Here is a 69,922-nt window from a genome sequence, read left to right as displayed (position 1 = left end):
AGGGGTGATGGTCGAATTCGCGTTTATCGTCAAAGGAATGAGCGTTACACCGAGGCCTGTACTCTGGTGCGGGATCGATTTGGAGGTGGAGGATCCGTCATGGTCTGGGGCGGTATGTCACAGCATCATCGGACTGAGCTTGTTGTCATAGCAGGCAATCTCAACGCTGTGCGTTACAGGGAAGACATCCTCCTCCCTCATGTGGTACCCTTCCTGCAGGCTCATCCTGACATGACCCTCCAGCATGACAATGCCACCAGCCATAGTGCTCATTCTGTGCGTGATTTCCTGCAAGACAGGAATGTCAGTGTTCTGCCTTGGCCAGCGAAGAGCCCGGGTCTCAATCCCATTGAGCACGTCTGGGACCTGTTGGATCGGAGGGTGAGAGATAGGGCCATTCCCCCCAGAAATGTCCGGGAACTTGCAGGTGCCTTGGTGGGAGAGTGGGGTAACATCTCATAGCCAGATCTGGCAAATCTGGTGCAGTCCATGATGGGGAGATGCACTGCAGTACTTAATGCAGCTGGTGGCCACACCAGATACTGACTGTTACTTTTGATCCCCCCCCCCCTCCTTTGTTCAGGGACACATACCTCAATTTCTGTTAGTCACATGTCTGTGGAACTTGTTCAGTTTATGTCTCAGTTGTTGAATCTTGTTATATCTGTAACAAAATGCCTGTTGCGGTATCTTTTGCCCATGTGTGTGTGTGTGTGTGTGTGTGTGTGTGTGTGGTGTGTGTGTGTGTGTGTGGTGTGTGTGTGTGTGTGTGTGTGTGTGTGTGTGTGTGTGTGTGTGTGTGTGTGTTTGTGTGCGTGTGTGCGTGTGCGTGTGTGTGTTTCAGGACATAGAGAACAAGCTAACTGACCATCTGGCTGCTTCATGGTTGCCTTTCATGGATAAAAACCTCACAGGCAACATGAAACATGTATCTCTTCACATTTAAAAAAAAAAATGTATTTATTATTTATTGAATATTCGAAACATGCAATATACTTCCAGTGAAGGCGCTCAATAACTGCATCATACCAGTCATCCAACAGATTCCCATTCGGAGCGACACACAGAAGCATCCAGAGTCAAAGCCCTGCTTAAGGGCTTTGTTGACAGATCTACCACCAGTCCAAAAAACGTGAACCCGAACCCTCCAAAATCCCCCCCACAGTTCCCCAATAGCTGTCCCTCAACCATTCGAGACCCCTCCCACAGTCCTCCACCCCCCCCCCCCCGGAAGAAAAATACAATTAATTCCATCCCCCACCCCCAAGAACCCCCCAATGGACCAACAACCAAGAGAATGAACTAAAGAGAAAAAAGGAAAAGACAGAAGAAAACAGCAAACAACAATGCAAAAAAATATATATATATAATAATAATACATTTAAAACAAAGGACATCAAGGACAACTAAAATCCTAACAGCAATGCCAACTGTATATGTTTGTGTGCATGTCTGGCACTATTACATGTATGTGTGTGTTCTTGTATGTGTTTGTTTGAATGAGAGTGTGTATATGCATGTGTACAAACACCGGCACGGCATCAGCCTCAGGCAAACCGGCATTAGCTGTAAAAACACTGCCACTTAGTGTCATTCAAATGTACTTTTTATTATGGTTTTTTTAACTTTTTTTATTTTCTTTTTTTACTTTTATCTTTGACCATCATTCTATCTCTCACACAGCAACTCCACTCCCACTTGTCTCCAATTTCACATCCCAACCCTCAGCTTCCCTCACCCCATCCCATCTATCTCTGCTGGCCACCCACTTCGGGTTTCTACGCAACACATATCTTTCAACTATGCTGTGATGTTTAACGTCCAATTTCAATCTATGTAATCGAATAGAATCCACAGATTGCAAGTTGAAGATAAATACTTTTACTAAGAGTATTAGTATGTTAGTAATTGACTGTCCCGGTCTCTCCAGATCTCCTAACAGTACTATATCTAGGGTCAATTTTAGATCAATGCTGTGTATTTTCAGCCATTCCTGAACCTGAGACCAGAAACAGGCTACCTGAGGGCAATACCAAAATAAATGGTCTATTGATTCTGTATCCTCACAGAATCAATAATCAATAATCGATCATTTTATGCCCCAAATATTCAACATTTTGTTGGTGGCAAGAATTTTATATAATAATTTTAGCTGAAAAGCATGAAGTCTTGAATCTTGCGTTGTTTTATATATCAACTTATAGACCCTCTACCATGGAATCGGTACGTCAAAAATCACTTCCCAACTATTTTGCAATCTGTATGGCACAGTTGTCAACATCCTGGTCCTCAAATGAAACTGGTATACTTTCCTATTTATGCTATTTTTATTCCTCCGCCAGTTTTGATCCTTTATATTGGGCAGACAGACCAGTTCCCTACCTCCTCCCGCTGCCACCCGCCTACTCCATTTTTAGGGCAATGCTGTTATCAATTGGTTGTACTCTTGGATTGAGCAGACCTCTCCATACAATTCTGATAACTCCATGAAGGACATAACTCTACCATTCCAATTTACAATATAATTTAAGAACAAAATACCCTTTTCAAACATCTTTCCCATAAATACAGGTATTTTATCAACCAGCACATTTGAGTTCAGCCATAATATTTGTTCTATCTTTTTAGAAGGGTGAAATTGAAATTGTAGCCAGCTCTGCGATGCTTGTTTGAAAAAGAGAGATACTTTGAAAAAAGTATAATTTTCAATTATTCGAAAATGAGACATGGCAATCTGCACAAAGGCAAAAAGGCAATTTTTAAACAATGGATGAGCTTTTCTTAGTAATCTTATTGAGAACCATTTAGGGTTCAAATAAAACTTTTGAATGAGTGAAGCTTTTAGAGAGAGGTTTAGTGCTTTTATATTTAATAATCTCAACCCACCCAATTCATATTCATTATATAGATAGGCACGTTTTATATTGTCTGGTTTAGCGTCCCAGATAAAGCGAAATATTTTTTGCTCATATGATTTGAAAACGAATCATCAGGAGTAGGCAGTGCCATAAGTAAGTGCGTAAACTGAGATATGACTAAAGAGTTAATCAGGGCAATTTTTCCATAAATAGACAGGTATTTACCTCTCCATGGTTGTCTATTTTTACAAGTTTTCTATTGAAATTCATTGTGGAGAGCTTATTTATATCTTTTGTGATATGAATACCGAGTATGTCTACTTCACCATCAGCCCATTTTATAGGTAAACTGAAGGGCAATGTGAAGGTATTTTTAAAGGATCCAATACGTAATATTGTACATAATTAGGTTTTAGTCCAGAGAGTACAGAAAAGTTATCTAGATCTTTAATGAGACATTGCAGGGATCTAGCTTGCGGACTTAATATAAAACTTGAGCCATCGGCATACATGGACACCTTTGTTTTTAAGCCTTGGATTTTTAATCCTCTAATGTTGTTATTGATCTGATTTTAATAGCTAGCACTTTGATGGCCAAACGAATAGATATGGTGACAGCGGACACACTTGTTTAACTCCTCTTGACAATTCAATTCAAATTCTCTGAGAAGTAGCCGTTATTTACTATTTTACACCTGGGGTTGCCATACATTATTTTTATCTATTTATAAGAGAATTACCGAAATTGAAAAACTCCAGGCATTTATAAATAAAATCCAGTCTTACTTTATCAAATGCCTTTTCAAAATTCCTGGCTTCTTATATGTTTCATGATGTTATATTATTTCTAGTGGTTGTCGTATATTATCTCCAATGTATCGTCCATGTAAAAACCTGTCTGATCAGGATGAACAATACCTGGTAAAACCCTTTTAATTCTGAGTGCTATGCATTTTGCTAGTATTTTTGCATCACAACATTGAAGTGTAAGGGGCCTCCAGTTTTTTAGATAGACTGGGTCTTTATATTGCCATCTGGGTCTTGTTTTAATAATAGAGAAATCAGACCTTCCTGCTGTGTACCTGACTACCATTTCTATAGGAGTAGTTAAAACAATCTAACAATGGAGCTTTTAGAATATCAAAAAATACTTGATATACCTCTACCGGTATGCCATCAAGCCCTGGGGTTTTTTCAGACTGAAAGGATTTAATAGCCTTAAAAAGTTCTTCCTCTGTAATTTGGCCATCGTGCTGTTCTTTCTGTACATTTGTTAATTTTCAATTTTTTATATTATTTGGAAAGAACTCCTTACCATAATCTTCATTCAGTGGGAAAGGATGAGACGGAAAAGAGAACATCTGCCTAAAATAATTAGCTTCCTCTTTTAAAATATAATTCGGAGAATCATAGATGACTTCGTCTTCGGTAACGAGTTTCTGCAAATTATTTTTGTTAACGTTCCTGTATTTGAGATTCAGGAAGAATTTTGTGCATTTTTCTCCATATTCCATCCAGTTTGCTTTATTTTTGTAATTGTCACGTCCTGACCAGCAGAGGGAGTAGTTGTGTAGTATTTTGGTCAGGACGTGGCAGAAGAAGTCTGTATGTGTTTTCTAGTATATCTGTTTCTGTGTTAGTCTTGTGACTCCTGATCAGGAACAGCTGGGTATTGTTGTTCCTGATTGGGAGTCATATATTAGGAGTGTGTTTTTCACCTGGGGTTTGTGGGTTGGTGGTTTAGCACTGCTTTATGTTAGCCTGCAAACTGTGCCGGTCGGTCTATTGTTGCTTGTTTTTTTGGTGTTCATTTTATTCTAATTAAATAGTAAGATGAGCATTCACATCCCGTCTGCGTTTTGGTCATCCATTCACCACGACAGCCATTACAGTAATAGATTACATTAGATCGTTCTTGAGTAAGTTCCTCAAGTTCTTTTTGTTTTTCCTCTAACTTATTTTGTATCTCTGTAGTATCATTTTTATTTCTATCTACCTGTACTATTAGTTCATGTATTTCCCTTGTTAGTCTTGTCTCTTTAGCCAGAAACTGCTTTTTATTATTGATGAATATTGAATTGAATGACCCCTGAAGGTACATTTAAAGGTATCCCAAACAATAAGGGGATTTGCTGAACCTATATTATACTGGAAAAATTCAGTTATAATAAATTATTTTGTCTTAGTTAAAAATAAGTTGTCCTCCAGTAAACTTTAATTAAATTTCCAATATCCCCGTCCACGTGGAAAATCTATAAGAGTTATGTGAATGTCAATTAGATGATGATCCGATCACATTCTGTCTCCTATTAAAACTTTTTTAACCGTTGATACAAGAGAGAAAGAGACAAGAAAGTAGTCAAGACAACTAGCTTGATTAAGTCTCCTCCATGTATATCTCACTAGGTCTGGGTTTTTTAGTCTCCAAATATCCACTATTTCTAATGTGTCCATAATATTTGTGATTTCCTTAAGGGCACGGTGATGATAGTTTGTAGAGTGATTACCTTTACGGTCCATTGAGATACTTAACACTGTGTTATAGTCTCCTACCATAATGATTAGATCATTTGTTGCCTGTAAGTTCAATAAATTGGTATAAATGTTTTCGAAGAAGTGTGGATCATCCTGATTTGGACCATATAGATTAATGAGACAAATCTCTTTTTTGTCCACTTTCATATTCCAAAGGATCCACCTTCCTTGTGAATCATTCCGGACTATTTGCACATTCAGATCTAAACTTTTGTTAATTAATATCATCACACCCTTTGAGTTCCTTTGTCCATGACAGAATATTATCTCCCCACCCCATTCTTTTTCCACACAACTTCATCTAAGGATGTAGAGTGAGTTTCCTGTAAACAGTATATGTTATATTCCTTTTCTTTTAGCCATGTAAAGACTGATCTTCTTTTTTTATAATCTGCTAACCGTTACAATTATACCTGGCTATACTTATTTCACCCCTTACCATAACTAGATACTATTCTCAGTCTAAATTGACCATAATTAGTGCTTGTAAAGTTACTGCCATCAGAGCTATTATGAAGGTCAAAACTAGAGCTTTCAAATGTCTGATATTTAGAATTCAAGAAATAGGTTCTAGCAATATTTGTTTTATTCCCTTGCCTGTTTGCTTGTGAGCCAATGCCACAAAATCGAGACAAGATATTATGTGTGTAGCAAATTGTATTATTAATAAAACCTCAAAGGAAATACATAGCAACAGCCTGTCTATAGCAACACCTGGGCGTTTATATATCTGACACGTATCAGTTCTGTTTTCTGTGTGTGTGTGAGTGTGTGTGCGTGCGTGCGTGCGTGTGTGTGTGTGTGCGTGCGTGTGTGTGTGTGTGTGTGTGCGTGTGTGTGTGTGTGTGTGTGGTGTGTGTGTGTGTGTGTGTGTGTGTGTGTGTGTGTGTGTGTGTGTGTGTGTGTGTGTGTGTGTGTGTGTGTGTGTGTGTGTGTGTGTGTGTTTGTGTGTGTGTGTGTGTGTGTGTACAGGCACCTGGTTTTGATTCCACCATGTTAGGACTGTTTGTCACATTCAATCTACAGATGTACAGTATTTCTTCCACTGTGTCAGCAGCTATGAGAATAAAGGCTAACCCAGCAGAGAAAACCTGCCAGCTCTCATCTCACTCCAGAATTAGACATTCATCCGTTTCTCAAACGTCAAAATTCAAAGGTTGTTCCAAATGTAAGGTTTAAAGTTAAGGTTAGAGTTATGTTCAGGGATTAACTCCAAATTCTTAAAGTTAGGCATTATCTCTGAAAGGTAAAGGTTAAGGTTTGGGATAGGCTTAAATGTTTTTTAATCAAAAGCAACTTTCTATGCATACTCCCATCCTCCATCCCCATCCACAACACCCTAGCAAAACTCAAACCTACTTGAAGGTAACACCGCTCACTGTTGCCCCTAGTGGCCGGATTCCATGTCATCTCCTCAGACATGGATGAATGTTGAATACTGACTTGTGTAACAGGTGACCTGGCTCGGCAAAACATTGTTGAAATTACAGAGCATCATATTGAATGTAATACTGGTTGTAATGATGTCATAATTAAGGTAAAACTGGTGTCATAATGTATGTATAACTGGTTGAAATGGTGTCATAATGAATGTAAAACTGGTTGATATGTCATAATGAATGTAAAACTGGTTAATACGATGTCATAATGAATGTAAAACTGGTTGATATGATGTCATAATGAATGTAGAACTGGTTGATATGTCATAATGAATGTTAAAACTGGTTGATATGTCATAATGAATGTAAAACTGGTTAATATGATGTCATAATGGATGTAAAACTGGTTGATATGATGTCATAATGAATGTAAAACTGGTTAATATGATGTCATAATGAATGTTAATACTGGTTGATATGTCATAATGAATGTTAAACTGGTTGATATGTCATAATTAATGTTAAACTGGTTGATATGATGTCATAATGAATGTAAAACTGGTTAATATGATGTCATAATGAATGTTAAACTGGTTGATATGTCATAATGAATGTTAAACTGGTTGATATGTCATAATTAATGTTAAACTGGTTGATATGATGTCATAATGAATGTTAAACTGGTTGATATGTCATAATGAATGTAAAACTGGTTAATATGATGTCATAATGAATGTTAAACTGGTTGATATGATGTCATAATGAATGTTAAACTGGTTGATATGTCATAATGAATGTTTAAAATGGTTGATATGTCATAATGAATGTTAAACTGGTTAATATGATGTCATAATGAATGTTAAACTGGTTGATATGATGTCATAATGAATGTTAACTGGTTGATATGTCATAATGAATGTTAAACTGGTTGATATGTCATCATTAATGTTAAACTGGTTGATATGATGTCATAATGAATCTTGCCCACTGTGGAAATCACTTTCTGAACCCAGTAACATGGGCCGAATTTGGAGTTATGACTAGGGCCAGGTGAAGTAATTGATCAGGAAATGCTTGTTTTAACTATAGTATATAATTAGGATCAGGAGTTTTTCATGATGCAGGAGCTCCACAAAATTTTTGAGCTAATGTTTAAAAGAGGTGCCAGGAGCTCAAGCAGTAACAAATGTGAGGTCCTGGTATTCAGCTTCAGTGAGCTCCTGCCCAAGTCAAGCACTGCCTACTGAACCAAAAACACATTACATACATGGACCTCCTCCGGGAAATTCTCCTTCCTGATTCTTTCACTAAGTAACTTTTTTTATTTTATTTTATTTAACAAGGCAAGTCAGTTAAGAACAAATTCTTATTTACAACGACGGCCTACCCCAGCCAAACCCTAACCCGGATGACGCTGGGCCAATTGTGCGCCACCCTATGGGACTCCCAATCACGGCCGGTTGTGATACAGCCTGGAATCGAACCAGGGTCTGTAGTGATGCCTCTAGCACTGAGATGCAGTGCCTTAGACCGCTGCGCCACTCGGGAACTTCACAAGTCTGTGAGCCAGCGAGATAAAAATATGTTCCCAGATAGGCTGCCAAAGGATTTTTGCCCCGCCTGATCCCCAGTTGCTCAAGAAATCCAGTGTATATCATGCAATTGGACACATTTCTGGGCAGGGGCATGGAATGGCCATTCTCTAAATCCCTGGCAGCTTTCAGATGTTTATCAAAAGCACCACGGATGTGTCTCAATGGCTCTCTTTCCTTGTATATTTCACTGCTTCCTTCCATCATGTATTTTGTTCCATGACCACTGATTCGTCAAGACATGACAGGACCGGTGATGAAGCATGGATGGATGAGTAAAATCCAGTCATTTACTTCTGAGACCAGGGAAACAATTTCACAGTACTGAGACAAAACTGTGCCTTTGCAATGACAGTGGTCTAACTAAGTTGCTGTATAATGCCTGTATGGTATAGGATCAGGGAGTCTCCCTGTCTCTAATGTAAATCTAGCTGGAGTAATAGGCCTAATGAGTTTAGGGGTTAATGTTAAGATCAGGGGAGGCTGGTGGGAGGAGCGATAGGAGGACGGGCTCCTTCATAATGGCTGGGATGATATGAATGGAACGGTATCAAACACATCAAACATATGGCAACTCTGTTCCATTTATTCCGTTACAGTAAGCCTGTTCTCCTCTAGCTCATCCCACCAGCCTCCTGTGGTTAATATAAGATACATTAAGCTATAATAGCTGAGCTTACACTTCCCCTATCTACTGTCGGTCATATTTCAACAGAAAACATTGTCCATTTATTTCCTTGTCTATATTTCATATCAATAAACACATGAATACAATATAGCCTATACACCGCGGAAAAAAACATCATCCATAAAACCATTATAGCTGGAAATATCAGGATTTACCACTAACCATTGAAAAATACAACTCCCTAAACTCTTTGCAGGGTCCGACTTGACAACCGTCCAATCCGCGTCATGACAGCTCCACACGTGACTCTGGGTGAAGTTCTTCTTCCTGAGAGCGGTGCAAAACAGACCCGACAAAATACGGGAACGGAGAATAGCAGTTTGTGGGTAAGTAACATAAATCACGAGGAAATACCACGGCGTAGACATTTGGTGGGCTTTTCGGCAGCGGTTAGTTGATGTTACATTGTGCTGAGACGAAAGAAATGGTCTTATTTGAGTTGTAAAGTATCTCTCGGTTTGTTTTTCCTGGCCTTCGCGATTTCCTGGTCGCGACTCGCTCCATGATGTCTGTGCACTGACTCGAGCGTTGGCTTGGCGCTGGTGCTGGAATGGGGCAGGGGCGAAGTTTGTAAAAGTTGGGTTGTCGTCTGTTTGAAGCCTTCATTTGGATAAATTCAGGCCAGTTGGTAGTTATTGCTTGTGTTTACAATGTTCTTATTGCCGTAAAGTCTTTAGGGATGAAGCATGATGATTTTTTCCCCCCCCACACAACATTGAAGCTAGGTTTCGCATTCCATTTATCCTACGCCTCACTAGCTTCGGGGCAACTAGGCGAGTTTGTTGGGACGTTTTAATGTTGCTAACCAGTGGTGGAAAAAATACCCCAATTGTCAACCTTGAGTGAAAGTAAAGATACCTTTTTCATAGAAAGTGAAAGTCACCCAGAAAAAACAAATACTACTTGAATAAAAGTCTAAACGTATTTGTGTTTTACATGTAAAAGTTATTGCTAAAACATTCTTAAGTATCAAAAGTAAAAGTGTAAATAATTTCACAAATGTACGGATAGCCAGGGACACACTGCAACACATTATTTACAAACGAAGCATTGTGTTTAATGAGTCTGCCAGATCAGAGGCAGTAGGGATGACCAGGGATGTTCTCTGTTTAGTGAGTCCTCCAGATCAGAGGCAGTAGGGATGACCAGGCATGTTCTCTGTTTAGTGAGTCCTCCAGATCAGAGGCAGTAGGGACCAGGGATGTTCTCTGCTTAGTGAGTCCTCCAGATCAGAGGCAGGTAGGGATGACCAGGGATGTTCTCTGTTTAGTGAGTCCTCCAGATCAGAGGCAGTAGGGATGACCAGGGATGTTCCCTTAACATTTTCCTGTCCAGCTAAGCATTCGAAATCCAAGGAGTACTTTTGGGTGGCAGGGACAATGTATAGAGTAAAAAGTACATCATTTTCTTTAGGTATGCGGTGGAGTAAAAGTTGTAAAAATATAAATGGTAAAGTACAGATACCCCCCCCCCCCCCCCCAAAACGACCTTATAAGTAGTACTTTAAAGTATTTTCACTTAATTACTTTACACCACTGAAGCTAACATCAATTGATTTTGGGAATCTGGCTATCCAGCAAGCAGGAATTACAAATTGTCAGTTAGAATAGAAATGATCCTGAAATTATTTCATATCATTTTAGTGATATGGTTTAAATTCAAAACATGACTGATTCATATCTCATGTTGCATTGCAAGTTTCACTTCACTTGGGACATTCCCATGCTACTTGTTGCTATTTGCCCACTGACTGGATACACATTGAAAGTTGGGGAGTTTTTTAGCCCTCAATCATGACTCTCAGTTCCCTAACATTGCACATAAGTAATTGGATGAAGGCGTCTTCCATACGGAGGAGTTTTGTTAAGAGCCCTGGTGTTCGTTCTGAACATTAACACACATCTCTTGCGGTACGGTTTTGGAAGCGCATCATAGTGTTCCCTATGATAGGAATATCTCCATGTTACAGCGCTTGTTTACAGAAAACAGACAGACGACAGAAGCAACCACCTGTGCTAATTAGGGTAAGTGTACTATTTAGTCCCCCGAAATACATTTTTTTTAACATTTCTAACATATACTGCCCTAATTTTTGTAAGAAAAGTAGTGTTAAAATGAAAGATGAATCTCTCATATGAAGCTTTATGACTTTAAAAAATAAATCATAAGCCATAAAAATATTGTATAAAATGTGTAAAGTCTGGACTGGGCTTAATGGGTACCAAGTGTACCGTTTAAGCCCATTGGTATTTCACATTAGCCAACCACTGAATAATCAATTTCAATTAATTTAAATGTTCAAAACTTACAAAATGACATTTATCTAAAATGTAGAGTATATAAATGTCCCCTAAAGTTATTAAAATAAACTGATCATTGCTATTCATCATGAAAGTAGCACATATAACAGGGGTGTGTCCAATCGTATCCACAGAGAGCAGTGTAGAGTTCGGTTTGTGTTCTTGCCAACCAGTACACACCTGATTCAACTAATCATCGACTTCAATCTATACATGATTCATTGAATCAGGTGTGTAATTACTTGGTTAGAACACCAACCTGGTCCCTCTATGGATAAGAAGCCATGTACAAGACCATAACAACTTTCAATCAATTATCTGAAAGCTGATTCACATTTGCTGTACTACTATTCTTGTTAATTAGTTCAACTGTCTTCCTAAAGCCTATCTGAAGACAGTTTTTAAAATCTCCCTCTCTACCGTGTCTTTAAAAGTACAGTGGTGTACCAAAAAATGGAACTGCATGATTAGTCGGCCCAATAGTAATCTTCTTATCCCTTGTTTGTTTGTATGTTTGTCCTCTGCTTGTAGATCTGATATCCCTCAACCCTGAACGAATTCTTCTCTCTCAGCATCAAGACTACCTGTCCACTCCAAACGTCTTGGAGTACAGAGGTTTCTAATCTTGATTAAGGCACCATGGCTAGATGCATATATGCTTAACTGTAGTTTTTGTGTGTGTTTTAATCAACTTAAATCTGAACAACAAAAAAACATTTATCTTCATTGAATATTAGAGATCAACACACTATCCCTGTGTGTTTCAATGCATACTGGGCTAAATGGGAGCAGACTGGGCTAAATGGGAGCATACTGGGCTAAATGGGAGCAGACTGGGCTAAATGGGAGCAGACTGGGCTAAATGGGAGCATACTGGGCTAAATGGGAGCAGACTGGGCTAAATGGGAGCAGACTGGGCTAAATGGGAGCAGACTGGGCTAAATGGGAGCATACTGGGCTAAATGGGAGCAGACGGGCTAAATGGGAGCAGACTGGCTAAATGGGGGCAGACTGGGCTAAATGGGAGCAGACTGGGCTAAATGGGGCAGACTGGGCTAAATGGGAGCAGACTGGGCTAAATGGGAGCAGACTGGGCTAAATGGGAGCAGACTGGGCTAATTGGAACAACACTGATTTATGTTGAGACAAAATAGCAAAGTCTACTCAATATTTTGAGGCCAATGGTTTGGACTATAAATATACACTATAGAATCCTATATTATGCATAGTTAGTATTGAACAATATTGCTTTATTGTAATTTACATTCTTTATAGAGGGAAGGCTTTTATGCTACTGTTCCCTTTAAGCCCACCTGAGATAAATATCAAACTTACAAAAATAGCATCTATGCAAGGTTCATTTAACAGTAAAATAAGACAAAATGCATTTAAAAATGTAAGGGTTTGAATGCCTGAATCTATAATCTTGTTGTAGTTCACAGTTATGTGCTCCTGTGTGACTGTGGCATGACTGCTAGCATGAAAAACACATATTTTCAATTGGCAAGAAGTAGTCATGAATGCTCATGAAGTATGCTGTCAGGTGCATGTATCAGCACATTCATCTCTTGATTTGACCAAAAGTATGACCGCTTACCTGAGAAGGTACAAAGAATGTGTTTATCTGAGGGTTGCCTCAACACACGTTGTTTTCAGCTTTGAAATTGGCCACTAGTGGAAAGTTAATCTGTCAACTTTAATAATAAAACATCTGATTGGCTTAGAACAGTGGTCACCAACCGGTCGAGCGTGATTGACCAGTCCATCTCCAAGACATTTCTAGTCGATCGCCAAACATTTCTGTAAAAAACTAAACAACGATAAAGCCTTGCGTTCCCATTTTATTTTTGTGTTCGTCTCATGCTGTTGGCGGTAGGTGCAGCCGATTCAGGTGCACTGCTCGCCGGCTAGTGGAAGTGTTTCCGATTTTGAACCATTTCGTGTGTCTGAAGGTACAAACTCTGCGGGCCTGGAGAGAAAATGAACTCCACTATAGACTACTAAAAGTTACGGAAAAATCGAATAGGTGAAATAGTTAAATGGCAGAAAATGTTTATTTAAAAAATAATGTAAATCCAAAGATGGTAGTGGGCTGAATATGCACCTAGCTATCTAGCATGCTCAGAACACCTGTGTGGAAGTGTAACTCGGGGAAGTGTAGCAGAAGAAGTGGTTTGGTCAGACGGAGGCTCCATAGCTGTATGGATCTGTAACTGCTACAGTAAGTCTATCGTTTTTTTATTTTGAAGGTTTCTTTCTCGCTGATGAAAGATAAGGGCCATATGTTCAAAAGTCGTCTCGCAATCAATGATTATTGACGTTTCCAAATGTGAACTAAAATCCTGATGCTTTGTTTTAACATGAGCCAGTTGCTGGTAGGGGCTGTTGCGGTGACCGCCACTGGCGGTCACGAGCCATGAAGGCAGTCAATTCCACGTCACGGTAACTAGGCTTCTCCAAGCTGTGATGCTGCTGGTCATTAGTAACCTACCAAACTTGCTAACTGCCTGGTACTCAGCACTCTATTGTCCATCTAATCACTCTGACATCATGCAAATGTCATCGGAAAGCTACCACTTCATGAGAGCTCATGTTGAGCAACATTTCTATAGGCTATGAAATGCTTTAGAACAGAGTGATGGCCTCTTAACAGCAGGATCCCATCAGATTTCTATAGGCCAGGCCCATACTATTATTCATCAACTATCTATAGGCCAGGCCCATACTATTTATTTATCAACTATCTATAGGCCAGGCCCATACTATTTATTTCTCAACTATCTATAGGCCAGGCCCATACTATTTATTTCTCAACTATCTATAGGCCAGGCCCATACTATTTATTTATCAACTATCTATAGGCCAGGCCCATACTATTTATTTATCAACTATCTATAGGCCAGGCCCATACTATTATTTATCAACTATCTATAGGCCAGGCCCATACTATTTATTTCTCAACTATCTATAGGCCAGGCCCATACTATTTATTTCTCAACTATCTATAGGCCAGGCCCATACTATTAATTTCTCAACTATCTATAGGCCAGGCCTATACTATTTATTTCTCATCTTTCTGAATATTAAGCACATTACTTCTCTTTACAACAGGAGTATAGCCTACCTGGCTGGCATGATAATGAACCACGGGAAAAGTGTCCTCCATTTGCTATCTAAGTGCGTGGATGACATGTAATTTCCCCCCTGCTTCTGTTTCAATACAGGTGCATGATAATGGTCCACTCTAAATCAAAGCAAATTTCACACACATTATTTAGTGTATATCACATGTGGATTGTATATTATCACTTATGATTGATGCCCAGCGTAAGGGAAACTATGTTTATTTATTTTTTGTGGCTTTTTTTAATCATAGTTGCACACCTCGTAGCCTAGCCCATAGGCCTATATGTTTTGATAAGGTTAGTATCACAACTAAAGTGGCCAAATAACTTATTTTTAAATGAAGCACATTAATCCGTGTTACAAGGGGTGTAGAGCCTAACTGGCATACATAAGCAGCGGGTGAGTTTCATAATAAAATGTACCTTTTATAATAAAAGCATTACATGCATAATGTCATTTGCGGTCACATTTGATAATGGTGTTTTCCTGCTAATGGAACGTTTACGCTTATAGTCTGCTGCCATGTGTGCATTTCTGCTCTTATAATGTGAAAAGGCCTAATAGTTATCAACATTTTCAGCTAAACATTCTGATCTGTTGCGTCAGCCACATTGCGTAAAACCTTTTTTTACTGCTAGTGGTTGTATTCATTTGGGATCTATCGCATCCCACAACTGTCCCAGAATATGTTTGGAATATTTATTTCTCTAGGATAAGTCAACTTTTGTACTATGGAGGATAGTAGATAGAGAGGTGCTTCGGAGCCCGCAGCACTCCGGGAGAAGGGCGCAATGCAGCACTCTGGGCCAAGGGCACAACGGCCACTTAGTGTGCATTACGGCATTTTTTTGTGTGCGTTACGGCCACACAAAGGGGATGCCGCCGACATTGTCATTTGCTTGTCAAATTGTGAATGAGAGACTGATGAAGTGTGTACAGCCTGCGCAAAAATCTAAGCAGAGCACGTGCCTTTCAAGCCACTTTTTTCAAATCATCATTAGTCACATCATGCAACCTTACAATGTATTAAAAATCAAAACATATAGCCCAACGTTTGTAGAACAACTAAGGTTACATTAATAACTCTAAATTAAGCATATAGGAGTACCTATTTCTTTGTTAAACGTTCAACACATTTATAGCCGCATGTGCGCTCTCCCTCAAATTGTTTTGGAGAAAATATCCTTTCTATTTTATTCAGCTTTGTTCAATTGTATTCTTCATACTATAAAATAATGCCATGGAATTCTAAGCAAATCTTGTCTGCTAAATGAACTAGTGTCACCCACAGCCATATGGCATAGCCAGATCAGGACCTAACATAAGGACAACTCAGAGTATGCTACTCTGTTATTCTGAAATAGGCTACATTTTCTTCTTATCATATTTCTTTTGACCTGTCTAAAATAAATCATGGATTTATTGGGAAGGTGTAGGCTATATTACATGGATTTACATGGAGACTTTTTAAAATGTAGATGTTCGAAAAGTCCTCATCAGTGGCTTTGTGGAAGCCAGGAGATGGTAAACGCGTTTATGTTAATTAACGGTTAATTACCGTGAGACCGACAGTTATTTCGGCTGATGAAATGTCGTGACCGCCACAGCCCCTAGTCGTGGGGAAAGCTGAGGGCTGAAAACAGGGAGAAGGCCTAGTTCGAGAGCTAAGGAGTTTCATGCTGTTGCAACATTGTTGTGTTATTGTTGCGATGATACACTATATATACTAACGTACACTACCAGTCAAAAGTTTGGACACACCTACTCATTCAAGGGTTTTCCTTTATTTTACAATTTTCTACATTATAGAATAATAAAGACAAGCTATGAATTAACACATATCGAATCATATAGTAACCAAAAAAGTGTTAACCAAATCAAAATCTACTTTATATTTGAGATTCTTCAAATAGCCACCCCTTTCCTTGATGACAGCTTTGCACACTCTTGGCATTCTCCACAAATGAACTTTTAACAAGGCACACCTGTTAAAATTGAAATGCATTCCAGCTGACTACCTCATGAAGCTGTTTGAGGCAAAGGGTGGCAACTTTTGAAGAATCTCAAATATGTTTTGATTTGTTTATCACTTTTACTATGTACAAAATTGTAAAAATAAAGAAAAACCCTCGGCTGTGTAGGTGTATCCAAACTTTGACTGGTACTGTATGTGGACACCCCTTCAAGTTAGTGGATTTGGCCATTTTCAGCCACATCTGTTGCGGACGGGTGTATAAAATTGAGCACACAGCCATGCAATCTCCATAGACAAACATTGGCAGTAGAATGGCCTTATTGAAGAGCTCAGTGACTTTCAACTTGGCACCGTCATAGGATGCCACCTTTCCAACAAGTCAGTCTGTCAAAGTTCTGCCCTGCTAGAGCTGCCCCGGTCAACTGTAAGTGCTGTTATTGTGAAGTGGAAACCTCAAGGAGCAACAACTGCTCAGCCTCAGTGGTAGGCCACACAAGCTCACAGAACGGGACTGCCGAGTGCTGAAGCGCGCAGCGCGTGAAAATCACCTGTCCATGGTTGCATCATTCACTAGAGTTCCAAATTTCCTCTGGAAGCAACGTCAGCACAAGAACCTGGGTTTCCATGGCCGAGCAGCCCCACGCAAGCCTAAGGTCACCATGTGCAATACCAAGCGTCGGCTGTAGTGATGTAAAGCGCGCCGCCATTGGACTCTGGAGCAGTGGAAACGCGTTCTCTGGAGTGATGAATCATGCTTCACCATATGGCAGTACAACGGACGAATTTGGGTTTGGTGGATGCCAGGAAAACGATATCTGCCACCAATGCATAGTTTTCAACTGTAAAGTTTGGTGGAGGAGGAATAGTTGTCTGGGGCTGTTTTTCATGGTTCGGGCTAGGCCCCTTAGTTCCAGTGAAGGGAAATGCTTAACGCTACAGCTTACACTGACATTCTAGACGATTCTGTGCTTCCAACTTTGTGGCAACCGTTTGCGGAAGGCCCTTTCCTGTTTCAGCATGACAATGGCGTGCACAAAGCCAGGTCAATATTTGTATAACTAAACCAAGACAGACCACAGCCTGTTTCCAATGGGAACAAATGAGTCATAGTGGGCAGAACAAGCAAGGAGGTGGGCAGAGCCAAGCATGAGCTAGCGAGATCCTATTAGTCCGTTCTAGCATACATCTGCATATTTCCTTTAAGGACGCCTGCTCTGTGAAATGTGCGTTTGCAATAACTCAATTCGCCTCTGTACTCCTAAACAATGTGATTTAAAAAAAAAATATATATATATATATTATATATATATATACTTTAGTAAAAGTTAGTCTACAATACGTAGTCTAATCTGTTCATAACAGATTCTAGTTTGGAAACATAACTGTATTGAGATCTAATGTTTCATCGATGAGGACATTTGCAGAATGTCGGCCAAAAATCCATCTTTTCCCACTGTCGACCACTGGGCTTCCCCTCAACGCCATATTTGGTTGTGAATGGAAACACCAAGCGGATGCTTCACATTTATACATCTGGTGAAATATCTATCTCATTGTTCTATTGGTGGCGAGGTCCATACAGAAATGGTTCGTCGAGATCGGTGTTGAATAACTTGACTGGCCTGCACAGAGCCCTGACCTCAATCCCAAAGGTGTTCGATGGGGTTAATTGGAACGCTGACTACGAGCCAGGCCTAATCGCCCAACATCAGTGCCCAACCTCATTAATGCTCTTGTGGCTGAATGGAAGCAAGTCCCCGCAGAAATGTTCGATCATCTAGCCGCGGAAAGCCTTCCCAGAAGAGTGGAGGCTGTTATAGCCGCAAAGGTGGGGACCAACTCCATATTAATGCCCATGATTCTGGAATGAGATGTTCAGCGAGCAAACCAACAGGTGTCCACATACACTGTACACTACATTACCAAAAGTATCACTGGTGTTATTTATTTTTATTTTATTTATTTCACCTTTATTTAACCAGGTAGGCAAGTTGAGAACAAGTTCTCATTTACAATTGCGACCTGGCCAAGATAAAGCAAAGCAGTTCGACAACATACAACAACACAGAGTTACACATGGAGTAAAACAACATACAATCAATGATGCCGTAGAAAAAAATAAGACTATATACAATGTGAGCAAATAATGTGAGATAAGGGAGGTAAAGGCAAAAAAAATGCCATGGTGGCAAAGTAAATAAAGTATAGCAAGAAAAACACTGGAATGGTAGATTTGTAGTTTGAAGAAAGTTCAAAGTTAAAATATAAATAATATGGTGCAAAGGAGCAAAATAAATAAAATAAATAAATACAGTAGGGGAAGAGGTAGTAGTTTGGGCTAAATTATAGATGGGCTATGTACAGGTGCAGTGATCTGTGAGCTGCTCTGACAGCTGGTGCTTAAAGCTAGTGAGGGAGATAAGTGTTTCCAGTTTCAGAGATTTTTGTAGTTCGTTCCAGTCATTGGCAGCAGAGAACTGGAAGGAGATATATATATATAGAGATAGATAGATAGATAGATAGATAGATATAGGGCCTGTAATATTCACTGACCGCATTATCCATGAAAATATAGGCTAACCATTTTCCGTTAGTCATCCTTACGATGGCTTTTAATATTCACACAAAGCTTGAAAATAAACATTTATAGAGTCATTACAGGATTCGTGTGGATATTTATTACCATATAAATGTATCAAAATAGTTTTTCATTTTTCATTCATTCGAAAGAGGTCATCAGAAAACTGAATATAGGACGTCCATTTATTCAGCATCAGCCTCCCGTATGATAACATTAACAATGAGCGGTTTTGATTTGGCCCTATTCTCTCCCCGGGGAGGTGTGTGTCTCTATGTGATGGATTGAATACATAGGAGTAGTCTGTCAGTGACGTATGATCAGGGCTTGCTAATCGTGACAGCCAGGGCAGCCCCCCTCGTGCCCTTTCCCTCCACCTCCCACCCTCCACTTCACTTACCAAACCACAGTAACTGTCAAGTGTGTTTGTCTGTCAGACATTATAAATAGCCATATGCCTAGCTCCTCGTCTCGACGCAGTGTAGTGCTTCTCTCTGAACCGATGTTTCTGTAACAGATATAGAGGTCACCGCTTTCCAGTGAAATGATTAATGGCCTGACTTGCACCTTCAGCATTTAAAGGGGCAGTCCATGTTTGGAGTTTTTGAATCAATGATATGTAATCTAAGCCTAGCCAATGAAATATATGACCTACCAATGCCTCATGAGCTAACTGAGCTGACTTACCCCAGCAGAACCCCAAATATAATCTTGTTTTACTCCATTGATCTAAACAATAGTATTGTAAACAAACACTAGTTTCAAAACATGGTTCAAATTATCATTTTGTTTCCCATGGGGCCAAACTTCCTGCCATCCAGGACCTATATACAAGGTGGTGTCAGAGGAAGGCCCCAAAAATGGTCAGACTCCAGTCAGGGCCTCCTGAGTGGCGCAGTGGTCTAAGCTGTGTCGCTAGAGATTCTGGGTTCGAGTCCAGGCTCTGTCGCAGCCGACCTTGACCAGGAGACCCCTAGGGCGGCGCACAATTGGCCCAGCGTAGTCCGTGTTAGGGGAGGGTTAGGCCGGCGGGGATATCCTTGTCTCATCGCGCTCTAGCGACTCCTGTGGCGGACCGGGCACAGTGCAACGCTGACACGGTCGCCAGGTGTACGGTGTTTCCTCCAACACATTGGTGCGGCTGGCTTCCGGGTTAAGTGGGCATTGTGTCAAGAAGCAGTGTGGCTTGGTTGGGTCGAGTTTCGGAGGACGCATGGCTCTCGACTGTAACTACCAATTGGATACCACGAAAAAAAAGGAGTACATTTTTTTTTTAAATAAAAAAAAGTTACAAGTAGGACTCCAGTCACCCTATTCATAGACAGTTCTCTCTGCTACCGCACAGCAAATGGTACCGGAGCGCCAAGTCTAGGTCCAAAAGGCTCCTTGACAGCTTCTACCCCCAAGCCATAAGATTGCTGAACAGCTTATCAAATGGCCACCCAGACTATTTACATTGACCCCCCCCGGTTTATACACTGCTACTACACGCTTTTTATTATTTATGCATAGTCACTTTGCCCCTACCAACATGTGCAAATTACCTCAACCAACCTGTACCCCCGGTATATAGCCTCATTATTGCTATTTTATTGTTACTCTATTATAATTGCTTTACTTTATTTAGTAAATATTTTCTTAACTGTGTTGGTTAAGGGCTTATAAGTATTCGGCGCATGTGACTAATAAAATTAGATTTGATTTGGATCGTCTGTCCTTGCATTCATAGCTCTGTGAATTTGATAGTAGTTCTGCCTACCTTTCTCCTTTCCGACCCCTCCCTGTTTAACAAAACATTGTTTTGTTTTATCTCAGATTGCCCCTTTAAACTGACATGGTCTGTTGCTTTCATATTGTTGAACTAGGCTATGTGATACTAAAATATAACTCAAGTGGTCACTACTTCTTACTGTACCGCCTTGAGATGAGTCTCAGCTGTGTGTGTGTGTGATAGTAAATCAATGTAGGCTAATTCATGAGACATTTGTAAAACATTAAAGCTTCCACCACTTTTGGCACTCACCAGTATACACACACACTTTCTCTTTCCATATCTCATTGTGATGGATCAGCCACAGGTACTTTCCTTTTCATTGCATCATCATCGCAGCTGTTGGAAAGAGGAGAGAAAGGAAGAGCACGCCACATTTTGTTGACGTCTCTCTCTGTCCTTGAATAAGCTATAGCAGGTGGTAGTAACCATTGTCTCTTTGATGAGCCAAGTACTGTACTTTCACTGTAGGGAGTAGTGTGACACTGACAGGGCAGATATTAGTCTGTGAAAGACCTTCGCTGTGACTGTCTTCAGAAGGGAATGGCAATGCGGTTCTTCTTTTTGGGCTAACTGACCGAGAGTGGCAACGGTCTCAATGACCTGATTCATCAATATTAATATCTTACTTTTTGTTCTCTCCTCTCCATCTCTCCTCCTTTTCTCCCTCACCTCTCCTCCCTATCTCCTTCTGTAGAGTCAGTCAGTGGAAGAAGTACTCCCCTGTAGAGTCAGTCAGTGGAAGAAGTACTCCCCTGTAGAGTCAGTCAGTGGAAGAAGTACTCCCCTGTAGAGTCATGGCCTCTGCTTCAATACCAGTCTACAACCCCTCTAATAATCCCCTGGAAAACAGCTCCAGTCACAATGTAAGTGTGTTCAGTGTGTGTGTCTTTCTCTCTCTGTCGCTCTCTTTCCCTTCTCTCTAATTTTTAGTTCTCTATCTCTGTATACTCCTCTAACTCTCTCTCTCTGGTCTGTGTGTGTTCAGTGTTTTTGTTGTTGTGGTTTGCAGCATGTACAGTTGAAGTCGGAAGTTTACATACACCTTAGCCAAATACATTTAAACTCAGTTTTTCACAATTCCTGACATTTAATCATAGTAAAAATTCCCTGTCTTAGGTCAGTTAGGATCACCACTTTATTTTAAGAATGTGAAATGTCAGAATAACAGTAGAGAGAAGGATTTATTTCAGTTTTTATTTCTTTCATCACATTCCCAGTGGGTCAGAAGTTTACATGCACTCAATTAGTATTTGGTAGCATTGCCTTTAAATTGTTTAACTTGGGTCAAATGTTTCGGGTAGCCTTCAACAAGCTTCCCACAATAAGTTGGGTGAATTTTGGCCCATTCCTCCTGACAGAGCTGGTGTAACTGAGTCAGGTTTGTAGGCCTCCTTGCTCGCACACGCTTTTTCAGTTTCTGCCTACATTCTCTATGGGATTGAGGTCAGGGCTTTGTGATTGCCACTCCATTACCTTGACTTTTGTTGTCCACAACTTTGGAAGTATGCTTGGGGTCATTGTCCATTTGGAAGACCCATTTGCGACCAAGCTTTAACTTCCTGACTGATGTCTTGAGATGTTGCTTCAATATATCCACATAAGTTTCCTACCTCATGATGCCATCTATTTTTGAAGTGCACCAGTCCCTCCTGCAGCAAAGCACCCCCAAAACATGATGCTGCCACCCCCATGCTTCACAGTTGGGATGGTGTTCTTCGGCTGGCAAGCCTCCCCCTTATGGCCAAACAGTTCTATTTTTGTTTCATCAGACCAGAGGACATTTCTCCAAAAAGTACAATCTTTGTCCCCATGTGCAGTTGCAAACTGTAATCTGGCTTTTTTTATTGCGGTTTTGGAGCAGTGGCTTCTTCCTTGCTGAGTGGCCTTTCAGGTTATGTCGATATAGGACTCGTTTTACTGTGGATATAGATACTTTTGTACCCGTTTCCTCCAGCATCTTCCCAAGGTCCTTTGCTGTTGTTCTGGGATTGATTTGTACTTACCGTACAACCTGTAATAAACTGTCTCAGCGGTTAGGCTCGGCAGTAAAGATGACCCCGTACGACCTGTAATAAACTGTCTCAGCGGTTAGGCTCGGCAGTAAAGATGACACCGTACGACCTGTAATAAACTGTCTCAGCCGTTAGGCTCGGCAGTAAAGATGACACCGTACGACCTGTAATAAACTGTCTCAGCGGTTAGGCTCGGCAGTAAAGATGACACCGTACGACCTGTAATAACTGTCTCAGCCGTTAGGCTCGGCAGTAAAGATGACACCTACACATTAAAACCAGTAGATGGTAGTGCTGATGTCGTCCACGTGTTCCTTCAGAAAACTCCCGACGGCGCATGAAGCCGGAAGCATTTGAATTTGAAGTGCTCCATCTTGCTGAATGCCGCTAAGGGTCGTGGTGAAATGGCCGTAAATAACAAAGGATCATGTCTGATGTCGTCGTTTTCATCCAGCCTGGGAGAGTCAACCGCTAGCCTCCTCGAGCCTGCCGGACCATGATTGGTCCGTGTCAGCACATGGTCCTGTGTGATGACAAATGTAGTAGTCAGAATGGATCACTATTTAATTAAATATCTTGATTTGTAGCGAACTTTAAAATCGGTTACTGTCGGGATCGGATTTGAGGCCAACGCGTCCGTCTACATTTTTTGGGTTCAGTCGTTCTGGCGATGGTAATTTTACATAGGCTTTCTAGGGCAGACCAGGGCTTTTGGCAGCGCTAGGTTGCTACACAGTAGCCAACCAGCAGAGCTCGTGACTTCATGCTCCAGACCTGACACTGGAGGACTGATATAGTGAGAGTGTGTGTGTGTGTGTGTGTGTGTGTGTGTGTGTGTGTGTGTGTGTGTGTGTGTGTGTGTGTGTGTGTGGTGTGTGTGTGTGTGTGTGTGTGTGTGTGTGTGTCAAGAGCCTGACTCACAAATCCATATTCAGAGTTGTGTTCAGTGTATGTCCGTTAAGGCCTAGCCTAAATGAACTACACTCTGTACAAGCTGTGTTTAACCAGCCTCGTCCCAGTATGGATAGGTGACTTATAAATGGCTAGTTAGGTTAGTCTCCTTATTCATTAATAAACTGTGCACCTTTTAATAAACCATGTATCTGTTAATTTACCATGTACCTGTTACTAGCTCCTAGCTGCGCCCGTTTAGCCTCTTCTGTCATGAATCTGTTTATTTATTTTCCCTCTGACCTCCGTAGTCAGTAGCGCCGTCCTAACCCTGCAGCGCTGAAAGCTCCCGTGTAGGAACTCTGTCTGTGTTGCCCTGACAACCAGCATCATCAAGGCAAACGCCTGCTGCTGGAGCACTAGCATCATGTATGACAGTTGGGAAATGTAAGGCCGGTTGTTTTCAAACCTCTCCTCGGTGACCCCCAGATTAGATATATCCTTGAACTATCTCACCTGATTTACCTACTCAGGAGAGGTTAGAACACCTGAGGCCATCTAGGTTAGTTTTTCCCACTACAGAGACCCTCTTTCACACTCGGATTAGTCATTCTTCTTGGCTTTCCAATCAGGAAATGCCAGAGTGGTAGCCAATAAAAACAGTGCTCTCGTAGCGTTGACTGTTGAGAGTTTTCCATGCAAAACAAATGACTGCTAGGTACAGTAATATGGACACAAGTGTGGCTTTGTCGAGCCCTGGGGAGGCCAGGTCTCTCGCACTATTATATGTCTCTCATACACAGTGTGGCTGGATTGGCAACCAGTTCTCTCAGTAGGGTGACTGAGGTGTTGTGTGGTCAGACTGACAGAGGGATTGGTAGCAGGCTGGGATTTCTGCATGTACACACGCACACATGGGCACAGTATTACCCCTGGACACTAAGGTCAGTTTGTAGTTACCCCTACTAATGGTTAGGGTTGGGGGAGGGTTATACCTTCTGTAGTTGGACCGTTTAAGTGTTGGAGGAGCAATGATTGTTGAGGACATTATTAATGAATCAAACGGGCCTGGCCGTGCTTCGGGCTGCCGCGCACACAAAAACGGAATCTGCACGGACACGTGACACAGCATAAAATAATGTACCCAGAAAAACAAAAAACACGCTATTTACTCAACCTGTGTTAGTCCAACACCACGATCACACTGTCGCCAATAGCAACAACAGCATCACATCAAAGGTGATAGGCTGGTGGTGCTGAAAGGACAGCAACTGTAATACCTGTGCACTCCATTGCGCTGAAGGGGAGAGGGTTTTGGTGAAACACAGACAAGCCTTTGTACACTCTTGGCATTCTCTCAACCAGCTTCACCTGGAATGCTTTTCCAACAGTCTTGAAGGAGTTCCCACATATGCTGAGCACTTGTTGGCTGCTTTTCCTTCACTCTGCGGTCCAACTCATCCCAAACCATCTTAATTGGGTTGAGGTTGGGTGATCTGTTGCAGCATTCCATCACTCTCCTTCTTGGTCAAATAGCCCTTACACAGCATGGGGGTGTGTTGGGTCATTGTCCTGTTGAAAAACAAATGATAGTCTCACTATAAGCGTAAACAGGCGTATCGCTGCAGAATGCTGTGGTAGCCATGCTGGTTAATTGTGCCTTTTTAAATTCTAAATAAATCAGTGTCACCAGCAAAGCACCCCCACACCATCACACCTCCTCCATGCTTCACGGTGGAAACCACACATTCGGAGATCATCCGTTCACCTACTCGGCGTCTCACAAAGACACGGCGGTTGGAACCAGAAATCTCAAATTTGGACTCTCAGACCAAAGATCAGATTTCCAACGGTCTATTGCTCATTTCTTGGCCCAAGCAAGTCTCTTCTTACTATTGGTGTCCTTTAGTAGTGGTTTCTTGCAGCAATTCGACCATGAAGGCCTGATTTTAACGCAGTCTCCTCTGAACAGTTGATGTTGAAATGTGTCTGTTACTTGAACTCTGTAGCATTTATTTGGGCTGCAATCTGAGGTGCAGTTAATTCTAATAAACTTATCCTCTGCAGCAGAGAATTCTGGGTCTTCCTTTCCTGTGGCTGTCCTCATGAGAGCCAGTTTCATCATAGTGCTTGATGGTATTTGTGCCTGCACTTGAATAAACGTTCAAAGTTCTTGAATTTTTCCGGATTAACTGACTTTCATGTCTTAAAGTAATTATGGACTGTCGTTTTTCTTTGCTTATTTGAGCTGTTTTGCCATAATATGGATTTAGCCCTATTTGGTAAAATACCATCTTCTGTATACCAACCCTTCCTTGTCACAAGTGATTGGCTGAAATGCATTAAGAAGGGAAAAAAAGTCCACAAATTAACTTTTAACAAGACACACCTGTTAATTGAAATGCATTCCAGGTGACTACCTCATGAAGCTGGTTGAGAGAATGCCAGGAGTCTGCAAAGCTGTCATCAAGGCAAAGGGTGTCTATTTTGAAGAATCTCAAATATAAAATACATTTTGATTTAACACTTTTTCTTTTTTTTTGTTACTACATCATTCCATATGTGTTGATGTCTTCACTATAATTCCACAATGTAGCAAATAGTAAAAATAATGAATAACCCTTGAATGAGTAGTTGTTCTAAACCTTTTGACTGGTGCTAAATATATAGGCTACGTCTCTGTAGCTGTTGTAGTGAACAGACCAGTTCTACTAGTGTCTCTGACACCCCTCATTAACTCCAGAGAAATACACTGAGTGTACAAAACCACTAAGGACATGTTGCTATGACTCCAATGCTTCCCACAGTTGTGTCAAGTTGGCTGGATGTCCTTTGGGTGGTGGACCATTCTTGATACACACGGGAAACTGTTGAGCGTTATAATCCCAGCAGCTTTGCAGTTCTTGACCCAAACCGGTGCGCCTGGCACCTACTACCATACCCCGTTCAAATGCACTTAACACATACACAATCCGTGTCTCCAATTGTCTCAAAGCTTAAACATCCTTCTTTTTAACCGCTCACCTCCATTCATCTATACTGCTTTTGAAGTGGATTCAATAAGTGACATCAATAAGTGACATAGCTTTCACTTGGATTCACCTGGTCAGTCTATGATCATAAGAAGAGCGGGTGTCCTTAATGTTGTGTAGATGACATGGTGTAATTACAAGCAATGTTCCCTCTAAGGCAGGACTGCCGCGCAGAACAAATGCCTCGCAGAGACACAAGTGATTGAACGTCACCGAGTTCACGATAAATAGAAAAATGTTTTTTTATGTGATCGAATCAACATTATCAGCCACTTTTCAATGCAACAAACCAAAACAAATGTAACTTTGCATGATTGAGTCTGTGATTTTGTTGTAGGCAGAGCGCAAAAGGGGTAGCAGCCCACGAGCAGTCTTTCAATCACCTGGGAGTGAATGCGCTTTTCAGATCAGTTCAGAGCACAGGTGTACATTTTGTTGATATTATTTTGTAGTTGGCGAGTTATTAGCCCAGTTTATAGGTCTGCACTGGGAAGTTACTGCTTCCTACAAGAGCACAAAACATGGAGGCTACATTTCCAGCTGTCAGGTAAAAAGCTTAGTCCTTAATTAACAGGGCAGTGTTGTATTTTGAGACCGGCTTGAATATGTAAATACGCCAATAGGCAGAGGGGAAGCCTACATTGTCTAATTCTCTGTATGGTAGTAATACATTGTATTTTGTCAAATGTTTTCTTGCATAATTTATTTTTATTTCACCTTTTTTATTTAACCTGGTAGGCCAGTTCAGAACAAGTTCTCATTTACAACTGCGACCTGGCCAATATAAAGCAAAGCAGTTCAACAAAAAAACAATAGTTACACATGGGATAAACAAACATACAGTCAATAACACAATAGACACATCTGTATACAGTGTGTGCAAATACATACAGACAAATACAATGCAATTTACAGTCCCCTATTTGGCCCATGTCAAAAAAGTTGTAATGTCAAGCTCTTCATAGTGTGAACTTTTTAGAAGTCTCATGCAATGTAGGCCTGCACTGAACACCACATATATCCTACTGTAGGTTCTGCACTGAACACCACATATATCCTACTGTAGGTTCTGCACTGAACACCACATATATCCTACTGTAGGCCTGCACTGAACACCACATATATCGTACTGTAGGCCTGCACTGAACACCACATATATCCTACTGTAGGCCTGCACTGAACACCACATATATCGTACTGTAGGCCTGCACTGAACACCACATATATCCTACTGTAGGCCTGCACTGAACACCACATATATCCTACTGTAGGTTCTGCACTGAACACCACATATATCCTGCTGTAGGTTCTGCACTCAACACCACATATATATCCTACTGTAGGCCTGCACTCAAAACCACATATATATCCTGCTGTAGGTTCTGCACTGAACACCACATATATCCTACTGTAGACTATATCATAGACATCAAAAGCTATTTCCATGTGAAAATGTTCTGGGATTTGCTCCATTGGTTTTGTTGGTAGACCTACATTATGCTCCAATAGCCACAATATTCTATTGGCTACTGTCTAAAACTGTAAGGTTTTCACTGTAAACGCGTGCTGGAAGTTGCACAGAATTCTCACAAGCTTCAAGTTTCCACTCATGACCTAAAAAGTTGCTCAGTTCCCCCCAAAACATTTTGGGCCAACATTTGATTACAAGTGCTTGTAATATTTTGTGTTTTTTACAAAGGAAAGTGCTAAGCAATAGCAGTAATTGTGTACACATCTACAGTCGTGTCATACCTGACTCTGTCTGTGTGTTTTTCTGTCATATTAATATCCCTCTGTTGCTCTGCAGGCGTCCAGAGAGAGTCTGAAAATGGAACCACTGGCAGACTGCAGCTTGCTGCCCGGAGAGGAGAGAATCATAGGTGTGTGTGTGTTCTTCTAAGCCAGTGATTTTGTTGTTTTCATCTTGGGGCACTAGTACCCATGGGGGTACATGATCTATCCACAATGGATACTTATTCTAAGACTGTTGGACATTGACAGACCTTGGGAGACTGTTCTCGGCTTCCTATTCTATTAGTAAGGTACAGAGAAATATTTCTATACGTTCGGTCTGATGGCCTTCCTCCAGACTCGGACCTTTCTAATGGGAACAGATCTTAGAATGACCTGGTTTCACTTCTGTTGTGATAGGTTTTTTAAATGTGAATCTGATCTGTGTTCTGGTGTGTCAGTATAGTAAATATAGCGAGAGAAACCCTGTTGGTTTTGTCACAGGAGAGACTAAATATAGAACCTCTCCAACCAAGTCGGCTTGAATTGTTACTAGTCTCTCTCTCTCTTCCTCTCTCTCTCTCTCTTCCTCTGTCTCTCTCTGTCTCTCTCTGTGTGTGTGGAGTCATTTCTGGTAGCTATAGCTTGGAGAATTAAGAAGACAGGAGGGGAGAGTAGGAGAATGATAGGAAGTTTTATGGAAGGTACAGACAGGTTGAGTGCAGCTTTTGTCTTGCTGTTAGTGTTGTATTGTGGTTAATGTTTGGTTACAATATGGTTCATTGTCAACATGGCTTGTTCAGTGTGGGGGTGGACGGTGGAAATGGGTGTGTAAGTCATTTCCCGTCCCGCTCGCTCGCTCTCTCTCTCTCTCTCGCTCGCTCTCCTCGTTCACACTCTCTCTCTCGCACTCTCCAGACAAAGACATCATCTATATCTGTCCATTCAGTGGAGCTCTCAAAGGCAAAGTCTTCATCACTAACTACAGACTCTACTTCAAGAGTGCAGACGCAGTGAGTGACACACACACACACACCCACACACACACACACACACACTCTAGAGGGGTGATCTACTCCTAGACATCTGTGGCAGACAGATTGAAGTCAGCAGAATTCCCAGTCAGTCTAAATGACATGTCTGCTGCAGAAGTGTAGACCCATGCTTGCTCCTTGGTGTCAAAGACCTCTTTGATCCATAGGCCCTAGCTGGATGTGGCATTAAAACACTATATTACAGTGTATATGGTGGTCTTGTATTATTGAGGGAGTCCTAATGAAGTAGACCAAGATCTATGACAGATGGGCAACACCCACACATCACTGATCTGCATTGTGCTTGTTATAGCACCCTACTATATGTGTACTGAATGGGAGTTGGCAGTTGTTGGAATAGGGGATGAAAAGAAAGGAAGCGGTGTTTTGAGGACCACCTGCGAGGTGAGGGAGAGAGACGGTCCACCTCAACTTGCTTAATCAAGTGTTACGTGTGTGTTGGTGGGTATAATGGTTACAGTCTTAAATAAAGCAACATGGCTGTTCCCCCCCCCCCCCACACACACACACAGGGTGTGACAGTATTGGGAAAAATACATGGGCCCCCCCCCCCCCCCCCCCCCGTGTATTTTTCCCAATACTGGCACAACCTATGTGCTCTAATCAACTGTATGTGCTGAGCTTGTCTGATGCTTTAAGCCCAACTCTTTGTGTGCACATTTATACCTTTGCACACAGGCCAGGTAGACTACTTCAGGCCTACTTCAATGCAGAATCATGTATGCGTCCTTACTCAACATTGACATGAGCACTCCAAACAAAAGACAATGAATAAATTGACAACTGGTAAAATGGAATGACGTGAACAAAACCTTGTTTCTCAGAAGTGTTGCATAGGTTGAACTCCGACAATGGCAACAGTAATCTACTCTATGAATAAAATATTGAATACATTAACATAAATGACCATAACCAAACAAACATTGTAGATTAGAAATGATGTGAATTAACGTTAGCTGTACTAGTGGTGATATGGGGAATTGATATACACTAACAATCAAAGGACAAACAATTTCACACAAGTTATGAAACGATGAATGCGCACAAATTGACAGGAGAGCATTCTGGAGAAGGACCTGCCTTGTGCATCTAAGCCACACACCCTTTAAAAAAATGTTTTTATAACTTTTTCCCATTTTTTTTCTCCTTAATTTCAATGTATCCAATTGGTAGTTAGTCTTGTCGCGTCGCTGCATCTCCCGTACGAACTCGGGAGAAGCAAAGGTCGAGAGCCGTGCGTCCTCTGAAACTCGACCCAACCAAGCCGCACTGCTTCTTGACACAATGCCCACTTAATCCGGAAGCCAGCCGTACCAATGTGTTGGAGGAAACACCGTACACCTGGCGACCGTGTCAGTGTGCATGGGCCCGCCACAGGAGTCGCTAGAGCGCAATGGGACAAGGATATCCCTGCCGGCCAAACCCTCCCCTAACCCGGACGACGCTGGGACAATTGTGCGCTGCCCCATGGGTCTCCCGTTCGGGGCCGGCTGCGACAGCCTCGACTCTAGCCAGGATCTCTAGTGGCAACTGCGATGCAGAGCCTTAGACCACTGTGTGACTCAGGAGGCCCCCACACACCCCCCTTAACTCAACATTTTAAATTTATACCCAAGACACATTATCTTCACACGTACTGTAGGCCTAAGGAATACTCTCACAAACGGTGTCCGGTCCAATGCAGTAGCCATTTTATGGAAAACTATGAAATAGTTTTGGAAAATGCAATACTGAATTGCTTGGCATGCAAAGGTAAATACCCTCGCGGTATGCGTGATTTAAGTTGCCGATGCCTGTCTTAGACTGATGGACTGTGCCATTCCTACGGCTTCCACAATGGACTCGTCCACTGAGACTGGCACGAATCAGACGGTTGTCTCCTGTGGCAATTTTTTAATAAAATAAGATCAATTTGCGACTGCTTGACTTTCGACCAAACAATCAACAAAATAGACTCAGCCCTAGACTCCAGGTCAGCATTTCCAAAACTCGGTGCACATTTAGTTTTTTGCCCTAACACTACACAGCTGATTCAAATAATCAAATCAAACATGCACCCAGGGGGCCCAGGACTGAGTTTGGGAAACCCTGCTCTAGGTGTAATCCACTTGTAGATTCACTTCCACTCTTCAGACAAAAGAAGTTCATCTCCAACACAACAACAAGAGGGGAACCCCATATTCCTGTCTCTTTTCTCTCTGTCTCATCTCTTTCTTTAATCTGTCTCTCTCTCCTGGCACCGCTAGTGTTTTGAACAGTCAATTCAATTGGAGAGGTGTGAGGGCGTTGGTGACGGTGAGATGGAGAGAAGAGAGGGATTGTTATGGAGAAAAGAGAGGGAGGGATTGTTATGGAGAAAAGAGAGGGAGGGATTGTTATGGAGAAAAGAGAGGGAGGGATTGTTATGGAGAAAAGAGAGGGGGATTGTTATGGAGAAAAGAGAGGGAGGGATTGTTATGGAGAAAAGAGAGGGAGGGATTGTTACGGAGAGAAAAAGAGAGGGGGATTGTTATGGAGAAAAGAGAGGGATTGTTATGGAGAAAAGAGAGGGAGGGATTGTTATGGAGAAAAGAGAGGGAGGGATTGTTATGGAGAAAAGAGAGGGAGGGATTGTTACGGAGAGAAAAAGAGAGGGGGATTGTTATGGAGAAAAGAGAGGGAGGGATTGTTACGGAGGAAAAAAGAGAGGGGGATTGTTACGGAGAGAAAAAGAGAGGGGGATTGTTACGGAGAGAAAAAGAGAGGGGGGGATTGTTACGGAGAGAAAAAGAGAGGGGGGATTGTTACGGAGAGAAAAAGAGAGGGGGGATTGTTACGGAGAGAAAAAGAGGGGGGATTGTTACGGAGAGGGAAAGAGAGTGGGATTGTTACGGAGAGAAAAAGAGAGGGGGATTGTTACGGAGAGGGAAAGAGAGGGGGGATTGTTACGGAGAGAAAAAGAGAGGGGGGATTGTTACGGAGAGAAAAAGAGAGGGGGGATTGTTACGGAGAGAAAAAGAGAGGGGGGATTGTTACGGAGAGAAAAAGAGAGGGGGGATTGTTACGGAGAGGGAAAGAGAGGGGGATTGTTACGGAGAGGGAAAGAGAGGGGGGATTGTTACGGAGAGAAAAAGAGAGGGGGGATTGTTACGGAGAGAAAAAGAGAGGGGGATTGTTACGGAGAGGGAAAGAGAGGGGGATTGTTACGGAGAGGGAAAGAGAGGGGGATTGTTACGGAGAGAAAAAGAGAGGGGGATTGTTACGGAGAGAAAAAGAGAGGGGGGATTGTTACGGAGAGGGAAAGAGAGGGGGGATTGTTACGGAGAGGGAAAGAGAGGGGGGATTGTTACGGAGAGAAAAGGAGAGGGGGGATTGTTACGGAGAGGGAAAGAGAGGGGGATTGTTACGGAGAGAAAAAGAGGGGGGATTGTTACGGAGAGAAAAAGAGAGGGGGGATTGTTACGGAGAGGGAAAGAGAGAGGAGGGATAGTTAAATAATGTTAGATGTAGCAGAAATGCAGGTCTGAAGGTTGGCTTTATCAGATCATCAGTCAAGCTGAGAGGTGTGTGTTATTGACTGTGTGTGTGTCAGTGATGGAGGAGGTTATTACAGGGAAACGGCAGCAGCAGCAGCAAGGCTCTTTATTCCAGTCTATGTCCTAAATGGCTCCCTATTCCCTATATAGTACGCTAATTCTGACCAGGGTCCATAGGGCTCTGGTCAAAAGTAGTGAATAGGGAGCCATTTGGGATGTAGACTCCGCTCTCTGTAATGCAACACCAGACAACACGTTAACAATATGCTGACCTCACTAATTTTAACACACTCTGGTGCCTTAGCCAGCAGCATACCACCCTGCATCCCACTGCTGGCTTGCTTCTGAAGCTAAGCAGTGTTGGTCCTGGTCGGTCCCTGGAGGGGAGACCAGATGCTGCTGGAAGTGGTGTTGGAGGGCCAGTAGGAGGCACTCTTTCCTCTGGTCTAAAAAATAACCCAATGCCCCAGGGCTGTGACTGGAGACATTGCCCTGTGTAGGGTGTTGTCTTTCAGATGGGATGATACACTGGTGTCCTGACTCTCTGTGGTCACTACAGATCCCATGGTACTTATCGTAGAGTAGGGGTGTTAACCCTGGTGTCCTGGCTAAATGCCCAAGCTGTCCCTCATACCATCACGGTCACCTAATCATCCCCAGTTTACAATTGGCTCCTTCATCCCCCTCCTCTCCCCTGTCACTATTCCCCAGGTTGTTTCTGTAAAGTGAGAATGTGTTCTCAGTCAACTTATCTGGTAAGATAAGGGTTAATTAAATAACTGAACTGATGTAAGCACATCCTACTAGGCCCATGTCTACCATTTAAGCCTATGCTTTGCTAGTTAAGTCGCTTAATCTTGCAGATGAAATATTTGCTACCTAAAATGTATTCAAGAGTATACTTCACATTACACAATTTAAAAAAATATTTTATTTAACTAGGCAAGTCAGTTAAGAACAAATCATTATTTACAATGACGGCCAAACCCGGACGAAACTGGGCCAATTGTGCGCCGCCTTCTGGGACTCCCAACCACAGCCTGATGTGATACAGCCTGGATCAGTTTGTGCCCTCACAATACCATGTCTTTATATTTCAATTCAACCACTGCAGGACCCATCTTCCACCTGTTGTGATGTCACTGGACTCCCAGCAGGACCACTCACATATCTGTATTCTGTTGTGATGTCACTGGACTCCCAGCAGGACCACTCACATATCTGTATTCTGTTGTGATGTCACTGGACTCCCAGCAGGACCACTCACATATCTGTATTCTGTTGTGATGTCACTGGACTCCCAGCAGGACCACTCACATATCTTTATTCTGTTGTGATGTCACTGGACTCCCAGCAGGACCACTCACATATCTGTATTCTGTTGTGATGTCACTGGACTCCCAGCAGGACCACTCACATATCTGTATTCTGTTGTGATGTCACTGGACTCCCAGCAGGACCACTCACATATCTGTATTCTGTTGTGATGTCACTGGACTCCCAGCAGGACCACTCACATATCTGTATTCTGTTGTGATATCACAGGACCCGGCGGTGACTCTGGATGTTCCGCTGGGTGCCATTGGCCGGGTGGAGAAGATGGGCGGAGCCTCCAGTCGAGGGGAGAATTCATACGGGCTGGACATCACCTGCAAGGTCAGATACTGCGTCATGGTCCTGACCACCCCTATGAATATACGTACATAGTGGTTCAGTCCAATTAGATCTGACAACCAGACTAGGACTGAACCACTATGTATAAAAACAGGAATGTAGGAAATTGAGATGTTGGAACATTGTGTACAGAAAAGTTCATTCCAGTCATGGATCAGGAAGTTTCAACATCCAAAAAGTTTACAAGTATTTATTTTGTACTGACAGCATTTTGTGTGTCTGTGTTAACGTCCGTCTGTCCGTCCATGTTAACGGTTGTTAATGTATGTCTTTCCCAACAGGACATGAGGAACCTGAGGTTTGCGTTGAAGCAGGAGGGCCACAGTAGAAGGGACATCTTTGATATCCTGTTTAAATATGCCTTCCCCCTATCCCACGGTCTGGTACGTGCACAGCTTTTTATTTACTCTCACCTGATATCATCACCGCCTTTTAATAACTGTATAAGAACTATGATTGTACAAGAGAAGTGCTTTATTAGAGTTGATCTGTTTGCGGTATCCTGTTATTTATTTGTGCTAGGGCTGGCAAGATTTTATTTTGTTGTAAATATATTTTAAAAGATGGCACAGGAGACACCTGTCTGAGTGGACTAATCCATTGTGGAGGCCGCAGAGAAGGCACACCAGTATCACGAGTAGTACATTTACCATCATTTCTAATCTACAATGTTTGTTTGGTTACGAGAATTTCTCTTGACGCATTCAATTTATTATTATTATTATTATTATTATTATTATTATTATTATTTATATTTTTTATTATTACAGTCTTGTCACTGTCGAAGTGGACAAGGTTGTTTACAGAGCACATAACTTAGGCTACACACAAAAAGCTTTGGTTTATTGCATTCCATTTACCAGTTGTCAATTTATTCATTGACAGGAGTGCTCCAAACAAAGACAATGTTGAGTAAGGACACACACCTGATTACACATTTAGAAGTAGGACTAGTCTACCTGGCCTGTGTGCAAATGGAGGCTTAGAAATGTGCCTATTTGGGGATCTGATAGTATTTTTGATTGTCTTAACTCACCATCACTGTGGCGCTTCTCAGTCATGTTTTCTTTGCCTCAAACAGCAAGTACACAAAGTCTGTTTTTACATCCATTGAGAATGAATAGTTCTTCAATGCAGCCTATCTGAAGAATCTGTTCTGCTCTCTCCCTTTCCATAACCACTCATGAAAGCATGAAAGGGGAAAAACATGTCGGTTTCTGGTTAGGTGGAAACGTCATATAATAGGCCTACCTGATTACTGCTTATCCTTTGGGCAAATAGCCTACATCTGTGTCTCTCTGTCCGGAGCTCACTGGTGTGGGGAAACTGAGGGCCCAGAATATTTTATATAATGTTGCAAGTTTGCTAAACCAAGCTTCCAGCTGACCAAGTTGATACAATTTTGATCAGGATATTTTCTACCTGCAGGCTGTAATGTTTTTATTTGTTGGCTTTATGTCGGCTATTTGTACATGTTGACAATAGAAGTTACTTTTAGATTTGTATCATTTTCATTTAGATAGAATCTTGATTAACCACATGACATTGATTTTGAGACATGAAGACTTTTTATTATAAATGAAACTGAAAATGTGCATATGAAAACCATAACTGGCACCAGATCAGTAGAAATGGTAGGATAACTTGGCACTCCACATGGAAAAGGTTGCCGACCGCTGGTGTAGCCTATTACTGGAAACTTGAGGAGTTTAAAGGTAGAATCTGTGAAGACCAGCGGTAGGAGGGGGGGGAAGGAACAGGTTTTCTTCTGGTTGGGTTATATTGACCTCTGGCTCCCTCTTTAGTCATTTGTGTGCCTTCATTTTTAACCGCAGTGCTTAAAGCATCAGACAAGCTCTGTAGCCTACATATAGTTGATTTTATTCAAACAGGGTGTGTGTATGTGGAAAAATACTTGTTTTAAGATTTATACCAATCGATTGGTGGAAAGAAGACGACTCTCTGTCGACCAAGATTTTTTTTTTAGTCGAGACAGCCCTAGTCTTTGCACATCATTAGAGAAGAGTCAACAAACAATCACTCACAAAAAGCAGTTGACTTAGCGAAGCTCTCCCATGTTTGCGTGACAAATAAAACCTTGGTAAAGTCAATCCCATTCTCTCTCGCTCTCTGTAGCTTCTGTTTGCGTACCTGAGTCAAGAGAAATTTGAAGAGAATGGCTGGAGTGTGTACAAACCCATGGAAGAGTTCAGACGGCAGGTAGGACTCATTGTCTTACTAAATGTGTCATTACATTGTTATTGCCACTCTTCTAGGTTGTATGTGTTGGGATAGATCCAATATCCCAGCTTTTAACACGGTCACTTAGTCTGCTTAAATACTGTCGCTTGAAGATACCCAGGTAAAGACAACCTAATCATTCCACGACGAAGCTGTTGAAAATAAACCGATTCATGGGACCAGCGCAGTTAAACTAGCATAGCTAGTCCTGTTGTTTAGGATTATTCCTCATTTATGCAAAGCATTGTGGGATATTAGAATCCTCTTGTCTTAACCATTTACCTTCAACCTCGTCACCAGTGATGTAGCTCTGTACCTCACCAATAATGCCTCCGATTGAGTCACAGCCTGCAATCTCTTCTCTGATTGGCTGTTTGTCTCCCCCGTCACCAGGGCTTACCCAATGACAAGTGGCGTGTGACATTCATCAATGCCAACTATGAGCTGTGCGACACCTACCCCACCATACTGGTGGTTCCATTCAAAGCTACAGAGGAAGACCTGAGGAAAGTGTGTACCTTCAGGTCCAGAGGACGCATACCTGTGAGTCCTTTTCCCCCCTCATCCCAGCCTCCTCACCCTCTTCCTGCAGTCCTTTCCCCCCTTTCATTCCCTGTACCCATATCTCTTTTCTCTCCTTCCATCTCTTTATCCCTCTGTTCTTTCTCTTTGACCCAACCCCCCCACTCCCACCTACCTAACCCTCTGTCTCCCCCCCCCCCCCATCCTTTAGGTGCTGTCGTGGATCCACCGTGAGAACCAGGCTGTTATCTGCCGCTGCTCCCAGCCCCTGGTGGGGATGTCTGGGAAGAGGAACAAGGATGACGAGCGCTACCTGGACCTGATCCGGGAGGCTAACGGCACCGCCAAGCTCACCATCTACGACGCACGGCCCAGCGTCAACGCCGTCGCCAACAAGGTCAGGGGTCAAAGGTTAAAAGTCTAAAGGTCATGTCTGTGTAAAAAGGAGTCATAAGTCTCATGAGGTGCGTCGGTTGGGTTCTGCTGGGAAGCGGTGTAGACCTCATGGATCATCCAGACAGAGATCTCATAGATACGTGGGACTTTTCTAGGTACGTTTCTGGATTCCTTGTAAGAGTACTTCCCAGAGAATCTTCTAAGCGACTCATGACTTTCTTTCCCTTTTTCTCTGGGTTGATTTAGATGTAGGTCTTTTGGTTTGTCTTCCATGGAGAGATGGACTGTGTGTTGTTTTGTTGTTCACTGTAGGCTCTTGCTAGTTGTCTCCTACATTGTCTGCTGGTGTCAGAAGTAACAACTGAGGAGGTAGAGTTTAGAAGCTAAGAGGACACAGCAACTACACTCTGTGTGTGTGTGTGTGTGTGTGTGTTGGAGTGTGACGCAACACCCACCGCACCCCGCTCAGAGTGAAATGGAATGTTTGCAATCAAATTACTAATATGGAATGCAATCTATATAATAATCCCCAAATTCCTACCAGTGAGAGGCTTTTAACCACTAGCTTCCCCTGGCCTGCAGTGTGTTCCAACAGCTGACCACAACCCCGACGCATTTACAATCAACACTGTTTGAACCCTTCCCTCCTTGAAGTAATCACTGGTCTGACCGTGTTGGATTGGTGAAAGCCGTATAGGGTGAAAACCATAGAATAAAATACTGCATTTCCATGGGTGAAACCTCACTTTCATTTATCCAACCACGTTTAATTAAAAAACATGTTTTTAACCTTTATTTAACTAGGCAAGTCAGTTAAGAACAAATTCTTATAACATGCAGGCCAGTGATGGTGTCAAGAGGGAAGAATGACATTTTTTTTTTTTTTTTTGCGTTTTCAAACGGGGCGTGTGATTCTCCATTTTTGTCCATGAATGATGACTCTTCAAACTCTGACGTCTATCCCCTCTCTTCAGGCCACGGGCGGGGGTTACGAGGGTGACGATGCATATCAGAACGCTGAGCTGGTGTTTCTAGACATACACAACATCCACGTGATGAGAGAGTCCCTGAAGAAGCTAAAAGACATCGTCTATCCCAACGTAGAGGAGTCGCACTGGCTGTCCAGTCTGGAGTCTACACACTGGCTAGAACACATCAAGGTAGTGGGGTACACACACTTCCCACAGCCCTCTCCTCCCTGGAGCCGGCCAGCTACCAGATCAGTGGGGGGGTAACAGTGTGCTGGTCCTCTGTAGTGAATCTCTCTCTGTCGCTCTCTAGCTGGTCATATCTGGAGCCATCCAAGTAGCAGACAAGATATCGGGTGGTAACTCTGTGGTGGTCCACTGTAGTGATGGGTGGGACCGGACGGCCCAGCTCACCTCTCTGGCCATGCTGATGCTGGACAGCCACTACCGCACCCTGAGGGGATTCCAGGTAAACCACTCTGTGACAGCGGCTAATGTAAAAAGAGCTTTATAAAGTACATTTGATTTGTGATTGATTGATTCCAGGTACTGCTGGAGAAGGAGTGGATCAGCTTCGGACACAAGTTTGCCAATGTAAGTCCACCCTCTTCCAAGGCATTCACTCAGTTTATGATGAGAATGAAAAAAGGGCTTAGCTCAATCTGTTGTGTTGAGGAATTTGAACTCTGATAATGAAGAGTTTTCAGTCATAGGTTTTCTTTATTTGTGCTGTCAACTGGGGACCAAATGATCTGTGGGAAGCAGTGGAGGCTGCTGAGGGGAGGACGGCTCATAATAACAGCTGGAACGGAGTAAAATGGAATGGCCTGCTACTTGGATAAACAATTCCACTCCAGCCATTACCACGAGCCCATGCTCCCAAATGAAGGTGCCACCAACCTCCTGTGATGGGAAGCAACTAAACTGACCAATATTGTGTACAGATAAATGACCAGGAAGATGAGAAAAAAGAAGAAACCTGCACGCTGCTCTTGCTATCATCACTGCTCTTTATTAAGCTTTACCTATCGGCCTCCAGGCCTTCCTCGGAGCTTTACCTATCGGCCTCCAGGCCTTCCTCGGAGCTTTACCTATCGGCCTCCAGGCCTTCCTCGGAGCTTTACCTATCGGCCTCCAGGCCTTCCTCAGAGCGTTTGTGAGTGTTCACAACCTGCACCCCTGTGTAGATACTGCTCCACCCACCTCCGTTCAATACATCCAATGGGGTTGGAATTGAGGGAAAATAAGCAAGCGTTACAATGTACATTTCCTAGTTATTCTAACAAAGTGTGCACCTGCGACTATGATGGCTCAGATGTGCGAGTGCCTTTTTTTGAATTTAGAATGACCAGGAAGACCTAACTAGAGGTAATAAGAATCTGTTTGCACTGTTTGACTCTTTTTCTCTTCTCTCTCTCTGTGTCTCTGTCTCTGCGTGTCTATAGAGGATAGGACACGGTGATAAGAACCATGCTGATCAGGACAGGTCTCCTATCTTTGTACAATTCATAGACTGTGTCTGGCAGATGACCAAACAGGTAGGAACATGACACACCTGTGTAGCGCTTTGTCTTAATTTGTCTTTTCTCGATCTTCTGACTTCTTCAACTGTATTGGAGGAGAAGGTCCAAGGTCCCTCCCCTCGAACCTTCTTCTCCAATGCATATTGAGAAGGAAGTGAGGAGAGAGGATGCAAGGAATGGAGGAAGAATTTACTGAGAAAAAGCCTATGGGTTTAAACCTCTCTCTCCCCTTCTCTTCCAGTTCCCGACAGCGTTTGAGTTTAACGAGCGTCTCCTAGTGACCATCCTGGACCACCTGTTCAGCTGTCGCTTTGGAACCTTCCTCTACAACTGTGAGAGTGCTAGGGACACTAACGTAAGTTGTCTGTCTGTCTTTGGAACCTTCTTCTACAACTGTGAGCGTGCTAGGGACACTAACGTAAGTTGTCTGTCTTTGGAACCTTCCTCTACAACTGTGAGCGTGCCAGGGACACCAACGTAAGTTGTCTGTCTGTCTTTTGAACCTTCCTCTACAACTGTGAGAGTGCTAGGGACACTAACGTAAGTTGTCTGTCTGTCTTTGGAACCTTCCTCTACAAGGGACACCAACGTAAATGACCTGTTAGGGCTGGAAATTCCCAGCCCTCTCACGATACGATATTATCACGATACTTAGGTGCCAATATGTTATTTATTGCAATTCTAAATGTCTTGCGATTCGATAATGCAATTTTTATTTTATTATTAGAAATTTTCTTAAATTGTGGTTCGATGTTCCAAGCATATCGCTCACCATATGTCTGCTGCAGAGGGACAAGCCATGATCAGTCATGGAAATAAAAGTTCTGAAACCAAACTGGCCCTCTATTTTAAAAGAACATGGAGTACAAGCTATGAAGGAAAAATATTGGCGTTTTGGTGCAGGTATAGTCAACTAGTGTAAAAATGTATATTGCGATATTGTTAAAACGATATGATATATCGTCAAAAAAAATATCCCAATATTTTACTGTATCAACAAAAAAATGATGTCTGTGGCTAGCTGTCTGTCTGTCTGTCTGTCTGTCTTCGGAACCTTCCTCTTCAACTGTTAGAGTGCCATGGACACCAACGTCAGTTTCTCTCTCTCTCTCTGTGTGTGACCTTCTCTCTGCCTGTCTTTTCTACATTTGTCTTATATTGCACTTTCCAATTCCCAGCTAGCACATAACGTTCTGAGAACCGTATGTTTCTTAGAGCTTGGTGAGAGCCTTGGTTGTTTAGGTGGGAACTTCAGTACAGCATAATGTTTTCAGCAGGTTTCCTCTGGATTCTATTTAAAGTAATGTTCCCAGAACATTAAGAGAACTTTCCATAAAAAATGCAAGAAAACACCAGTCCAATGGGCAAACCAAAAATGAACGTTCCCACAACTTTCAGTTAACTAAATGTGCTAGCTGGGTCTTTCCCATCCCTGTACAATATTTTCCTCTGCCAACCCTCACTCTCACTATTTACCTTCTATTTTACATGTCATCTGGCCCGCGAGCCCATTCAATCAGGCTTGTGGGTGGTGCTCAATGGACATTCTAATGACTAAAGCCAAATCCAAACTGTGTAGAATGATAATGGACCTACATTTACAGTCTCTTCACTCTGCCCAGCTTGCTGACAGTCATTTACAGTCTCTTCACTCTGCCCAGCTTGCTGACAGTCATTTACAGTCTCTTCACTCTGCCCAGCTTGCTGACAGTCATTTACAGTCTCTTCACTCTGCCCAGCTTGCTGACAGTCATTACAGTCTCTTCACTCTGCCCAGCTGCTGACAGTCATTTACAGTCTCTTCACTCTGCCCAGCTTGCTGACAGTCATTTACAGTCTCTTCACTCTGCCCAGCTTGCCGACAGTCATTTACAGTCTCTTCACTCTGCCCAGCTTGCCGACAGTCATTTACAGTCTCTTCACTCTGCCCAGCTTGCCGACAGTCATTTACAGTCTCTTCACTCTGCCCAGCTTGCCGACAGTCATTTACAGTCTCTTCACTCTGCCCAGCTTGCCGACAGTCATTTACAGTCTCTTCACTCTGCCCAGCTTGCCGACAGTCATTTACAGTCTCTTCACTCTGCCCAGCTTGCCGACAGTCATCCAGATGAAAGCGAGACAGATAACATAGTAAATATAATCCATTTTAATTCCGTCCCTTCAGACCTCTGAAGACCGAATGCGGCCTTATGGGGAAATTAGTTCGACACCCCTGCTCTACCTCAATCTCATACCCTTTCTTTGTCTTTCTATTCCCTCCCTCCACCTCCCCTCCCTCCCTCCACCTCCCCTCCCTCCCTCCACCTCCCCTCCTCCCTCCACCTCCCCTCCACCTCCCCTCCCTCCTCCTCCCTCCACCTCCCCTCCTCCCTCCACCTCCCCTCCACCTCCCCTCCCTCCTCCTCCCTCCACCTCCCCTCCTCCCTCCACCTCCCCTCCTCCCTCCCTCCCTCCCTCCCTCCACCTCCCCTCCCTCCCTCCCTCCCTCCACCTCCCCTCCCTCCCTCCTCCTCCCCTCCTCCCTCCCCTCCCTCCCTCCACCTCCCCTCCCTCCCTCCACCTCCCCTCCTCCCTCCCTCCCTCCTCCTCCCTCCACCTCCCCTCCTCCCTCCACCTCCCCTCCTCCCTTCCTCCCTCCACCTCCCCTCCTCCTCCTCCCCCTCCCCTCCTCCCTCCCTCCCTCCTCCTCCCTCCACCTCCCCTCCTCCCTCCCTCCCTCCTCCTCCCTCCACCTCCCCTCCTCCCTCCACCTCCCCTCCTCCCTCCACCTCCCCTCCTCCCTCCACCTCCCCTCCTCCCTCCACCTCCCCTCCCTCCCTCCACCTCCCCTCCTCCCTCCTCCTCCCTCCCTCCTCCTCCCTCCACCTCCCCTCCTCCCTCCACCTCCCCTCCCTCCCTCCACCTCCCCTCCTCCCTCCTCCTCCCTCCCCTCCTCCCTCCACCTCCCCTCCCTCCCTCCACCTCCCCTCCTCCCCTCCTCCTCCCTCCACCTCCCCTCCTCCCTCCACCTCCCCTCCCTCCCTCCTCCTCCCTCCACCTCCCCTCCTCCCTCCACCTCCCCTCCTCCCTCCACCTCCCCTCCTCCCCCTCCTCCCTCCACCTCCCCTCCTCCCTCCACCTCCCCTCCCTCCCTCCACCTCCCCTCCTCCCTCCACCTCCCCTCCTCCCTCCACCTCCCCTCCCCTCCCCCTCCTCCTCCCTCCACCTCCCCTCCTCCCTCCATCTTGATCATGTTAAGTAGAGCAGAAGAGCGACGGGATGCATCACTGGTTCTGAGGTGCCGTAATAATGCTCTCTGACACACAGACGAGAGTCTCCATAAGACTTGAATTATTGTTCCAGAATCCTTCATGTTCCTTCTGTGATTCCGATGGCTCAGATCATTTGTGGGTTTGATTCAAACGGGTCATACTGAATAGATTTATGTTTACTGTTTACTGCTGCGCATAAAAGTGTGTGCTAAAAGACCATATTAATGCTCTTCTCCATCTCTTTCTTCAGGAGTTGTGGTGGAAGACAGTGTCTCTGTGGTCCCTGGTTAACGTCTCTCTCTAACCCTCCTAAATTATTATTCTCGTTCTCTCCCCCCTCCCCCCCTCTCGCTCACTCTCTCCAGGAGTTGCGGTCTAAGACGGTGTCTCTGTGGTCATTGGTAAACAGTGATCTGTCCTTCTACCAGAACCCCTTCTACACCCCAGAGTCCAATAGGGTCCTCTACCCCGTAGCCAGCATGAGACACCTAGAACTCTGGGTGACTTACTACATCCGCTGGAACCCTCGCATTCGACAACAGGTAAATTAATAGAATAACATGTAAGTTACAATGGAAATACTGTGGTTGCAGTATCCGCTGGAACCCTCTCATTCGACAACAGGTACTTTTGCTACAGTATGTCCCAATTACCACTTCTTCCTACCAAAGTATGCACTTGTTCACTTCCCTTCACGGATTTTAAAAAGGCCCCTGCCTCCACCAATACAATGCTTTTAGATTTGTGGAAAGTAGTGAATCAATGATGGATCAATAATATGGCAAAAAAAATAGCCATTTAACTTAATGCTGTTGGGATTGAGCTACAACACTGGATACACAGCACTGAACAAACTGTACAGTCAAACAGTCTGGCCAATCAGAGTTGGGGTTATCTTGCGATCAATGTTCCCTCTAATATTTTTCATCACTGAGCTAATTTCAGGTCTGCTCAGTGCAAACTTGAACGTTGTGTAAATTCTGTGCAACTTCTGGCGCACGTTTACTATGAACACAGGCTGTACCCACTTTAACTTAGTTATAACAGTGGCCAAGTAGGCTACTGTGGCTATTTGATCATAATGTAGGCCTACCAGAGTGGCCTACCATCAAAAACAATGGAGAAAATGCATCCCATAACATTTTTACATGGAAATATCTGTTCTATCATTCAGCCTACAGTAGCAGCCAATATGTGGTATTCAGTGTAGGCCTACATTCTGTGAGTTTTGGGCAAAAACATTTAGGGCTTGACATTAACCTGTTTATCCACTTGTCTTTCACATAAAGGTGGTGACTGGAAATGTTGTTTGACGCAAGAAACCACTTCACAAAATAAAATTCATTATTATTCCCATAACATTATTACAGAAAATCAGACCAATTATGCTACCTGCTGCTTATTGGCTGCTTAGCTTATTCAAGCCTGTCTCAAAATACAACAGTCTGTAGTGTACGGGCTGAGTCATGCCTGGCAATGGAATAGAATCCTACTCCAGTGTGTTCTGCCTACAAGAAAATACTTTGCATAGTTTGTTTTGTTTGAGTGTGTTGCATTGGAAGTGGCTGATATTAGCAATACCCGCAGTAGAGGGCAACGTTGATCGTGTTAACCAGTGCCAGACTAGGGATGGAAGAAGTGCAGGAGCTGTCTTTTCCAAGTCAGTCCATTTGGACTATGTTCACTGAAATTCACAAATTACATATTTATTTTATATTTTTTATGCAATGGAGACCTCTGATTATTCACTGTTAATGGGTTAATCACATTTTCCATGACTTTTAACCAAATTGTCATGACTATTATTATAGCCTACATGAAAAAGTATGAATTATTGACATTGAACTGCACTGTTGTGGTCAACCCTCCATCTGGAGAGCTTCTGGGTGTGCAGGCTTGGCTTTTTCAACATTACAACCAAATACTTTTGTCTTTATAAAATGATTCCCCCATTCAATAAATCAGGGATCAAACGGATAAGGTAGGCTACTTCAAAAGAAAGGTATTCATGTTTCAGGGAAGATCTATGCACAGCAAGTTATTTGTCAAGTAGGCTATTCTTAGAATATTTTGAATGTTGTCGCAACTACATGGCTAGTGTTTAATAGAGGGGAATCCCAGCTTTCCAACGGTGCAGATATATTTAGGCTCTACAGTGCCGGTGGAAAGGCCCTTATACCTAATTATACCTAATGCTGAATTGTCGCGCTCTCTCTCCTCGGGCAACGGCCCACTCCCTGGCACACACCCAGCACCATAGACATGCACTGAAAGGTCATTCCGATCATGGCTGATATGTCGTTTTTTTATTTTTTGAATTGGTTGATCATATTTAAAAGTATGCTTTTACATTAACAACAATTATGAAACTAATTTCCATGACTTTTCATGAATTACAAACCCTCATTTGACAACTTGGAACAGCGCATCATGCCTTTCAGGCTGGCACGTTTTCAATCTGGTTCAATCTCCAACAGCCTACTGCCACTCACAGCCTACTGCCATTCACAGCCTAGTGGCAAATAAACTTAGACAAATCAGGAAATGAATGCCCACTCTCCATTGCTATTCAATGAAGGTCCTACCTTCATTCCACTTTGATCAACCTTTTTTGCCTCTGTGTGACTCTGGGACAGCGATAGGTTACTTTAATTTTGTAGATGAGCCGATGCGCAATTCCCCCAAAATTAGAAGTGCCAGTATGGCATTCCGGACAGCGCCGGCCCAAGTCAAGCACTGGTGTTAACTGAAGGGGAAAACTAGAAAGTTGAGTGAAGTTCAATCCCGTCTCTGCACGGGCTGATTTTTATTCTGTGGGGCAGTCCCGGTGGGGCTACGCGCCCGCGTGCATCTTAGAGGGAACGTTGCTTGTGATCAGTCTGATTTTTGAAGTATTGCCTCTGGGGTTTGGTTGGTTTGGCTGCAGTGTTGCCGTGGCATCCTGTATGACTCGCAGTGTTGGTGTCTGTTTGCTGCCTGTTCTTACACACGCACCCCTCTCTCTCCCCCTAGCTCTATTAACCCCCCCCCCCGCCACACACACACCCCTCTTTCCCCCTAGCTCTATTAAAACCCCCCCGCCACACACACACCCTCTCTTTCCCCCTAGCTCTATTAAACCCCCCCCCCCCGCCACACACACCCCCCTCTCTCCCCCTAGCTCTATTAACCCCCCCGCCACACACACACCCCCCTCTCTCCCCCTAGCTCTATTAACCCCCCCCCGCCACACACACACACACCCCTCTCTCCCCCTAGCTCTATTAACCCCCCCCCCCCCGCCACACACACACCCCTCTTTCCCCCTAGCTCTATTAACCCCCCCCCCGCCACACACACACCCCTCTCTCCCCCTAGCTCTATTAAACCCCCCCCGCCACACACACACCCCCCTCTCTCCCCCTAGCTCTATTAACCCCCCCGCCACACACACACCCCTCTTTCCCCCTAGCTCTATTAACCCCCCCCCGCCACACACACCCCCCTCTCTCCCCCTAGCTCTATTAAACCCCCCCCCCGCCACACACACACCCCCCCTCTCTCCCCCTAGCTCTATTAACCCCCCCCGCCACACACACCCCCCTCTTTCCCCCTAGCTCTATTAAACCCCCCCCGCCACACACCCCCCTCTCTCCCCCTAGCTCTATTAACCCCCCCGCCACACACCCCCCTCTCTCCCCCTAGCTCTATTAACCCCCCCGCCCCACACACCCCCCTCTCTCCCCCTAGCTCTATTAACCCCCCCGCCACACACACACCCCTCTCTCCCCCTAGCTCTATTAAACCCCCCCCGCCACACACACACCCCCCTCTCTCCCCCTAGCTCTATTAAACCCCCCCCCCCCCGCCACACACACCCCTCTTTCCCCCTAGCTCTATTAACCCCCCCGCCACACACACCCCCCTCTCTCCCCCTAGCTCTATTAACCCCCCCGCCACACACACACCCCCCTCTTTCCCCCTAGCTCTATTAAACCCCCCCCGCCACACACACCCCCCTCTCTCCCCCTAGCTCTATTTAACCCCCCCCCCCCGCCACACACACACACCCCTCTCTCCCCCTAGCTCTATTAAACCCCCCCCGCCACACACACCCCCCTCTCTCCCCCTAGCTCTATTTAACCCCCCCCCCGCCACACACACACACCCCTCTCTCCCCCTAGCTCTATTTAACCCCCCCCCCCGCCACACACACACCCCTCTTTCCCCCTAGCTCTATTAACCCCCCCGCCACACACACACCCCTGCAGCCCAAACATCCCTCTCCCTGTCAACAGGGTCTGAGTCAGTGGAGCAGATAATCCTCTTTCCCTGTCATAATCACACAAACACAGAGACATTTTGCTATGTCTTTAACCAAAGCCTACAGGACTGTGTGTGTGTGTGTGTGTGTGTCTGCAGCCATGGAATGAAGCTAAAGTAATTCTACTACCTGAACATAGTAAAGCACCCTTTTGCTCTAACAGCCACCCAATCAGTTTACTGCCTGTTCTTAGTAAACTGATGGAGAGGATTTGTGTTTTGACCAAATACAATGCTATTTTTCAGAGAACAAGTTAACTACTGATTTTCAGCATGCATATGGAGTATGGCACTCAACCTGTACTGCACTGACTCAGATGACTGATGATTGGCTAATAGATGATAAATGGAGCTGTATTGTTAGATTTCAGTGCAGCCTTTGCTGTTATAGATCATACATCGCTATTGTTGAAACTCACTTGCTATGGCTTTAAATCACCTGCCATCACATGGTTGGAGAGTTATTTAACCAATAGAACTCTATAGCTAATAGTATTCTTCAATGGAAGCTTCTCTAGCATCAGATATGTGACATAATGTCTAGAGGCTTTTTATAGTGGAGATCAAGTTTATAACGTGTCTGGCTGGGCTGATGAGACAGTGGATTGCCCAGTCAGATGGAACAGAGTAAATAGCCATTTTTACATCATAGATTTAGCCGGTGGTAACTTGTGGAATAGACACCGGTTGGAATGCGGTTTTAACCAATCAGCATTCAGGATTTGAACCACCAGTTGTATAACATCATATGTACCGTGCGGTGTCCTTCAGGGAAGTTGCCTTGGTCTGTTACTCTTCTCTATTTTTAGAAATGATTTGCCACTGGTCTTACTCACAGCTAGCATGAACATGTATGTGGATGATTCCACACTACATGTCAGCACCAGGGTTTCTGTTAGGAAAATGTGGCGCCGGACAACGTGACCGGGAAGATTTTAATTTACCAGCCATTTGAGAAATGTACCGGACACATATGCATTGGGTGCATATCCCATTAGGGTGTCGACCCACGGTGTTCAGAATGACCAAGATCACATTTAGACTATGGTGTCAGGAAAACAACCTCTCAACGTCAACAAAACGAAGGAGATGATCGTGGTAATGCATCTTAACAGAACATGTAACTCATGAAATAAAGCAGTCAATAAAACAGCATTTTCAAACATTCCCAAAATGCAATTCAGTTCCATATGTGAGAGAGGAATCTCTGCTAGATACTTTATCAATTCCCCATTACAGACTGTGCATTCAGAAAGTATTCAGCCAACTTCACTTTTTCCACATTTTCGTTACAGCTTTATTCTGGAAAAAAAAGACTTTCTCGTCTATATACACACGATACCCAATAATGACAAGGCAAACTGGTTTTTAGATATTGTTGCAAATGTAGTAAAAATAATAAACTGAAATATCACATTTTATGTTAGTATTTAGACCCTTTACTCAGTACTTTGCTCAAACACCATTGGCAGCGATTACAGCCTTGAGTCTTCTTGGGTATGACGCCACAAGCTTGGCAAACCTGTATTTGGGGAGTTTCTCCCATTCTTCTCTGCAGATCCTCTCAAACTCTCTCAGGTTGGATGGGAAGCGTTGCTGCACAGCTATTTTCAGGTTTCTCCAAAGATGTTCGATCGGGTTGAAGTCACCTCCCTGACCAAGGCCCTTCTCCCCCGATTGCTCAGTTTGGCCGGGCGGCCAACTCTAGGAAGAGTCTCGGTGGTTCCAAACTTATTCCATTTAAGAATGATGGAGGCCACTGTGTTCTTGGGGACCTTCAATGCTGCAGAAACGTTTTGGTGCCCTTCCCCAGATCTGTGCCTCGACACAATCCTGTCTCGGAACTCTACGGACAATTCCTTTGTCTATAGACGGAAAATTCCTGTCAACTGTAGGACCTTATATAGACAGGTGTGTGTGTGTGTGTGTGTGTGTGTGTGTGTGTGTGTGTGTGTGTGTGTGTGTGTGTGTGTGTGCCTTTCGAAATCATGTCCAATCAGTTGAATTTACCACAGGTGGATTCCAATCAAGTTGTAGATGCATCTCAAGGATGATCAATGGAAACAGGATGCACCTGAGCTCAATTTCAAGTCGCATAGCAAAGGGTCTGATGACTTATGTAAATATATTATTTCAGTTTTTTTATTTTTAATACATTTGCAAAAAAATTCTAAACCTGTATTCGCTTTGTCAATATGGGGTATTGAGTGTGGATTGATGAGGATGTTTTATAAAAAAAAAAAAAACAATTTGAGAATAAGGCTAACGTAACAACATTTGGAAATAGTCCAGAGCTTTGAATACTTCCCGAGTACCATGTGTTGGCTAGCTAGCTAACGTTACATGTATGATCTGTGTAGTAACATTATTAGTATCTCAGCCATTTGCATTGCTAGTTATAGCTAGCTATCATTGAACCTGGTTGGTTAGCTACCTGCAGATTCATGCAGGGTTGTAACGTCATGAGTTGGGATTATGGTTCATTGTTTAGCTAGCTAGCTAGCTAGCTACATGTCTTAACAAAAGACTCCACTATGCAAGTATCCATTTCAATAGAATGTTTATCACTGCGACAACTGTTGATAGACGTAGCTGGCTATCTACTTCGATTTCAGAGCACTCTCCTCTGAGTGTGCCAGAGCACAGAATAATTAACAAATTTACTAGCGCTCAACACCCATTGAATATGGCCAGTGACATAATGTAAAAAAAGCATAATTGATGTTTTGCCAGCAGCACAGTTGCAGTCACCAACACTGCATAACATGAAAACAGCCTAACCAGCTCTGCTATGGAGAGTAAAATGGTTAGTGAGCTGTTCTCTCATTTGTCTGGAAGTAGCTAGCCAATGTTAGCCAGTTAGCTTGGGTGCTTGACTGCTGTTAATAGGTCAGAACGCTGGGATCAACCCTACTCCTTGGCCAGAGCGTCCAGTGTGCACTCTGAACGCTCCGAATTTACAACCGGACAATCTGACAACTCTCTGAGTTTACGAGCATGCTCTGGCACGCCAGATTAAATTTACGGACACACCCGTAGTATAAACCAGCCTTTAGTCTTGAAGTCTTTGGATGTTTATGTTTAGTACATAGCCTCACATGTGAATCCTTAAAGAGATGGGTGGGGCTAAGGCTTAAGAGTGTGTGAACGATGCTGAATGGGTGTAGACGAAGAGCTTTCCAGTAGGTTTACCAAACATTTGAGGGCCATTTTCTCAAATGTGAGGTATGGCATTCTGGAAGTTCATTAACTTTCAAAGCAGAATTACTTTCCCATTGTTCCTCAATTGTAGTGTATGATATACCATTTTCTAGCTCCGAGTCTCTACTTTTATCCAATGTAAAAAAACACCAATTTCAAATCTTGCTATGTAATATCAAGACGGTTGGTCACATTTGGTTATATTAATTTATGTTAATGCATATATTAATTAGTCATCTACTGTTCTCAGTCTTGGAGTGGAAACGTTGTTTGGAGTTCAAAACCTCCTACACTTGTGAGAAACAAACAAGTTTTGGTTTATTTCATAACCATCATGTAGGAGATTTGTAAATGTTTTCATGGTCTTATGTTTGGAGGGCTCCATGTGCGCAATGAGCATGTGTCTGGTTTCTCTGTCCTGATAATGTTGAGGGAGCGCGTGCGCGCACCTGAGCATGTCTGGTTTCTCTGTCCTGATAATGTTGAGGGAGCGCGCGCACCTGAGCATGTCTGGTTTCTCTGTCCTGATAATGTTGAGGGAGCGTGCGCACCTGAGCATGCATAGAAGTAAATGACCTGCTGTGCGAAATGAAGGAACGTTTTTTATTTTTTTATTTTATTTTTTTACATCTGAGAATGATAATATATTCAAACCATAGTTCCTTACAGTAAGCTATTTAGAAAAATATTTCCAACAATCTCCCCCTCCTTGATAATCACCAATCATCGTTGTGAAAGAGCAGTGGTCTACTACTGCATTGGCCTATAGGCTCTGAGTTCCATGCACTCATTTCTTCAGCCGCCAATGCATCACGCTGTATCAATGTGTCCATATGGCAGAGGCTGGGCATCTCGCATTAGGTGACTTTTAACTTTTAGATTTTATCATTTTATTTCTTATGATTAACAACATGAAAATAATTTTAAGAAATGAAAATGTTATTATTGAAATTGTAGAAAAAATTGTAAGCTTCCCCAAACAAGAAACTCATACAAAGTAATTGCCTCCACATTTCCATGGTCAGATTTGGCCTATAGGCTACTTTTGAAGCAAGGTAAGACATGCCTCATGATATTAAATTGGCATTTTCCAGTTTCAAATAATATGAAATGGCATTTTCAGGTTTCAAACAAAATGTTTTCAAAATGCATACTGCTGGTTGCCTGCACTTGGGAGGCGCGCTTCAATTACCAATTGAGAAATAAAAATAGTAGCTCTTTTAATCGTGCACCAAAACTGTTTTTAAGACGTGATGGCATTTACAATTGTTGCGCAAATAATGAGCTGATAAAAGCACATGTTTTACTCCAGCAGCAACCAGCTCAGGAACTGCAGGAGAAATCACACTCAAAATAGGCTCTGTATGTTGTGTGATAGTTGTGTTGGATAAATAAGATGCATGATGACTAACGAAAATACACACAAACCATTTTAATTCCTCAAAATTATACAAATTGACCTATAGACCGATAAGCATGGCGGTCAAATGTATTTCCATCAATGAATAAAAATATATTTTTAAATGTAATCTCCCGGTCATTTTGGCCAGCAACAGTTTTTTTTAATTTATCGGCTTTTTTTTCACGTCCAAAAGTCGGCCATTTCCGGCTAACGGAAATCCTGGTCAGCACCCAAAGCCAGTGAGCCTACACAAATTCTAAATAAAGAGTTAGTCAGTATCAGAATAGGTGATTTTTATAATAAACTGGTCTTAAATACATCTACAACTAAAAGCATTGTATTTGGTTCAAAACATTCTCTGGAGTTGTGTATAAAAGGTGTGACCATTGAGAGTTAAGGAAGCTGAACTCCTAGGAGTTACATTGGATGGTCAGTTATCATGATCAAGTCATGTTGACAAAGGTGTTGTGAAGATGGGGAGAGGTATGTCTGTTTATTAAAATATGTTCTGTGTTTTTGACACATCAGCTGTACTCTTGTCCCATCTTCATTACTGTCCAGTAATATGGTCAGGTGCAGCAAAGCTGCAGCTGGCTGAAAACTAAGCAGAATGCCTTTCCCGTAACTGCACACAGAACTAACATCAACAACATGCATTCCAGTCTTTCCTGGTTGAGGAGAGATTAACTGTATCTCTTCTAGTTTTTATGATAAGCATTACTATAATGAAAATTCCAGATTGTTATTTGATTATACAGACATTCAGCTCAGACACCCATACATACCCCACAAGACATGCCATCGGGGGTCTCTTCACAGTCCCCAAGTCCAAAACAAATTGACAGCACCGCACAGTATTATACAGAGCCACGATCGCATGGAACTCCCTTCCATCTCTTATTACTGAGCAGACAGTAACATTACCTTTTATAAAAAGATTTAACATCTCATGCCACTGTGAGGGGACACTAACACACCCAATTTTTATAGTTGTATTATATTTTGTATTGTTTGTATATCGTTGTATTTTTTATTTGTTTGACTGTCCTTGTCCATCAGTGTTTTGTTACTTGTCATGTGTTTTTTGTGAATAACTGCTGCTTCGGCAAACGCTACTGGGGATCCTAAATAAACAAATAAACGGTATTGTGTGTTGGCATCAGACCAGCTTGCTGCTCCCATTTAAAACACTCTAGGCATCAATAATGAATATTCATGTTTTCACCGTGTGTCTCTTGAGCCTCTACCTCTTTGTGATTGTTTATATGCTTATCTGTTTGCGTTGTTTGCATATAATTAACAGTATTTTTTTTCCTTCTCTCCCCATCCTCTCACCCCTTTGCTTCCTCTCTCTCCTTCTCCTGTCTCCTCCTGTCTCCTCCCTCTCTCTGCCTCCCCCTGGCGGTGGTGATTCCTATTTATATTCTACTCTATTCTGTTCTTTTCTATGTTTATTCTACTCTGCTCTATCCTACCCTGCTCTACTCTACTCTCCAGCAGCAGAGTCCAGTGGAACAGCGTTACATAGAGCTGTTAGCCCTGAGAGATGAATACCTGAAGAAACTAGAGGAACTGCAGCTCTCTGACTCCTCCCCTAACTCCTCCCACCTATCAAATAGCTCCACCCCCAACGCGGCCTCTCCCACGCAGCACGTCACACACCTGCACACCCCCTTCTGAGTGGGGTTGTCACACACACTCCGACGTACACAACCCACGTGTATGCACACTCTCCGGGGTCGTGTTGATTACATGTCAGTTAATCAATCATAGGAGATTAATTGAAGTTCCAAATTTGAGAGTTGAAAAGTGACATTTTTTCCTGATCAAGATTTTTTCAGTTCTGCAGGATTTCAGAATGTTCAGTTCTTTTGGAATTTCTGAATTTCAATTCACTTCCTGAAATGGGTTTGACCCTGAGACAGGAAGACTTTTTTTGTACATAAAGTTTAAAGTAATAATGAAGTCAATACATAACATGGAATAGACGTAACCGTGGTGATTATGCAACATGTTACAGTGCAACATGTCACAGTACAGCCTTTTCACAACTTTAATAGAATATTTGTTTTTTTCCACAAAAACAAAGAAGCCTTAATATAAAATAAAACATATTTTGTAGATAAACAATACTGAAGGTCAAGTGTAAAGGGTTAAAACTCACTGGCTGCATTCCAATTCACCCAGAAGTGTGCATTCAGTCACTCCCCTTCATGCTTATGCATTGTATTGGTGCAAGCATGGCTGGATGGAGTTTCCACCGTATTTCTCACACCAGTCCCTTCCTTTTAAATCTATGAGGGGGAGTATATGAGTGCACACTTCAGGAGAAGGGTAGAGAATGGGATCGTAGCCCCTGCTCCTCTAGGACCGAATACACTGCACTCCTCTCCATGACCAGGGAGGGAATGGGAGACGGGAATGAAAATTTGACTAGAAGTATATATGACTAGTTTCCCTTCAATCATTGTGTAGCTGTACCTATGTCCCAACATAAGCAATACCAGTCCAATCATTCAGTTAAGTTTGGATAGGGAGCTTGAGTAACTACAGTCCCCTCTTGATAAGTGCACAGTTGGGTAAGTGCAAACCAAGTCCACTGCAATTCCCCCGTCCCAACTCACATAAATTATTTAGCATTCATAACCACAGAAATAGTATAAATCAGTTCTATGTTCATAAGTCCCAAATTGTAGCATTTTAATCGGGGTTGATTGTATTCCAGTGTATGATGTCCAGTAGGCCAAGTATCCCTCTGTATTGTACTGTAGAAGGTCTAGGGAGAGATGGGACACAGTCAGCTGTATTGGTTCCTATGAGAGGTGCTGAGAGTTTTATCTCATATCGTGATCCACTCTAGCCTTGTCCCAAATCTGATTGTACTGTCTTGCCGACTCAAAATAACCCTTTATTTTTTATTGGTCACAGAAACATATTTAGCAGATGTTATTGCGGGTGTAGCAAAATGCTTGTGTTTCTAGCTCCAACAGTACAGTAATATCTAACAATTCACAATAATACACACATCTAAACATAAAGAATGGATTTAAGAAATATATAAATATTAGGACGAGCAATGTCAGTGGCATTGACTAGAATACAGTATATACATATGAGATGAGTAGAGCAGGATGTAAACATTTATTAAAGTGACTCATATGGTCTTAGTCATGCATTACAATTACCGTATGTGTTTGTAAGACGGCACAAACAGATCTGGCACCAGGCTAGGTCCACTCAGTCCAATAATAGTGACCAGTGGTTCTGCCTCAACCCAACTCTCATTTTGCAAACTTCCAACTTCAGAACCTTTACAACCTGTTACCTTAAACGGTCAAACTCCTCTTGGCATAAACGTAAACATTTGCCATCGACCCTCTTGATCCCAATCCACGTAGCAAAATGGTTTAGCTCAAATTTGCTGAAGGTTTTTGGACTCCCACAGAGTAGGTTCAGAAATAATCTACAAAGAAAAGCTGTGGACAGGAGAAGTTCTTTTGACAAGAGCAATGTCCGGAGGTGGGATCAGATCGGTGGAAGTCCATAATCATTTAGAACGTTTCAAGGGATCACGATGTGGGCAATGTATTCTCAGACAAGAGAGTTCTTTGGACAAGAATCACCATAGATTTTGAGATTGTTGGGAAAAGTCCGGAATTGTTTAGTTACTCTTTACAGGGCATATCCAGTGTTCTGGAGAACGCTGGTCAGGTCCAGTTCTGTGCCTTTGACCGTCTGAAGTTCAACCTCAGGTGTATGTTTTGTATGTACCCAAACTATAACTTTGTCTTTGTCATTGTTCCTCTGTGTGACATCTGTGGCGAGGGGTAAAGGGAAAGAAAGCACCTGATTGGTTGTGGTGCGGGGAAAGAAAGCACCCGATTTGCTGGGGCAGGGGGAATGATGGATTCCGGTGGTTGTGGAAGGGGAAAGAAGGCAACCAATTGGTTGTGTCGGGGAAAGAAAAGGTCCTGATTGGTTGATACAGTATGTATGCTCCTTCTGGTCAAGACCCTTTGGGTAGGATAACTCTTGTTGAAAACAGTCACCACTGGATATGGAAAGACCATACAAGAGAGAGAACTTAAAGGGCTTGTTGCTGAACATCTATTGAAAGATGGTGGTGATGGTGGGCTAAACATGAGGTCTCTTGATATTTAAACCTTTCAGGCACTACCTTTTCGCTCCCTAATGCTACCCCAGAATGCGTCACTTCGGAAGACTTTGGCCTCAATGAGGTGAAAAAGTTTAAAAACAAAGCCAAGAGTGAAATGAACAACAAGGTAAAACACTTTTTGGTTTGTTGGTTGGTTGTGTTTTTAGGCAAAAAAATGAAATCTATTTTGTTTATTTTTTACTTTATACAAGTACAGTAACTATGATGTAATTACCTCAAACAAAACTGATTTTACTGTTAAGTTGTTGTAAAATATTATTTTATTTAGTGTACCATTTGACACGTTTTATAAAAAGGAAAGTAGTAGGACAAACATTTTTTGTTTTGTTTCTTTGAATGGTTGGCTAATAATTTGTGGATTTCTTGTTACATAAATTTTTTTTGCATTTTGAGATTTTGATTTCTAACAGAAGAGGACAGTGAATCATGAATTGTGGGAGATTTGATTCAGTTCCTTTTGAGTCTTCACCTGTGATTGTGTAAATAGGGGCGTGATTAGATCAATGGAGTGGCTGAGGATCTGACTTTTCTGGACCCCTCTTCTGGACAGCTAAATGTCCCGAAGCTTCTGCTATTGTGCGGGATTCTCTACTTTACACACAGTCTCTGTTCTACTCGTAGGGAACCGGCTGTTCTAGCGAATGGTGCTCTTTTAATAATGTTAGATCAAAGCTCAATCAATGTCTGCAAAAACACAATGATAGCATTCTACATGTATTTTTATTTAACCTATATTTAACTAGGAAACTGAATATATTAGCATAACGATCTAATTGCATATCCCCATGAAACTGAGATCAAATAGTTGCTATGCAGATGCTGCATGGAAGTTTCATCTGTAAAAATTGGGAGAATTATAATTCACCATTGACACTAGAAATGTGAAGGGTGGTTCTATATGTGTAGAGCTGAGACTGCTTAAAGTAGAGAATTACGTACAGGGGTCCAGGAAAGTCTGATCCACAGCCTCGGCCTTCAATCAAACTCATTGTGGTATTTATGCAGGAGCTCTTTTACCCCCATGGTCAAATATAATCCCTGAAGAGTGGTAATAATTTACTACCACAAGGAAGTATCCCCATCACAAATAGATGCTTCCATGTTTTTCCACAATGAGAAGGCTATGCATGGACATTAGTTTGTAAACAAAGACACTGCCAAAAACATCGGCATAACGAGTTTGACTGAATTCCAGCCCTAGAAGAATTGAGCACTGATAAAGGCTGTGCAAATGGCACACTATTAGTCCCAAATGGCACCCTATTACTGCCAATATAGTGCACTTATTTTGACCAGAGAATAGGGTGCCAGCTGTCGCTAGTGATTTAGTTAATTTTCTTCATGTATTCTACCTTTAACATAGGGATATCTAGTCTAAAGGGATTTCTGTCATATTATAGCCTACTTACTCCCTAGCCTGGTGTACCAGATCAGTTTGTGCTGTTTTGCCAAATCCTTTTGAGTCATGACCATAGGAGTTAGCTTGAGTGCCAGTCTGTTTCAGGGGGCGTACTGTCAAGGGGGGTGTACTTGTACAACAAGCTGCCTCTTGCTACAGTAACAGGAGATAGACTCCTGCTCTACGAGTCTGTCTGGCTTGGACAAAGCTTACATGCCAGTCTTTGTCTGCTCTGTTCATGCCAGGGCGAGCAGAAACCAACTGGCACCCAGCCTACATGGGAGTTTTGGCAAGACAACACAAACAGATGTAGGATTCAGGCTGTACTACTCCTCTCATGTATGAGTAGTCCATGTTGGTTGTTGTGTAAATAATGCTGATTAAATTAATTTAAAGATTTCTCACTTTAAAAAAAAACATGTTGAATTGGGTTGTTTCTTTCATTCTTATTCTTGGGGTCGTAATGTGATATTTTTTTATTATCCTTTGTTTATTCAGGTCATATTGAAATTAGGAAAATCTCTTATCTAATGTCTGCTCATGTGGGTATTCAGACCTTTTCCCTTCATGGGATGTCTCAGCCCTAAACTGACCTTGTCCCTTCATGGGATGTCTCAGCCCTAAACTGACCTCGTCCCTTCATGGGATGTCTCAGCCCTAAACTGACCTCGTCCCTTCATGGGATGTCTCAGCCCTAAACTGACCTCGTCCCTTCATGGGATGTCTCAGCCCTAAACTGACCTTGTCCCTTCATGGGATGTCTCAGCCCTAAACTGACCTCGTCCCTTCATGGGATGTCTCAGCCCTAAACTGACCTCGTCCCTTCATAGGATGTCTCAGCCCTAAACTGACCTTGTCCCTTCATAGGATGTCTCAGCCCTAAACTGACCTTGTCCCTTCATGGGATGTCTCAGCCCTAAACTGACCTTGTCCCTTCATGGGATGTCTCAGCCCTAAACTGACCTTGTCCCTTCATGGGATGTCTCAGCCCTAAACTGACCTTGTCCCTTCATGGGATGTCTCAGCCCTAAACTGACCTCGTCCCTTCATAGGATGTCTCAGCCCTAAACTGACCTCGTCCCTTCATAGGATGTCTCAGCCCTAAACTGACCTTGTCCCTTCATGGGATGTCTCAGCCCTAAACTGATCTTGTCCCTTCATGGGATGTCTCAGCCCTAAACTGACCTCGTCCCTTCATAGGATGTCTCAGCCCTAAACTGACCTTGTCCCTTCATGGGATGTCTCAGCCCTAAACTGACCTTGTCCCTTCATGGGATGTCTCAGCCCTAAACTGACCTCGTCCCTTCATAGGATGTCTCAGCCCTAAACTGACCTTGTCCCTTCATGGGATGTCTCAGCCCTAAACTGACCTTGTCCCTTCATGGGATGTCTCAGCCCTAAACTGATCTTGTCCCTTCATAGGATGTCTCAGCCCTAAGTATGACAATTGGTTACTTTTTTCAGCACTGTGTAGTGTTGGTCCCATGTATCATGAGCTGAAATTAAAGATCCCAGAAATGTTCCAAATACACAAAAAGCATATTTCTCAACAACAAAAATCACATTTGTTTACCCCATGCTAGTGAGCATTTCTCCTTTGCCAAGATAATCGATCCACCTGACATATCAAGAAGCTGATTAAACCGCATGATCATTACACAGGTGCACCTTGTGCTGGGGACAATAATAAAAGGCCACTGAAGTGTGCTGTTTTGTCACAACACAATGCCACAGATGTCTCACGTTTATAAGGGAGTGTGCAATTGGCATGCTGACTGCAGGAATGTCCACCAGAGCTTTTTTCCAGAGAATTGAATGTTAATTTCTCTACCATAAGACGAGATCCTGCCGCCATCTCCTCATGCTTCACCGTGATAATGCTCGACCTCATGTTGCAAGGATATGTACACAATTGCTGAAAGCTGAAAATGTCCCAGTTCTTCCATGGCCTGCATATGCGCCAGACATGTCACCCATTGAGCATGTTTGGGACGCCCTGGATCGACATGTATGACAGCGCGTTCCAGTTCCCATCAATATCCAGCAACTTTGCACAGTCATTGAAGAGGAGAGGGACATCATTCCACAGGCCACAATCAACAACCTGATCAACTCTATGTAAAGGAGATGTGATGCGCTGCATGAGGCAAGTAGTGGTCACACCAGACACTGACTGGTTTTCTGATCCACACCCCTACCTTTTTTAAAAGTATCGGTGACCAACAGATGCATGTCTTTATTCCCAGTCATGTGAAATCCATAGATTAAGGCCTAATAAATTACTTGCATTACATTAAATTAATTAATGACTGATTTCCCTATATGAACTAACTCAGTAAAACCTTTTGAAATGGTTGCATGGTGCGTTTATATTTATGTTCAGTATACTTTGTAGCTACATTTCAATGGGGCCTACCCTAGCTTCCTGTAATAAGTTACAGGTAACTGACAAGAAAACATCAGGTGTCTTACTATGGCGTTGGGCCACCACAGCTTCAATGCACCTTGGCATAGATTCTACAAGTGTCTGGAACTCTTGGAGGGATGCGGACACCATTCTTCTCTAAAATATCCTAACATTTGGTGTTTTGTTGATGGTGGTGGAAAACCCGGTCTCATGCACCTCTCCAGAATCTCCCATAAGTGTTAAACTGGGTTGAGTTCTGGAGACTGAGATAAACACCCATTAAACCCCCTGTGCTCCTTTAAGACCCCTCTTTCAAAGTGGGCAACTGGGCATTTTTAAACATGACCATAAGCATGATGGGATGTTAATTCCTTAATTAACTCAGGAACCACACCTATGTGGAGCCACCTGCTTTCGATATACGTTGTAGCCCTCATTTACTCAAATGTTTCCTTTATTTGGGCGGTTACATGTACCTCTTGTGACCGACATTTGCAGGCGCACTAACAATGTAATAACCAGACCTATTTTATGGGAAGTAGGACTAAAACAGTTCATACATCCTCAATCTAATGGTTTTTATGCTGAAACTGGTTGATGGGGATGTGAGCTTCTAGCTCCAGAAATGCATTTTGGGTAATCTTCGTGGTTCGCGTGGGGGGGGTGTTAAAGCGCTCGGCTTCTGCTTCCTTCTAGTAAATAAATAAACGCCTAATTTATCAGTTAATAACACAATTAGACTTGGCAGTGAGCGAACAACCGTATTCTGTCTCGTGCTGTGAGCTAATAGCAAACAAATTCTTAAACACGTCGCCGGCAACCCAGATCTGTTGACAATCGGAAAGGATTAGATTTGATCCATCATCTAACGAGAAGGAACCCGGGTTGAGTGGAGAGGGAAAATGGAAAAGCAGTTGTTTGGAGGAGTTGCCGGTGGAGATGGCACTGCGCAGCCGGGAGTACCGAATCGAAACAAGCCTCGGACGTTGGCCACCTCTGGATCGAAACAGGATAGCGTGGAGACGTTGGACAGGTGATAGGTTATTTTGATATCGGTACACAACTGTTACAATGTTACTAGCTACAATGTTAGGATCATTTACACTGGGCAGTGGAAATAGAAGAGCGAATGTCTCTTTCGTAGGCTGCAGCCTAGACCATTGTTTACCATATGTTGTTGCAAAACAGTTACAATGTTACTACAATGTTATACTATTTGTGCATTGGCTGATGGGCGATGTTGTCCGCATGCATTTAGGGGACTTGTTTGACATATGTTGTTAGTGTAATTTTCAACGAGAAAGCGACGGTTTTTAATGTTTGCTTTCCAAAGCGTTGCACTGCTCTGCAACATGCATTCGATTATTGTCCGGTGAAACAAAGCAGTACATGAATCTCTAATATCCTCGTGTGTTTCAGCAATGAGCGCGCCAGATGGACGCGTCGGGGTCTGTGCCAAGTGAACACGCCTCAGTTATAAAGCAGTGTCTTTGCCCAGCAGGAATCGGCCTAACCGCGACCTATTTTAGCCCAGAATGTTGCACGCAGGCTTATTTATTGTAACGTAACTACTGTGTCTGACTGTCAAGTCTAGCCTAGGTCTGTGGTATCTCTCCAATAGGCTAATGATTTACAGTTGATAGCGATATACATGTTTACTATCGTTCAATTTAAAGGGTTTTATTGGCATGGGAAACATATGTTTACATTGCCAAAGCAAGTGAAATAATAATTAAATGAAAAGTAAACAGACAAAAGTTCCAAAATAATAGACATTTCAAATGTCATATGTCTATAAACAGTGTTCTAACAATGTGCAAATAGTTAAACTACAAAAGGGAACATAAATACATTTGGGTTGTATTTACAATGGTGTTTGTTCTTCACTGGTTTACCTTTTCTTGTGGCAACAGGTCACAAATCTTGCTGCTGTGATGGCACACTGTGGAATTTCACCCAGTAGATATGGGAGTTTATCAAAATCGGTTTGTTTTCTAATTATTTGTGGATCTGTGTAATCTGAGGGAAATATGTTTCTCTAATATGGTCATACATTTGGCAGGAGGTCAGGAAGTGCAGCTCAGTTTCCACCTCATTTTGTGGGCAGTGTGCACATAGCCTGTCTTCTCTTGAGAGCCAGGTCTGCCTACGGCGGCCTTTCTCAATAGCAAGGCTATGCTCACTGAGTCTGTACATAGTCAAAGACTTCCTTAATTTTGGGTCAGTCACAGTGGTCAAGTTTTCTGCCACTGTGTACTCTCTGTTTAGGGCCAAATAGCATTCTAGTTTGCTCAGTTGTTTTGTTAATTCTTTCCAATGTGTCAAGTAATTATTATCTTTTAGTTTTCTCATGATTTGGTTGGGTCTCCCTTGAACCCCCTGTCTCCCTGTCTGTCTCTCTGTCAGCATATCTGTGTCTGTCTGTCCCTCTCTTTTGCACTCTGTCTATTCCCCTGCCATGTCTCTCTCTTCCTCCTTCTCACTTTCTGTATATCCCCCGTCTCCCTCCTCCCTCCCCCGGCTCCTCCTCCCTCCTTCCTCCCTCCCTCCTCCCTCCTCCAGTCCTACAGGTTCTCATGTAGAGTGGTGTAAGCAGCTGATAGCAGCCACCATCTCCAGCCAGATATCATCTGTACCTGCAGACACTGCATCCGGAGACTGCAAGGTGGGACACACACACACACACACACACACACACACACACACACACACACACACACACACACACACACACAGGCATACAGTAAGAGGTTTAGACACACGGTCATCACACAGTTGTGTTTTCTGACTGACAGGATTGGAGGAGGACAGATTTCCCAAGGGTGAGGTTAATTAACCACAGGTGTGTGTGTGTGTGTGCGTGTGTGTGTGTGCTTATACACTTCAAGTAGCTGTGTAGAGCGGGATTTGGGTCGTAGTCTACGTCACCTGACTCAGTCACTCTTTTGCTTCCATTCCAGTCTACACCAGGGTTTCCCAAACTCTGTCCAGGGCCCCACTGGGTACACGTTTTGGTTTTTGTCCCAGCACTACAGGGGCTGGTTGAAATAATCAAAGCTTGTTGGTGAGTTGGATATTTGAGGACAAAACCCAGAACATACACCCAGGGTTTGGGAAACCCTGGTCTAAAGCTGTTTTACAGCGGTTTAGAGGTTTTATAGCTTTTGTATTCAGTGTGTCAATGCTTCTCTCACCACCTGTTGCAGCTTTGCCTCCTGGTGATGTTAGTGTCCACTAGGCTTATCTGTGTGTGTGTGTGTGTGTGTGTGTGTGTGTGTGTGTGTTGTCTGTAACCCACAGGTGTCCAAGCGGTCTGTTCTGAGTGTAAGATTTAAGGACTGTTGCTGCTTCCAAACGTCCATGAACCCATTTTAATATTATCTTACTACTTGACAACCTGTCAAGGAGCGTGTGGAATACAGAGCTATGTAGAAAACCGTTTTTCCTGTGTGAAGACCTACTGCTCTTCTATGGCTGTCTCAAGCTTTCAGCTAGTTCTTTGTGTGTTGTAGTTTTGTAGGAGCTGCTGCTTTGTCTCTGTCCGTGTGTCTTACTTTCAAGGCTACAGATACTCTGGTCTACAGACTTCAAGGTGTTACTTAGCCTGTCTGCAACGTTGTGTAGCTTCGCTCCCTTCTGCGTTCCCTTCTTCACTTCCTTCTGCGTTCCCTTCTTCACTTCCTTCTGCGTTCCCTTCTTCACTTCCTGTTAGAACTCTACTGATTCTAACTATTCAAATTTTTCTACAAAGTTCTGCCACCCACACACGCCTCATATCCTGTCTCTGTAGAGGAGACATGACCTTTTGGGCCTCAAAGACCCTTTCATCAACTCTTCTGCCTTTTCTGCATTCTCGCTCTCTTTCTCTCACGTTCTCCCTCTCTCTCGCGCTCTAATTTTCTCTCCTTATTCTCTTGTTCTCTTTCCTCCTTCACACTCAAGATAATTCTGTTACAGTTGCAAGTTAACTCTTCCTATTGCCCTCTGCTTCCACGGTTACCATGCCTCTCCCTGGTTCAGGACTCTATGGAAGGGGGACATATTTACCAGGGCAACAGTGACTCTGAACTTCCCGCTAATGCTTTGGCAAGTCTCTCGCTTCTATCCCTCCATCCCTCTCTCCTGCCCCTTATGATATATGCTAATTAGCAGACGATTTTATCTAAAGAGACATAGTCATGCGTGCAAACATTTTACGTATGTGTGGCTCAAGCTGGAATCAAACCCACGATTCATGCTTGAGCCACATAGGGCCTTATGCCGCCTCTGACAGAGCTATAGACAAGGGAGAAGGAACAATCTCTCCATTTCCTCTTTGATCCCTCTCTCCACTTACCCCCTTTGTTTCACTCTCCCAGTGCCTACCCCTCTCTTTGGCTTTCACCTCTGTTAGCTGTAGGTCTGTGGCAGTGAGAAATGGTTCTGCTTAGGACGGGAGGTTCTGTTTAAAAAAGTTCTAGATCTGTTCCTTATTGTGGTTCTATGTTCTAGCCTCCTAGAGACGGAACCAAGCAGGTCCAGACGGATGAGGTTCCACTGGTACCGGGAGAGACCATCAAGGCTGTGGGTTAGTAGCACTAGGGTCTCTGTCTTCAGTCCCTCTCGGTCTCTCTCGGTCTTCCTCTCTCTCTCTCTCTCTCTCTCTCTCTCTCTCTCTCTCTCTCTCTCTCTCTCTCTCTCTCTCTCTCTCTCTCTCTCTCTCTCTCTCTCTCTCTCTCTCTCTCTCTCTCTCTCTCGGTCTCTCGGTCTCCCTCTCTCTCTCGGTCTCCCTCTCTCTCTCGGTCTCCCTCTCGGTCTCCCTCTCTCTCTCGGTCTCCCTCTCTCTCTCGGTCTCTCGGTCTCTCTCTCGGTCTCTCTCCCTCTCTCTCTCTCTCTCTCTCTCGGTCTCTCTCTCTCTCTCTCTCGGTCTCTCTCTCTCGGTCTCTCTCTCTCTCTCTCTCTCTCTCTCTCGGTCTCTCTCTCTCTCTCTCTCGGTGTCTCTCTCTCTCTCTCTCTCTCGGTCTCTCTCCCTCTCTCTCTCTCTCTCGGTCTCTCTCCCTCTCTCTCTCTCTCTCTCTCGGTCTCTCTCCCTCTCTCTCGGTCTCTCTCCCTCTCCCTCTCTCTCGGTCTCTCTCCCTCTCTCTCGGTCTCTCTCCCTCTCTCTCGGTCTCTCTCCCTCTCTCTCGGTCTCTCTCCCTCTCTCTCCCTCTCTCTCCCTCTCTCTCGGTCTCTCTCCCTCTCTCTCGGTCTCTCTCCCTCTCTCTCGGTCTCTCTCCCTCTCTCTCGGCCTCTCCCTCTCTCTCGGTCTCTCTCCCTCTCTCTCGGTCTCTCTCCCTCTCTCTCGGTCTCTCTCCCTCTCTCTCGGTCTCTCTCCCTCTCTCTCGGTCTCTCTCGGTCTCTCTCCCGGTCTCTCTCCCTCTCTTTCGGTCTCTCTCCCTCTCTTTCGGTCTCCCTCTCGGTCTCTCTCGGTCTCTCTCTCTCTCTCTCGGTCTCTCTCTCTCCCTCTCGGTCTCTCTCTCTCTCTCGGTCTCTCTCGGTCTCTCTCCCTCTCTCTCGGTCTCTCTCGGTCTCTCTCCCTCTCTCTCGGTCTCTCTCGGTCTCTCTCCCTCTCTCTCGGTCTCTCTCGGTCTCTCTCCCTCTCTCTCGGTCTCTCTCGGTCTCTCTCCCTCTCTCTCCCTCTCTCCCTCTCTTTCGGTCTCTCTCCCTCTCGGTCTCTCTCTCTCTCTCGGTCTCTCTCTCTCTCTCGGTCTCTCTCTGTCTCTCGGTCTCTCTCGGTCTCTCTCGGTCTCTCTCGGTCTCTCTCGGTCTCTCTCGGTCTCTCTCCCTCTCTCTCCCTCTCTCTCGGTCTCTCTCTCCCTCTCGGTCTCTCTCTCCCTCTCTCTCTCTCTCGGTCTCTCTCCCTCTCTCTCTCTCTCTCTCGGTTCTCTCTCTCTCTCTCTCTCGGTCTCTCTCTCTCTCTCTCTCGGTCTCTCTCGGTCTCTCTCTCTCTCGGTTCTCTCTCTCTCTCTCTCGGTCTCTCTCTCTCTCTCTCGGTCTCTCTCTCTCTCTCGGTCTCTCTCTCGGTCTCTCTCTCGGTCTCTCTCTCGGTCTCTCTCTCGGTCTCTCTCTCCCTCTCTCGGTCCCTCTCAGTCCCTCTCGGTCTCTCTCCCTCTCTCTCGGTCTCTCTCTCGGTCTCTCTCTCTCTCTCTCGGTCTCTCTCTCGGTCTCTCTCTCTCTCTCTCGGTCCCTCTCGCTCTCGGTCCCTCTCGGTCTCTCGGTCCCTCCCTCTCGGTCCCTCTCTCTCCCTCTCTCTCCCTCTCTCTCGGTCTCTCTCCCTCTCAGTCTCTCTCGGTCTCTCTCGGTCTCTCTCGGTCTCTCTCTCCCTCTCTCTCGGTCTCTCTCTCCCTCTCTCTCTCTCTCGGTCTCTCTCTCTCGGTCTCTCTCTCTCTCTCGGTCTCTCTCTCTCTCTCGGTCTCTCTCCCTCTCTCTCTCGGTCTCTCTCTCTCTCGGTCTCTCTCCCTCTCTCTCTCTCTCGGTCTCTCTCTCTCTCTCTCGGTCTCTCTCTCCCTCGGTCTCTCTCGGTCTCTCTCCCTCTCTCTCTCGGTCTCTCTCCCTCTCTCTCTCGGTCTCTCTCGGTCTCTCTCCCTCTCTCTCTCGGTCTCTCTCTCTCTCTCTCGGTCTCTCTCTCTCTCTCTCGGTCTCTCTTTCTCTCTCTCGGTCTCTCTCTCTCTCTCTCGGTCTCTCTCTCTCTCTCTCGGTCTCTCTCTCGGTCTCTCTCTCGGTCTCTCTCTCCCTCTCTCGGTCCCTCTCGGTCCCTCTCGGTCTCTCGGTCTCTCTCTCGGTCTCTCTCTCTCTCTCTCTCGGTCTCTCTCTCTCTCTCTCTCGGTCTCTCGGTCCCTCTCCCTCTCGGTCCCTCTCCCTCTCTCGGTCCCTCTCCCTCTCGGTCCCTCTCGGTCTCTCGGTCCCTCTCCCTCTCGGTGTCTCTCTCTCCCTCTCTCGGTGTCTCTCTCTCCCTCTCTCGGTGTCTCTCTCTCCCTCTCTCGGTGTCTCTCTCTCCCTCTCTCGGTGTCTCTCTCTCCCTCTCTCGGTGTCTCTCTCTCCCTCTCTCGGTGTCTCTCGGTCTCTCCCTCTCTCGGTCTCTCTCGGTCTCTCTCTCTCTCTGTCCAGATCTTTGTCTCCATTTGACTTCTTTACCTGTTTTCTCTCATTTTCTGTTTTCCTCTCTTTCTTCAGCCTAGTACGAGAGCAGCTGTAGTTGTTGACATGTTTTTAGACTTTCCTAGTTTGTTTCACGTGAAGAGCGACATCACTCTGTTTCCTGTTCTCCCACTTAACACTGTTGTGTATTTATTTGTCCCCTCAGCCAAGGATGTGATGTACATCTGTCCCTTCACGGGTTTGGTGACTGGAACCCTCACCAGCACCAACTATAAACTATACTTTATCAGTCTGGAGCGGGTAAGAGTACACACACACAGAGACTCACGCACGCACACACACACACACACACATTTCAAGCTTGACCCTTGTTAGTTCACCCAACTCTTTATTTAAAACTTTTATATGTAAAGTTCCTCATCCCATTTCCGTCTGATCCCTGTCCCGTTTCCGTCTGATCCCTGTCCCGTTTCCGTCTGATCCCTGTCCCGTTTCCGTCAGATCCCTGTCCCGTTTCCGTCTGACCCCTGTCCCGTTTCCGTCCCATTCCTGTCCCGTTTCCGTCTGATCCCTGTCCCGTTTCCGTCTGATCCCTGTCCCGTTTCCGTCGGATCCCTGTCCCGTTTCTGTCTGACCCCTGTCCCGTTTCCGTCCCATTCCCGTCCCATTTCCGTCTGATCCCTGTCCCATTTCCGTCTGATCCCTGTCCCGTTTCCGTCTGATCCCTGTCCCATTTCCGTCCCATTCCCATCTGATTTCCGTCCCATTCCCGTCCCATTTCCGTCTTATCCCTGTCCCATTTCCGTCTGATCCCTGTCCCGTTTCCGTCTGATCCCTGTCCCGTTTCCGTCTGATCCCTGTCCCGTTTCCGTCCCATTCCCGTCCCGTTTCCGTCTTATCCCTGTCCCTCCCCTGTCCCATTTCCGTCCCATTCCCGTCTGATTCCTGTCCCATTCCCAGGATACTCCGTTCATCCTGGATGTGAACCTGGGAGCGATCAGCCGTCTAGAGAGCATCAGTGTTCAGAGTCATGGAGAGAACACAAGGGGCATGGAGATAGTCTGTAAGGTGAACGTTACATTGCACTCAAATATATCATCTATAGCATCAGTATACATCGAGTTTTATGTATGGGTTGTGCAAATTGTCCTGTCAGTTATAAATTTGTAATGAAACCTCTCTCCATCAGGACATGCGTAGTCCCAGGTTTGCCTATAAGGAGGATGCCAGCCAACCAGAGATAGTGGAGGTTCTAGCCAAACACACCTTCCCCCTATCAAACGACCTGGTGAGAACTATACATCACTCTCCTAGCAGCCTGATAGGTGCAGAGATGTCACTCAACCAGAATGGGGTGGGAGTTAACCTCTCTTGGGTATGTGGGACGCGACCGTCCCACCTGCGGGACACACTATTCAACAGCCAGTGAAATAGCAGGGCGCCAAATTCAAAATGACAATCTCATAATTCAGATTTCTCAAACATAGAACTATTATAACCCATTTTAAAGATAAGATTCTCGTTAATCCAACCACATTGTCTGATTTCAAAAAGGCTTTACGGCGAAAGCAAAACATTAGATTATGTTAGGACAGCGCTGAGACAAGAAAAACCACAAAGCCATTTTCCAAGCAAGGAGAGGCATCACAAAAACCAGAAATGCAGCTAAAATTAAGCACTAACCTTTGATCTTCATCAGATGGCACTCATAGGACTTCATGTTACACAATACATGTATGTTTTGCTCGATAAAGTTCATATTTATATAAAAAAAAAACATTTTACAATGGCCTGTAATGTTCAGAAATGTTTTTCCTTCAAAAACTTCCGGTGAATGAGCACATCAATTTATATAAATAATCATCATAAATGTTGATAAAATATTAAACTGTTATTCAAAGAATTATAGATAAACATCTCCTTAATGCAACCGCTGTGACAGATTTCAAAAAAGCTTCACGGGGAAAGTACACTTTGCAATAATCTGAGTACGGTGCTCAGAAAACATCAGGCAATACAGATACCCGCCATTTTGGAGTCATCTAAAAATATTAAATAGCATTATAAATAGTCACTTACCTTTGATGATCTTCATCAGAATGCACTCCCAGGAATCCCAGGTCCACAATAAATGTTGTTTTGTTCGATAAAGTCCATCATTTATGTCCAAATACCTCCTTTTTGTTTGCGCGTTCAGTAAGCTACTCCAAATGTAGGAAGCGCGCCGAAAATTTCACGAAAAGTCAAAAAAAGTTTTATTTACGTTCGTAGAAACATGTCAAACGATGTATAGCATCAATCT

The 69,922-nt window shown here is 43.7% G+C and overlaps 2 protein-coding genes across 7 annotated transcripts in view; both read left to right on the top strand.

Moving 5' to 3' along the window:
- The first annotated feature begins 9,341 nt into the window (after positions 1-9,341).
- LOC115194633 (myotubularin) lies at positions 9,342-54,921 on the top strand. 5 transcript variants are annotated; one of them, XM_029754491.1, is made up of 16 exons: positions 9,342-9,378; positions 21,500-21,668; positions 28,548-28,620; positions 29,390-29,484; positions 34,587-34,697; positions 34,997-35,098; positions 36,852-36,935; positions 37,350-37,499; positions 37,690-37,875; positions 38,849-39,034; positions 39,156-39,311; positions 39,389-39,436; positions 40,288-40,380; positions 40,607-40,720; positions 43,982-44,158; positions 54,022-54,921. In XM_029754491.1, exons 2-16 carry the CDS (start codon positions 21,600-21,602, stop codon positions 54,199-54,201), a joined length of 1,824 nt encoding a protein of 607 aa, XP_029610351.1. In that variant the 5' UTR covers positions 9,342-9,378; positions 21,500-21,599; the 3' UTR covers positions 54,202-54,921. The 5 variants fall into 5 exon arrangements, with proteins under 5 accessions (XP_029610351.1, XP_029610348.1, XP_029610349.1 ...); XM_029754488.1 differs by having other exon boundaries at positions 54,019-54,921; XM_029754489.1 differs by having other exon boundaries at positions 9,346-9,378; positions 21,532-21,668; positions 54,019-54,921.
- Positions 54,922-61,108: 6,187 nt separating this feature from the next.
- Positions 61,109-69,922, top strand: part of LOC115194632 (myotubularin-related protein 1) — a 19,759-nt gene continuing 10,945 nt past the window's right edge. The window contains exons 1-7 of one of the 2 annotated variants that reach the window (XM_029754485.1): positions 61,109-61,537; positions 63,067-63,169; positions 63,300-63,326; positions 64,996-65,071; positions 67,826-67,920; positions 68,581-68,688; positions 68,810-68,908. In XM_029754485.1, coding sequence (XP_029610345.1) covers positions 61,407-61,537; positions 63,067-63,169; positions 63,300-63,326; positions 64,996-65,071; positions 67,826-67,920; positions 68,581-68,688; positions 68,810-68,908 — 639 coding nt within the window. In that variant the 5' untranslated portion in view covers positions 61,109-61,406. The remainder of the gene's footprint in view (positions 61,538-63,066; positions 63,170-63,299; positions 63,327-64,995; positions 65,072-67,825; positions 67,921-68,580; positions 68,689-68,809; positions 68,909-69,922) is intronic. The other variant, XM_029754486.1, reaches the window with a different exon arrangement.

This window comes from Salmo trutta, chromosome 5 (genome assembly GCF_901001165.1).
Source record: "Salmo trutta chromosome 5, fSalTru1.1, whole genome shotgun sequence".
NCBI classification, from domain to species: Eukaryota; Metazoa; Chordata; class Actinopteri; order Salmoniformes; family Salmonidae; genus Salmo; species Salmo trutta.
Note: the sequence above shows the minus strand (reverse complement) of the source record. Positions and strands in the feature narration are given on the sequence as shown.

Excerpts from the sequence above, each read along its gene's own strand:
- LOC115194633 (XM_029754488.1), top strand. The coding sequence starts at position 21,600 with ATGGCCTCTGCTTCAATACCAGTCTACAACCCCTCTAATAATCCCCTG. Across the intron at positions 36,936-37,349 it reads TGGAAGAGTTCAGACGGCAG|GGCTTACCCAATGACAAGTG; the intron begins GTAGGACTCATT and ends CCCCGTCACCAG. Across the intron at positions 39,035-39,155 it reads ACTGGCTAGAACACATCAAG|CTGGTCATATCTGGAGCCAT; the intron begins GTAGTGGGGTAC and ends GTCGCTCTCTAG.